The sequence below is a fragment of the Ipomoea nil genome, unplaced genomic scaffold (genome assembly GCF_001879475.1).
Source record: "Ipomoea nil cultivar Tokyo-kokei standard unplaced genomic scaffold, Asagao_1.1 scaffold3142, whole genome shotgun sequence".
Lineage (NCBI taxonomy): Eukaryota > Viridiplantae > Streptophyta > Magnoliopsida > Solanales > Convolvulaceae > Ipomoea > Ipomoea nil.
Window position 1 is genome coordinate 48,739 of NW_017619570.1, and position 72,089 is coordinate 120,827.

Below are 72,089 nucleotides of genomic sequence, written 5' to 3' on the forward strand. Positions count from 1 at the left end.
GCACAAACCCACCTTCGACTAGCTTTCCTTGAGCATGGGTCAGGTTATATGTGCTGCGGTGCCATGTTGGGGCTATATGCGCTGACCCCTTGGTATTGGTACTAGAGGTACAGATCATGCGAATGGCACTGCGGCGCTATTATGATATGAGGTGGTTGGTCTGTGGGGGCATGTAGTTGCCCGGAGGAATAAGGGAGGCGATATAAGGGTGGCCTGGAGGTACAGGTTAGAACTGATATAAGAACGGAGGGGAGGCACATGGTTGGAACTTGGTATAAGGTTGGAAGATGGATTGTGTGCCTTGATGATTACTTGCTAATTGATTGTCTTTGAACCCCATTGTTGTCTCTATTTGTTATTTATGAGCCTATCCGTCTATTATGTCTTGTATTGCGTTCTAGGATGTATGTTAGTCTTTATGATCATTCTATAGTGTCAAGTCTATTGTTATGTCTTGTGTCTTGATCTTGGTTTAAAGCTAGGGTTGCTTAGGATATATATGTATTCCAGTTTCAAAATGATTTCCTTATATCTAATTATATTGTACTTAACGCTTTGGAGTGGGTTACCAGCATTATTCGCTGATGGCTGTTACACCGATTGTTTTCAGGAACAGTTGAGTAGCTTCGGAGCACGCTAGTTGGATTCGTGGACTTAGTTTAGATAGTTCTATCTTTGATGAGATGGCCTGTGTGCCTTGATTTGTATTTGGATATTAATTAGGCTTTGTTAGTTAGTTTAGCCTGTGCATCTGAGTTCTCTAGCTCAGATGTGGCATAGCACCCCGACTATCATGTTTACTTTATGCTCTGTTTGGGAATAAATAATAGATTTGCCTTTATTTCATAAGCTTTAAAAGTTTTTAAAATTTGGGGTGTTATAGTTGGTATCAGAGCCTAAGTTTGACCCTAGGATGAGATCCTAAGATAAGACTTTAGGACAATAAGCTCGAATTCTAGGTACTTCGTCACATAAGATCTAGGAATACTAGGACGCGTGGCGAAGCAGTGAGTTTAATTACCATCCTATGTTTAACTTTCCTTAACATTTATCTATATATATCCTGTGCTTAGCATAGGAGATTCTTACAGACAGAGACGCAAACCCCTGACTTACACCCACGTCCGGTGTTGAATCTGTAGATAATCGGAATGGCACCAGCAGGAGAACAACCAGAGTGTAACACCCCTGATTTTTCAATATTTTTAAAACTTAATTTCAAAGGTAAACATCTAATCATCAAGACAAACATCAAGCGGAAGCTATATAAAAATCGGAAAGCGTTATGCCACACCCATAAACCATGGGTGCACAGGCTAGTCAACAACCAAAACAATAACAATTCTAAGGCACACAGGCCAGCAAAAGACAAACGTCTAGCATGGGATCTATCCTATCTAAAGTCCACATCTAGCGCGCTCAGCATCTACTCAAAACCTGTAAAATCAAGGGATAACACCCAGTCAGCGAATAATGCTGGTAACCCATCAATACGTGTTAAATAGCATAATATAGATATATATAATCAAAACTATTTGAAACGGGGAATACAATATATATCATTTCAAAATCAAGGATGGGAAGTCAACATCAAAGACCATTACACTCTCAACAAAAACGAGGATCATCAACCTCATAACAAAGACAAGACCACAATTAACATAGACAATACAACTCAGGAGGCATCCTACCATTGACAAGGTAGAACACATCAAGACATGCTCATAAGCAAAGAAATCACATTCACACAGTGACAACTACATGTCACAAGTTTCATAGTTCCAACCTTATGCCCTGTTCCAACCTTATGGCTACCTCCGGCCTTATCACAGTTCCAACCGTTACCTCCTAGTGCCACCCTGTACTTCTGAGTATAACCTTTTGCCTCCGGGGATTGTCGCCCCCCACCTACACCACCCACATTACCACTGAACTCTCAGTACACGAGGGTACCATTAATTTCATAATCACAAAACCGCCAAACTCGTGAGCAAAGCTCAAGTAACAAACCACCAATCTCAATCATAGTCACACAAGGTCATCATCATTACCAAGAAGACTAAGACTCAACAATAGCCTCAATCAAGTATCAACAAAGGGTACAACGATTTACATACGATCGCATCATAGGAATCAATCAAGAGATCACAATAAAGGCATGAGACCATACTCAACAACATAAGATTACAATCCAATACCAAATGATTGTCAACACAAGTTGCCAATCTCAATACGAAGGAACAATCCACACATACTAGTATATCAACATCAAACTAGCATGCTTGTCAAACGGGTAAACCAAAATTAGTTCCAAAGAACATTCAAGACTCACATTAGCCCAACGAATCACAAAGTTGGACTCTTAGCACGATTCAAGACACCAATTCCTAACATGGATTCCTAACACACCGTTCTAGACATACGAAACATCAAGAAGACTCACAAATAGCCCATTAAATCAACAACGGGAGGTCAAAACATCAATATCGAGAAGAAAGAATCACAGGGAACAAATCCCCGGCCAACATCCTCAATGTACCCCGCGGGTGGGGCCACGGGTGGACCTCCACCCGTGGTTCCGCTCGCAGGTACACACCCGAGGGACACCGGTTCCCCACGGGTGGGGCGGCGGGTAGGCCTCTGCCCGCGGGTACACACCCTGTACACATTAATCCCTTTGGGGATTTTCATCACCAAGGTCAAGTTCAAGTCCAAAACACCCAAAATCTCACACACAACAAAGATATGACTTGAACCCAAGAAATAGCCAAGCAATGGCATTCAAGAAAGCTAAGAACAAGCTCTAAACATGCATCATCACAAGATCATGCATCAAATCTCACAAATCATCACAAGAATAACAAGTAGAAGCCAAGAATCATCATATAAGTAAGAAAATAGGTTTTGTATAGCATGGGTTACCTCCTTCGCTTAACCATCCAAAAACAACGCCAACATAGGCTCAACTCATAAAGCCATGCTATCGGGAACCTGTGGATTAAACCGGATCTTCACTAATTAAAACTAAATAAGCTCATAAAGGGAATTGAACCTTAGCTTATCTTAGGATTAACCACAACTTTACCATCCAAGCTAAGCTTCTCTCTATTATAGTAATCGCAACATTAATACACTAATAGATAAGCTAATAACCAAGCTCAAGAGATAGAATTAATATTTAAAACTAATAAGCTAAAGGGGATTTAAACCCTAACCATCCACCACACTAAACATACACCAAACTTGTAACACCCCGTGTTACGATCCCTAAAACCAATTAATCATTTAACCAATTACCCAAAAGAAAGAATTAAATCACAATAATTAATTAGGAGAGGCCCACCATAGTCCATGGGCCCTTACCCCTAAACCCAATCCTTAGTCCTAAAAGGAATAGAGTTAGCAAACCTATAGTAATTAGGCCCTAAGTAAGACTCTTAGATATATAAATAGGGAACATAAGGAGGCACCTAGAACTCCCACCACAATAATCTCTCACCACACCAAGAATTCCAAGAATTCCCCTAGGAGAAATCAAGAAAGAAGAAAGCTTAAAGAAAGACCCTTCATAGCCAAGGAATTAATTAAGGCTAAGAGGTAACCCATGTCTCAACAAAACCTATTTTCATAGCTATGATTCCCCTCTTAGGATTTCCCCCATATTCTTGTGTGTTGATGATTCGTTATAATGATCTTGATAATTGGTGTTATGATTCCATGGGTAATCTTGATGATAAGAGGTTCTTGATGATTATGTGGTGTTCTTGGTGTTCTTGATGATTATATGATGTTCTTGATGTTTATATGATATTCCTACCGAATCTTGATATTAGAAGATGAATTGTGTTATTGTTGATTTAAAAATAATTAGAACCCTAGGTTATATCGTGGAATTCGTATGGTATTATTCTTGGTAGATTGGTGGGAATTTGTATACTTGGGTGTTGATTATGTTTAGAAAAGCATGATAGGTTATGTGCCGTATGTTTCTTGATTTTGATCCGTTAATTGTCTACGTGTGTTATGAATCGCGTTTGAAAGTGTCTAAGCATGGTTCCGGGTTCCACGGTGGTTCCCGTGGCGTTTAATTGTGAAGAAGAGTCAGTGGGGGGTAGGGGACCCGCCACCTACCCGCGGCTAAAAGTGGCATCGCCGGCAGCGGGCAGCTGCCCGGAATAGTTGCAGCCGGCGGGTGAACCCACACCCACCAGCTACCCGCTGGTTTGCACCCCAATTCGGGATTTTGGCTTCCCCGTTTGATGTTCCCCCGACCCCCGTGGTGTCCCAACGGACTCCGTCTATCGTGCCTATGTCTAGTTTGATATTTCGGGTACCGTTCGTAGGTTGTATGAGTCTTATATATTGCATGCTAGTTGAATTGGTATCCCGTTGACCTAGGTGAAAGGATTATGAACCCCTTAGGACTATCCTTAGTATATGACGGATCACGCATAGGTTTTGTTATACGTTTTCTCCCCCTTCCCAATGTGTTAATGTGGGTTGCATGTGCTTGCTATGTGTTATGTGTGCATGATACCCCAATTTGGTTGCGATCAAATTGTCTATACGGGCAGTTGGATGGGTTGAGAACCATACTGACTGTTAACTAGGCCAGTTGCGATCGGTCAAGTATATAAATATTATATACGGCTGCGGTCCACCGTTTGGTTGCGATCAAATGGATTATACGGGCAGTCGGATGGGTTGAGAACCATACTGACTGTTAACTAGGCCGGTAGCGATCGGTCAGGTATATAAATATTATATATGGCTGCGGTCCACCGTTCTACATGAGCTGCGGTTCATTTCCTGGCTGCGGTCAGATGACATACTCTTGGGTTGCGGTCCACTGTTTGGTTGCAATCAAACTATGATGAGCTGTGGTTCATCGGTCGGTTGCGATCGACCCCTCCGTATTGTGTGACGGGGCAGGGTGCTGCGGGGCCGTGTCAGAGCTATATGCGCTGACCCTCATGTATGGGCATGCGATTGGTCCTGTGGCGCCAACAAAGTGTGTTTATGTGATGAGATATGGATGAGTTGTGATTACGAGTATCTTGGGGATGTGACTACGGGATTTACGTTGGGGATTGTTATGTTGGGTTATGATTATTGATTATGCTCAGCCTTATCTACCTTGCCTGTTGTGAACTATATATGCTTGCTATAACTGCTGTTTGTGCTTAGCTCTATGTGTCGAGTCTATCCCTGTCTTAAAAGCTAGAGTTTGTAGGGTATATCTTCATGTTCAAAATGGTTTTGGTATATCTATATATATATCTCTATATGTATTATATTTCAACGCGTTGGAGTGGGTTACCAGCATCTCTCGCTGAACAGATATATTTGGCTTTCAGGCACGGACGAGTAGATCACTGGAGCGCGCTAGAGGTCGGGGCGTAGATTAGATAGTTTTTCCCTTTCGGCCTGCGTGCCATGATTTGTATTGATACTGATTGAGACTGTTAGAACTTAGCCTGTGCACCTGAGTTCTTTAGCTCAGGTGTGGCATAACACCCCGTGTCCTTATAAACGTATTTTGGGATTTATAACTATTTACCTTTATTGTATTGTCTTTAAAAGTTTTAAAAATCCTGGGGTGTTGCATTTGGTATCAGAGCCTAAGTTTGACCATAAGATAAGACTATGAAGAACAGACCTTAGGACTTGAACTCTAGGTACTTAGGGACGTAGGACTCGGGGATCTTAGGACGCGCGGCAAGATTGTGAGACCTACACATAAACCCCCACACTTTATCCCTCCCTTATCTAAAGCTTTCCCTCGCTTATCACATCGAAAGAGCACCAAACTCCAATCTAACTTTCTTATAAAACGTTGACCCAGAAAGACGACAGCATGGCACCAAACAGGAGACAATCAAGGACTCCAGAACCCACCGTACACGACCCCCTGACTCAAACCCTACAACAGCTAACACAAGTCGCCCAGGCTCTAAGCGACGTGGCTCTCTGCAACAACAGACCCCCGCTCCCTCCATCAAACGCGAACTCAGACGTCTCCCGGCAAGTTTCCAACCATCGACCGCCCACGTTCTCAGGAGAAGAGGACCCCGTGGTCCTAGAGGAATGGATCCGGACCCTCGACAAAATTCTAGGGCTCGTGGAATGCCCAGAAGAACGTCGCGTGGAGATAGCCTCATTCTACTTCGGACACGAGGCCGATCTCTGGTGGATCCATGAGGGGCCCGCTTATCAACAAGAACCAGGGTTCGACTGGGAAAGCCTCAAGACGCGACTACGAGAACGATTCTATCCAACACACGTAAAGGCGTCCATGTACGAAGAGTTTCTTCATTTGAAACAAGGGACAGCTACCGTCATGGAATACCACAAACGGTTCCTTGAGCTAGCACGTTTCGCACCCGAACTAGTCCCCACCGAGGTAACCAAAATAGAGAGGTTCGTGTCGGGCCTCAACTTTGAAGCCCGAAAAGCACTAGTGGTAAGCAGACCCCGGACTCTCAACGAGGCTTACTCCAGTGCCGCTAATCTCTACCGAATCCAACTACTCCAACGTGGGGTTCAGGAACAAATACGAAAGAGGAACACCGGAGGAGGGGCGCCATTGGTAAAAAGGGCAAGGAACGACACCAACACAAGACCGAGTAACATGGCCAACCAAAGGCCACCCCTGGGCAACAACGACACTAGCGCCCGAAGCTTCCCTTGCCCGAAATGCAACAAGAACCATAGAGGCAAGGATTGCATGGGCAATCCCTTACGATGCTTCAACTGCAGAGAGGAAGGACACAAGGCCTTCCAATGCACCCAACCCCAAAGACACGCACCACTACCACAGGTCAACACGGGGGCACCGCTCATCACGGGAACTACGGCGCTCCCGGAAAGATATACGTCATGAGCCGCACCCAGGCCGAACTCGGGAACGAGGGCAACCACGAGGAAGGGAACCTAGCCCCAGGAGACGAAGACCTTACCAATCCCGCGGAAGAAAATCAAGAGGAGGAGTTCTGTCTAGGGTAGTTCGGCAATTTCCTTGTAATCACCTCCGTAGTAGAATTACTTACTTAGCTTAATTACTTCGGAAATATTATAAATAAAAGATTAGTTCGAAATTCGGTCCTACTTACAGGGGTAGAACTAAAACTGTACAAACTAGCCAAGCCCCCACCACTAGAAGACAAAAGAAGGAAAAAGACAAAGGCACCATCATCAAAGAACCTAGTGTTATTAATAGGAATTGAACCCTTAACCTCCCACTTACAAGGCCATGGTCTTAACCACTAAGCTAAGGGTGTTTCTTGAAACCTCAAGGGAACACTCCCTTGTTAAATCCCTACAAACCCCTAAAACCCACAAAATCCCCAAATCAAAAACCCTTCTTCTTCTTCTTCCTCTCCTTCTTCTTCCCCACTTCCTTCCCTTCCCTCTTCCACTCACCTCACTGCCCCCCCCCCCCCAGCGTAGAATTTCCGCCAGCCACACGACGCCGCCACCAACTGAACGTCACCACCGGCCGACCATCCCCCGCCAGCCCCACGCCGCTGCGCCATCGCCCAGCCACCTTCGCCCGGAGATCGCCCGTGTCACGCCCAGCCGCCGCCCAGCTGCAACCCGCTGCCGCCACGGCCCAACGCCACCACCACGCCATTGGCCCTCACCACACCAACGCCGGAACCCACCTAGTCGCCACCTCCCTCGCAAGCGGACCTCGCCGGAAAAGCGTGCCGGAGTTCCGCCGCCGTCCCACCGGAAAATTTACCGAACAATTTCGCCACCAAGAAAAGCTTCACAGTGCCGAAAAAGCCCCTCAGAACCCGCACCCCGGAATGGAGCAACGCCGATTACACCATGATCGGAGGTAAAGCCCTTGAACCCGACCAATTCTCTCCGGAATTGGTTGATATGCTTAAACACCAAGGGCTCTTGGATACATATCTCACCATCAAGGGGGATACGTACCCCGAATTGGTGAAAGAATTCTATCAACATCTTGTAGCCACCAAACGGGGTGATAAACTGGAAATCACCACCAAGGTCCGCGGTAAGGAAATTATACTTTCCGAAGGCCGTTTGACCAAGCTATTGAAATTGACCACCACGGGTGTGTCAAACTACGACTGTAAGGGGTGGATTGATACCCAAAACACGAGGTACAAGGACTATCTCGGGTACCTACTCGGGAAGGAGGACGGATTCACCGCGGCCACACGACCAAATAGGAAGTGGCTATCGACGGAGCAAAAGATATTGGTTATGATTGTAACCGATAGCCTCTTGCCCACAAACAATAAGAGCAAGGACGTGGGGAGCCTAGAATGCGCCTTCGCCTATCTCTTGAAACATAAAGTCAAGTTCAACCTACCGGCACTCATGTTAAAACACATGGATTTTTGCAAAACAAACAACCGACTTAGCCTACCCTACGGAATGATCCTAAGCTGGATCATGGAGACAAAGGGGTTAGACCTAAGCCACACTGAGGTTAAGACCGCAAACGGCATGGTCTTTAACGCCCAAAACCTCCGCCGCAACGACATCTACTACATCGAAGGGGGACATTACCTCACCCTCGAAGAAATTTGCCAAAACCCCGAGGAGGAACGAAGAGAATTGGTCGACCAATTAGACATCTCCAACAAGAAGCTCAAACGGGCAATGCAAGATTGCGGAATCCTGGAGGGAAATGAGGACCAGGAGGAGGATGACGAGCCTGACCCATCGTTGCACCCACGATCAAGAGGGAACCCAAGGGAGCAAAATGAGGGCTCGATCAATGAGCGCATACTCGCAACTCAACCCACAAAACCAAATCATGGAGGAAGGGTTCTCATCCTTGATCCGTACGATGCGCGCACTAGATCAGAGGGTGGCAGCGATCGAGGCCACCTTGGGCACTCGCGGGGCGTCCAGCTCAGGAGCAGGAGACTAAGGTAGACCCAAAACTTTCCTATCACGACACCACCAGAAGTCCAACCTACCCCAGCTAAGGCAAAACGTGGGGCCATATTCCTAACCGGGAGGCCAAGATGCGGGATGCCTAGGGGTGAAAGGATGGATTAACACACCGGGCTTCGGGGACGAAGCCCCTTGTAAGGGGGGGGGGGAGAGTGTAACACCCCGTGTTACGATCCCTAAAACCAATTAATCATTTAACCAATTACCCAAAAGAATGAATTAAATCACAATAATTAATTAGGAGAGGCCCACCATAGTCCATGGGCCCTTACCCCTAAACCCAATCCTTAGTCCTAAAAGGAATAGAGTTAGCAAACCTATAGTAATTAGGCCCTAAGTAAGACTCTTAGATATATAAATAGGGAACATAAGGAGACACCTAGAACTCCCACCACAATAATCTCTCACCACACCAAGAATTCAAAGAATTCCCCTAGGAGAAATCAAGAAAGAAGAAAGCTTAAAGAAAGACCCTTCATAGCCAAGGAATTAATTAAGGCTAAAAGGTAACCCATGTCTCAACAAAACCTATTTTCATAGCTATGATTCCCCTCTTAGGATTTCCCCCATATTCATGTGTGTTGATGATTCGTTATAATGATCTTGATAATTGGTGTTATGATTCCATGGGTAATCTTGATGATAAGAGGTTCTTGATGATTATGTGGTGTTCTTGGTGTTCTTGATGATTATATGATGTTCTTGATGTTTATATGATATTCCTACCGAATCTTGATATTAGAAGATGAATTGTGTTATTGTTGATTTAAAAATAATTAGAATCCTAGGTTATATCGTGGAATTCGTATGGTATTATTCTTGGTAGATTGGGTGGCAATTTGTATACTTGGGTGTTGATTATGTTTAGAAAAGCATGATAGGTTATGTGTCGTATGTTTCTTGATTTTGATCCGTTAATTGTCTACGTGTATTATCAATCGCGTTTGAAAGTGTCTAAGCATGGTTCCGGGTTCCACGGTGGTTCCCGTGGCGTTTAATTGTGAAGAAGAGTCAGTGGGGGGTGGGGGACCCGCCACCTACCCGTGGCTAAAAGTGGCATCGCCGGCAGCGGGCAGCCGGCGGGCGGGCAGCTGCCCGCCGGGCACCCGCTGCCCGGAATAGTTGCAGCCGGCGGGTGAACCCACACCCACCGGCTACCCGCTGGTTTGCACCCCAATTCAGGATTTTGGCTTCCCCGTTTGATGTTCCCCCGACCCCCGTGGTGTCCCAACGGACTCCGTCTATCGTGCCTATGTCTAGTTTGATATTTCGGGTACCGTTCGTAGGTTGTATGAGTCTTATATATTGCATGCTAGTTGAATTGTTATCCCGTTGACCTAGGTGAAAGGAGTATGAACCCCTTAGGACTATCCTTAGTATGTGAAGGATCACGCATAGGTTTTGTTATACGTTTTCTCCCCCTTCCCAATGTGTTAATGTGGGTTGCATGTGCTTGCTATGTGTTATGTGTGCATGATACCCCAATTTGGTTGCGATCAAATTGGCTATACGGGCAGTTGGATGGGTTGAGAACCATACTGACTGTTAACCAGGCCGGTTGCGATCGGTCAGGTATATAAATATTATATAGGACTGCGGTCCACCGTTTGGTTGCGATCAAATGGATTATACGGGCAGTCGGATGGGTTGAGAACCATACTGACTGTTAACCAGGCCGGTTGCGATCAGTCAGGTATATAAATATTATATAGGGCTGCGGTCCACCGTTCTACATGAGTTGCGGTTCATTTCCTGGCTGCGGTCAGATGACATACTCTTGGGCTACGGTCCACTGTTTGGTTGCGATCAAACTATGATGAGCTGCGGTTCATCGGTCAGTTGCGATCGACCCCTCCGTATTGTGAGACGGGGCAGGGTGCTGCGGGGCCGGGTCAGAGCTATATGCGCTGACCCTCATGTATGGGCATGCGATTGGTCCTGTGGCTCCAACAAAGTGTGTTTATGTGATGAGATATGGATGAGTTGTGATTACGAGTATCTTGGGGATGTGACTACGTGATTTACGTTGGGGATTGTTATGTTGGGTTATGATTATTGATTATGCTCAGCCTTATCTACCTTGCCTGTTGCGAACTATATATGCTTACTATAACTGCTGTTTGTGCTTAGCTCTATGTGTCGAGTCTATCCCTGTCTTAAAAGCTAGAGTTCGTAGGGTATATCTTCATGTTCAAAATGGTTTTGGTATATCTATATATATATCTCTATATGTATTATATTTCAACGCGTTGGAGTGGGTTACCAGCATCTCTCGCTGAACAGATATATTTGGCTTTCAGGCACGGACGAGTAGATCACTGGAGCGCGCTAGAGGTCGGGACGTTGATTAGATAGTTTTTCCCTTTCGGTCTGTGTGCCATGATTTGTATTGATACTGATTGAGACTGTTAGAACTTAGCCTGTGCACCTGAGTTCTCTAGCTCAGGTGTGGCATAACACCCCGTGTCCTTATAAACGTATTTTGGGATTTATAACTATTTACCTTTATTGTATTGTCTTTAAAAGTTTTAAAAATCCTGGGGTGTTACAAAACTACTAAGCTATTTAACCTTTTAATAACTAAACTAATACTAAAACTACTTAACACCTAATAAACAACAAAGATGGCCAAAGCAAAGCTCACCTCTCCTTCTTCTTCATTACGTACTGCCATGAAACCGTGGGTGGAACCACGGGAGCTTCCACCACCCGCCAGCACCACGTCTCACCAAGCTGCATCCCGATCACCCAAAGCCCACGCGTTGCCGGGAGAAGAGGAAGGACGCCATCACAGTTGCCGAATCCCGCCGCCGAACTTCGTTGTTCTACCGGAAAGCTTCGTTGCCTCGCTCCTCGCCGTTGTTACAGCTGAAGATCACCGGAGGGGAAAAGGTTGTAGCTTGCTGCCGAAGAATAGAACTGCTCGCAGGAGAAGGATCCAAGATGCCGTTGCCTCTCGTTGGTCGGTGCTTCTCTTCACCGTGAACACCCTTCATCGTCACCGTCGAGAACCAGCCTCGCCGGACTGTTGTTGGAAGACCAAGCCACCACCGCCGGTCGTTCTCTGCCTCGCATCGATGCCAGAACGCTACCTGTGACGCCGGAGAAGCCAAGGTACCACCACCGCCGTCCTTGCTTGACTACGCCGGAAATCGAAGGGAAGAAGGGAAAGAGAGTTTGCTGGTCAGATTATTTTGGGGAGGAGGCACGAAACCATAATACATATATATATATATATATATATATATATATATATATATATATATATATATATATATATATATATATATATATATATATATATATATATATATATATATATATATATATATATATATATATATATATATATATATATATATTTATTTATTTATTTATTTATTTATTTATTTATTTATTTATTTATTTATTTATTTATATATAGTATACTCTATAAATAGATAGGGCATCATGCTAACTTGGGTTGGGTCAAAAGTGGGAATTGGACTTAGGTTATAAATGGTGGGTTGGGTCATGGTTCAAGACCACACTTTGGGTTGGCTAACTCTTTTGGATCAAGGGTCATACAAAATATATATACATTATTATATTTTGGGCTTAGTCATTTTAGGAAGCAAGATACATATTTAATAAAATAATTAGACAAATCCCATCTAAAAGATAATTAGGTTTATATAAATACTTTTAGCAAAATATTTAATATCGGGATTATAATTTATTTTAGGAAAATACGGGGTGTCACACAGAGACCTCGGAACCTCACACACACGATCTCTTGACTCAGAACCTGCAATGATTGACTCAGATCGTTCAAACACTGAACCACGCCTTAACAACTAACAATGATCCAGCCCCAATAGACGGAGACCACGACCTAGCACGTCGAATTAGGGAATACGACCCCCCTTCTTTCGCCGGAGAAGAGAATCCTGCGACACTCGAAGAATGGATTTGGACTTTCAACAAGATCTTCGAGATAATAGGTTGTCGAGAGGAGCATCAAGCCAAGATAGCCTCACTCTACCTTCGGTATGGGGCCGATGTATGGTGGGCACAGGCAGGACCGGAACCGGGCATGAGCTGGCCGGTCTTACAAACCAAACTGAGGGAACGTTTCTACCCCCAGCATGTCCATACGGCCATGAGCGAAGAATTCTTACACCTAAGGCAGGGGAATGCCACAGTAGAGGAATACAATAAGAAGTTCCTAGAGTTGGCTCGCCTCACCAGCGGGTTGGCCCCTACAGAAACCATCAAGGTGGAAAGGTTCGTTATCGGGCTCAACATCGAAAACCAAAAAGCCTTGACCGCAACTAAACCAAAGACACTCGAGGAGGCCTACACCAAGGCAGCCAAGCTCCAACGAATACAACGCAACCCACTGAGAACACCCGAGGCACACAAAAGGAAAGTCGAGAGAAGCCCCACGATCCCTCCACAGAGATTGAAAGTCGCCAAGGTCACTCCACCACAAGGTCGGGGGGAGACAACGGCGCAGGTCCCAGGAGAGGGGACGGAAGTCACCTAGGGAAGGATCCTTGCCATCACTAAGGCCCGAGTCAGGGATGGCGACGTGGTAACCAGAACATTCCTCGTGCACGCCACTCCCACCGTCGTACTATTTGATTCAGGAGCCACCAACTCATTCATAGCAGCTGAATTCGCTGCAAGGCTCGGCCTAACCACGAGCACATGGGTACAACTAAGGGTCAAGGTGGCGTCAAGCGAAGTGTTGAAGTGTGATTGCATGTACAAAGACATAATGATCACCATTGGTGGGATGGAATTTCCCAGCAATCTAATCTAGTTCAAGTTGGACGGAATACAGGTAATCTTAGGAATAGACTGGTTGGGAAAATTCAAGGCACAAATCCTATGCGGTGAACAAAAAGTGGTCTTAAGGGGACCGAACGGAAAAAGGATATCCTACTGCGGATCTACCAAGAACTCGGAAGTCAAGCTAGTAAACATGATGAAGATGAAGAAATACTTAACGAAAGGGTGCAAAGCCTTTCTATGCTTAATTGAGGATCTGGATGCTGGAAGTAACGAACCGCAGTCAATTCCGGTAGTGGACGAATTCGCGGATGTCTTCCGATACGAGATCCCCGAGGTACCCTCGCCCAGGGAGGTGGAATTCACCATGGATTTAATGCCGGGCACCGCCCCCATCTCAAAGGCACCCTATAGAATGGCACCAAAAGAAATGCAAGAACTAAAAGCACAATTACAAGACTTACTAGATAAAGGGTACATACGCCCAACACCTCACTGTGGGGAGCACAAGTACTATTCGTCAAAAAGAAAGATGGGAGCATGCGATTATGCATTGATTACAGGGAATTGAACTAGGTTACCATAGAGAAAAAGTATCATATCCCTCGAATATACGACTTGTTCAACCAACTCAAGGGAGCAGGAGTATTCTCAAAAATTGACTTGAGATCTGGATACCATCAAATCAAAGTAGCCAACCAGGACATCCCGAAGACAGCCTTCCGAACTCACTACGACCACTATGAGTTCACAGTAATACCATTCGGGTTGACCAATGCTCCCGCAGTATTCATGGATCTTATGAATCGCGTATTTCGGCCCTACCTAGACAACTTCGTGATTATATTTATCGATGACATCTTGGTCTACTCACAAGACAAGGAAGAACATGAGAGGCACCTCTGCACAACCTTACAAACCCTGAGGGAAAAACAGCTATATGCCAAACTCTCCAAATGTGAATTCTGGAAGAACAGCGTGGCATTCTTGGGCCACGTGATAACCAAAGAGGGAATCAGGGTGGACCCAACCAAGATACGCGCAGTCAAAGACTGGCCTACACCAAAGACAGTTCCAGAAATTAGGAGCTTCCTTGGGTTGGCCGGTTACTATCGAAGATTTGTACCCGATTTCACCAAAATAGCCCAACCCATGACGAGACTCATGAAGAAGGAAATTTCCTTCCGATGGGACGCTAGTTGTGCTTCGGCTTTTCAGGAACTAAAGGAAAGATTGACCACAACCCCAGTATTGGCGCTATCCTCGGGAATAGAAGGATTCGAAGTTTTCAGTGACGCTTCTAAAAAGGGGCTGGGATACGTGTTAATCCAAAATAGCAAGGTGATAGCATACGCGTCTAGGCCACTCAAAACCCACGAGGAAAATTACCCTACTCACGACCTGGAATTAGCGGCCATTGTGTTTGCTCTAAAAATCTGGAGGCATTACCTATATGGGGTACGATGCAAGATCTACACAGACCATAAAAGCCTAAAATATATCTTCACTCAGAAGGACCTGAATATGCGACATAGGAGGTGGTTAGAACTTGTAAAGGATTACGACCTGGATATCCAATACCACGAAGGAAAGGCTAACGTAGTGGCAGACGCACTAAGCCGAAAAACGAGCCACTCCCTTAACACCACGTGGGTACTGGCAGACGAACTATGTAGGGAATTCCATAAGTTAAATTTAGAAATAGTGGAGCAAGGACGAACGGATTCAGAGATCCAACTATTTAATCTCAGGATCATACCCACACTATTCGAAGAAATCAAAATCGGACAACAACAATATCCTAAATTTGGAAAGATTTAACTCGGCCTAGTCGAAGGGAAGAAGGGGCCGTTCGAACTATTTAATGACGGCAGCCTCCGCTACAAGGGAAGATGGTGCATACCCGCAACGCACCCCCACCTAAAGAGACAAATCCTAGAGAAGGGGCATGGTTCACCTTACTCCGTTCACCCTGGAGGCGATAAACTGTACCAAGATGTGAAGAAGTTATTTTGGTGGCCCAACATGAAAAAGGAGGTAGCAGACTTTGTGAGTAAATGCCTGAATTGCCAAAGAGTAAAAGCTGAGCGGTGCAAACCCAAGGGACTCGTACAGCCCCTCGAAATACCCCAAGGGAAGTGGGATTCTATCTCAATGGACATCGTGGGAGGTCTACCCACGACACCGACTGGAAAATACAAAATCTGTGTAATAGTGGATCGATTAACCAAGACAGCGCAGTTTATTGCCATGAAAGAGACTTGAACAATGACACAACTAGCCAAATCCTACATCAATCAGGTAGTCAAATATCACGGGATCCCACGAAACATCATTTCTGATAGAGATCCTAGATTCCTCTCGCAGTTCTGGAAAACACTACAATCGGCCATGGGGACTAGACTAAAATTGAGCACCGCCTTCCACCCCACTACCGACGGCTAAACCGAGAAGACGATCCAAACCCTCAAAGATATGTTGAGAGCCTGTATGTTAGACTTCCAGGGAACATGGGAGGAACATCTAGATCTAATCGAATTCTCTTACAATAACACCCATCACGCAAGCATCCGTATGGCCCCCTACGAAGCACTATATGGCCAAAAGTGTAGGACTCCCATATGTTGGGAGGACATGGTCAATCCAGTGACTCTGGGGCCACAGTATTTACAAGACACCATAACAAAAGTCATACACATACAAGAGAGAATGAAGGCTACATAGGACCGCTAGAAATCCTACGCCGATCTAGGTAGAAAACAAGATGAATTCTCCGCGGGAGAGAAGGTTTGGCTAAAGATTTCACCCACTCGGGGAGTGATGAGATTCGGAAGGAAAGGGAAGCTAAGTCCTAGATTCGTTGGTCCCTACGAAATCCTGGAGAAAGTCGGGAACTAGAGCGGGTACACAACGTATTCCACGTGTCGCAACTAAAGAAATATGTACACGACGCGTCTCACGTATTACAACCCGAAATCGTGTGCTTGGATGATGCCCTGTCCTACGAGGAAAAACCTGTGAAGATCCTGGACACAAAGACAAGAGCAACTCACTGGAAGACCATAGAGATGGTTAAAGTCCTCTGGTCCAATCACGGAACCGAGGAGGCGACATGGGAACTCGAAAGCACCATGAGGGAACGCTACCCCGAACTATTCGCACAAGGTAACATAGACTGAACCTTAGGCTAAGGAGTTAGGTTCGTCCTCATCACCTTTAAGCTTCAGAGACGAAGCTTTCTGTTAGGGGGGAGGATGTAACACCCCGTGTTACGGCCTTCAAATCCGAATTAATTATTAAATTGATTCCTGTCATTTAAAATAATTAAAAGAGATTTAATCCAATTGTAATTCTCTTAATTAATCCAGGTGGTCCGCAATGAATCGTGGACCTTTGCCTGAACTAGGAACCTTAAGCCCATAAGGAAATAGGAAAGTGGGCCTTATTATTCAGACTCTGAATAGGTTTCCCTTAAACATATAAATAGAGGATTAGGAAGCAGATAGAACCCTTCCTCACCTCCCTCTCACTCAAAAATACTCTTAGGTAATACAGCCAAAGAAATCCCCCACCAACAAGCCTTGGAAGATCAATTGGGAGAAGAATCTTAGAGAAGAACCTTAGTAGCGAAGGATATTGATTAGGGCTAAGAGGTAACCCATGTCTTACAAAACCTATTTTCCTTGCTATATCTTATTTATTGGCTCCTTTGGTAATTGTACGTGTGATTCCGTGATTGAGTCTTGATAGAGCCTTGCCTATGATTTATATTGTGTTTATGTGATAATCTTGATGATCTTGATATTGTAATTGATTATATGTGTAATCTTGCATTTTAGTTATGTCTAGAGCTTGTCCCTAGGGTTTATATCGTGAATCTCGTTGCTGTGATGTTCTTGGTATATTTGGGTGGGTTTATGCATAATCAGGTGTTGAGTCTAGCCTAGGACTTGTCTTTAGGGCTTTGTATATAGATTTATTGATGTTCTTGAGGTTCTGGATGCTCCCGAACCATTATATGATTGATATTGAGTCTTGGCATATTTAGGAATCGTGTTAGAACGTATTTGGAATGGTTCTTGGTTTAATCTTTGTTAATTGAATCCGTGATGTTGTTGTTACGTGTAATAATGTGTTTGGACATGGTTTTGAGTTCCCCGAACGAACCCGGAACTGAATTTCTACCGTAGTACCAGTGGGGGGTAGGTGGGGAGACGAGTCCCCACCACCTACCCGCTGCCCCGAGTGCCCAATTCCAGCGCCCGCCGGCCACCCGCTGGAATCATGGTTGCCCACCGGCGGGTGGCTGGTGGGTGGTCCTCCACTCGATGGGAAGTGGGTACGTGGCGTGCTGTTTTTCCCCATTTGATGTTTCCCCGTGTCCCGTTGTGTCCCGTTGTACCCCGTTTGACGTGTATGAGTCTCGTTTGATGTTTTGAATACCGTTCTAGGAATTTATGTGTAGTACATGTCGTTGTTGCTATGTCTTGATTACTATTGATTGATTATGTGTTGATTGATTGAATGATGATGAGTATCGTGGTCATTACGCAATGATCGGTGTGACTAAGGATGATGATGATGATGATGAGATTGTGATGGGTGGAAATGAATTGTTGGCGGATGGTACAATGAGTGCCCGGTCATTGTTCTAAAGGTACAGACCTAGCGGTTAATGTGCTGAAGGCACAAACCCACCTTCGACTAGCTTGCCTTGAGCATGGGTCAGGATATAAGTGATGCGGTGCCTTGTCGGGGCTATATGCGCTGACCCCTTGGTATTGGTATTAGAGGTACGGATCATGCGAATGGCATTGCGGCGCTATCATGATATGAAGTGGTTGGTAGGTGGTTGGTCGGTGGGGGCATGTAGTTGCCCGGAGGAATAAGGGAGGCGATGTAAGGGTGGTCTGGAGGTACAGGTTGGAACTGATATAAGGACAGAGGGGAGCGTCAAGGTTGGAACTTGGTATAAGGTTGGAAGATGGATTGTGTGCCTTGATGATTACTTGCTAATTGATTGTCATTGAACCCCATTGTTGTCTCTATTTGTTATTTATGAGCTTATCCGTCTATTATGTCTTGTATTGCGTTCTAGGATGCATGCTAGTCTTTATGATCATTCTATAGTGTCAAGTCTATTGTTATGTCTTGTGTCTTGGTCTTGGTTTAAAGCTAGGGTTGCTTAGGATATATATGTATTCCAGTATCAAAATGATTTCCTTATATCTACTTATATTGTACTTAACGCGTTGGAGTGGGTTACCAGCATTATTCGCTGATGGCTGTTACACCGAATGTTTTCTGGAACAGTTGAGTAGCTTCAGAGAACGCTAGTTGGATTCGTGGACTTAGTTTAGATAGTTCTAGCTTTTATGAGATGGCCTGTGTGCCTTGATTTGTATTTGGATATTAATTTGGCTTTGTTAGTTAGTTTAGCATGTGCATCTGAGTTCTCTAGCTCAGATGTGGCATAGCACCCTGACTATCATGTTTACTTTATGCTCTGTTTGGGAATAAATAATCGATTTGCCTTTATTTCATAAGCTTTAAAAGTTTTTAAAATTTTGGGTGTTACACTTAAGATCAAAGTATGGTGGCTATTTACTTACTGCAACTGCCATGGATCCGAATGATGAGATATTTCCAATTGCGTATGCAATGGTTGAGGGTGAAAACAAGGAATCATGGAGCTGGTTTTTAGCATTATTAAAGCATGATTTGGGCATTGATGTTGTATCAGAAAATGAATACATATTCATTTCAGATAAGCAGAAGGGGTTGCTGCCTGCATTTAGTGTTGTGTTACCAAATGTGGTTCTTAGATTCTGTGTAAGGCATTTGTATGCCAATATGAAGGCCGCAGGCTTTCATGGGAATGCTATTAAGGACACACTTTGGGCAGCAGCCAGAGACACCACAGTAAATTGTTTTAAGGAGTCAATGAGAAAGATGAAAGAGCTTGACAACTTAGCATTTGGTTGGTTGGGAGACAAACATCCATCTGAATGGTCCAGGTCCCACTTTACTACTTCTGCCCTTTGTGATATTCTAGTAAACAATATGTGTGAGTGCTTCAATGCCATGATAGTTAAGGCTAGGGAAACACCATTGATCAGTTGCCTTGAGAGTCTTAGGACTTTATTGATGACAAGGTTATTCAAAAATAAACAAGATGCAGATGAATGGACTGGAATTGTTTGCCCTAATATTGTGAAGAAAATTGCATTAGAAGAGAAATTTGCAGGAGGTTTTATACCCTTACAGTGTGATTTGAATTTGTTTGAAGTTAAAACAAATGCATACTAGGGAGCAACACACTGTGGATTTGGGCAGAAAAAAACATACTCATGCAGGAAATGGGACTTAACTGGAATCCATTGCAGACATGCCATATGTGCAATCTGGATGAAGAGACACAATGTATTGGAGTATGTTGATAGCTGCTACAATGTTGAGACCTACTTGAAAGTGTATGGATGTGGAATAAATGCAATGGCTGGACCAAATGAGTGGCCTCATACTCATAGAGAAGCACCTTTGCCACCTGAATACAAGGCAAAACCTGACAGGCCAAGGAAATTAAGACTGAGAGGAGCTGATGAAAAAAAATAAAATCACCAATGATGGGGTCCATATGTCTAGAAGGCATATTGTATAACATTGCACCTTCTGCAAGCAAAGAGGTCACAACAGCAGGAAATGTCCTCTCAATTCCAATAAAGCTGTAAGTATGATCTCATTAGTTTAGGTTGTATCATTTGAAATTTTGGCATGTAATAGATTCCATTACAATGCTTGCAGAAACCCTCTCAGAAAAAAAAAAAGAACCAAACCAAAGAAAATGGGAACAAAGCAACGAGTTCTAGTGCCAGTTCAGAGACAAGAAGTTACTACTGAGGATCAATAGGAAATGGTTGATGTAATAAGTACGTTTCAACTTTAATTATCTTACCTAATACCTAAGCTTACTTGTTATATATGTTAAATAGGTTCCAATGCAAGTTCTTTTAGGAGATCAACAGAAATGATCTTGGCTTGACACTTGTCACCATCCTAGGCCCTTAGCAGTTAGAAGTTGATTTGCCGTTGTAACTGCTTTTCCCTCTTCTTTTCTTCTTCTGTGTTTTTCCCTCTGCTGTACATAAGAACATATGAAAGGCTTTGATATGGTTAATGAGAATTTCTTTTCTTCCCTTCGTTCCTTCTTTCTTCACGCTTCTTGTGGTTCCACAACATGGTATCAGAGCACACTAATTAGGAGCTTTCACCCACCCTACAAATTGCGACAACAGCTTGGCCTTCTCTGAGCAATCGAACACCAGCGATGGACAACACAGCAGGAAGCCCAACCGTCAACACCAATGCGACGAACTCAACACCTCCTACTGATACTCCGGCGAGTGGATTGAATGGAAATGAGGTAACCTTTGATCCTCAGTCACAATCCAATCCCTACTTCCTTCACATCAATGAAAATCCGGCTTTAGATCTGGTTTCTACCCCTCTCGAGGGTCCAAACTATCACTCGTGGGCTAGGGCAATGACAATGGCCCTCTCATGTAAAAATAAGGTTCCATTTATCAATGGAAGCATTATGAAGCCTAGTGCAGATAACCTAGACAGATTCCTAGCCTGGGAAAGGTGTAATAACATTGTTTCTACTTGGATTGTGCGCACACTTTCCCCCACCATTGCTCGTAGCGTGTTATGGATTGACACTGCTTATGGCATTTGGAATGATTTGAAAAGGAGATTTAGTCAGCAAGACTTGTTTCGAATTGCTGAAATCAAGTGTGAAATATACCAAACCAAGCAGGGGGGATAATTCTTTGAATGAATATTTTACTAGACAAAAGCTTTTGTGGGATGAGCTGAGCATTCTTAGGCCTCAAATGAGCTGTATTTGTAACACAAATTGCGAGTGTGGAAGGAAAATCGATGAGTTGAATGGATAAGCAGAAAAGGATAGATTGTCTATATTTCTCATTGGATTGCATGAGAAGTATACGGGTGCTATGAATCAGATCATGTTAATGAGGCCACTTCCAGATGTTAATGAGGCCTATTCCATGATTGCTCAACAAGAGAGACAATTCCATATGGCCTACAATGGTTTTGGGAGTCAGTTGTACCAGGCAGGGGAGAGTAGCACTGCTGCCAGTGCTCTACTAGCTAGAACAGACACTAATCATCCTCAGCAAGGCTTCAAGAAACTATCAGGGTTCAACAAGAAACCTGTGTGTACATATTGTGGGTACACAGGTCATACTCAGGACAAATGTTATAAGCAGCATTGATATCCTCCCGGATGGAAACCAAGGCCAAGAAATAAATCTGTGAACCAGATCCAAGGTCCACCAGCAACACTGCATCAGAACTCTGATGGGAATATGGCATTCACTCAAGATGATGTAAAAAGGTTCATGGAATTCATACAGGCCAAGAAACCAGTTGGAGAGAGTCCCAACTCACCTCTGGACTTCAAGCAGCCCTCATAGGCCCTTGCCAACACTGTGTCAGTGGAATTTCATAATGAAGGTATGCCTCCTTCAGTAAGTTCTGTTAAATATGGTAGAACAGATTGGATTATTGATAGTGGTGCTACACACCATATTATGTGTGACTTAGAGCTGTTAAACAATCAAAAAAGGACACAAAATATGTTTGTTAGCTTGCCAAATGGGCAACAAGCTGCCATTGATTTCACAGGATCAGTTTGCCTATCTGATGATTTGATCCTGCACAATGTCCTCTATATCCCAGAGTTCCATTACAACTTGATGTCTGTGAGTTCTTTCACTAAGCACTCTAACCACACTGTGAAAATGTACTCTGATCAATGCATTATACAGGATGCTCCCCATGGCAAGATGATTGGAAGAGCTGAGCTAAGAAATGGACTATATTACTTAGTTTTTCCTATTTCTGCACATTCTGTATGTAGCTCTATTTCTGTTGCAAATAGATGTATTCTATGGCATGCCAGGCTTAGGCATGCCTCACATTCAAAAATATAATCTCTTAGAGAAATAGAACCAATGATTCAGTTTAACAGGGATATGATATGTGATAGTTGCCATTTTGCAAAACAGAAAAGGCTTCCTTTTCAGTCTAGCAGTTCCTTGACATCTAATTGCTTTGATTTACTACATATGGACATATGGGGCCCTTATAAAGTGCCCACCACTCATGGCCATCATTATTTTCTCACAATTCTGGATGATCATAGTAGAGCTGTGTGGATTTATCTGATGAAATCCAAGGCAGAAGTAAGAGGACTGATCATTGAGTTCTTCAATCTTATCAAGAATCAGTTTGGGGCAAACATAAAGTGCATCAGATCAGATAATGGATTGGAATTTAAGATGGTGGAGTTCTTCAAACAGAAGGGTATCGTACATCAGATCTCATGCAATTACACACCTCAACAAAACAGTAGAGTGGAGAGGAAACATGGTCACTTGCTATCTACTGCTAGAGCCCTAAAATGTCAGGCCAACTTGCCAGACAGGTTTTGGGGAGAATGTGTCCTACATGCAGCTTACATAATCAATAGACTCCCATCAGCTGCCATCAACAACCAAGTTCCATACCAAGTCCTGATAAAAAGGATCCCATCCTATCAACACTTGAGGGTCTTTGGATGCTTGGCATATGCCACTAATGTTGGGCCAATGACAAAGATGGGATCCAGAGCCAAGAAGTGTATTTTCCTTGGCTATGCAGGTGGAAAAAAGGGATACAAGGTATATGACCTTGTGTCCAAAGAGCTATTCATATCCAGGGATGTTGTCTTCCATGAGCTGGTTTTTCCCTTTCAACACTCTGTGTCTCCAAAAGTAGGGTCTGAAATCATACTTCCTACCATGATTTCTGCACCTCTTGAGGATCATGAGGTGCCTCAGACTCAAGACCAAGCTAGTAGAGAAAATGAACAAGCTTGGCCTCATCAGGTTCTCACCCCTCAACAGTCACCAGCTAGGGAAGGTGATCACATCCACCCTCATCCAGATCAATCACCAGATGTGCTGCAAAGTCCAGCAAGCAGTCATGATGAGCATATTGAGTTGTCTCTTGAACTGCCATCTAATTCTACTCATAATCATCAACAACAAGACAATAGGAGATCAACCAGGCACAGGCAGGCACCAGGATACTTACAGGACTATGTCTGTCAGAGTACCAAGCTGAAAACCTCTCCTCATGCCATGAGCAAGGTGGTAGATTACAGTGGTTCGACACCATCTTTTCAGTCATTTGTGATGAATATATCCCACCAATCTGAACCTGGAAACTACTATGAAGCAGTAAAACATGAATGCTGGAGGAAGGCTATGCAAGATGAGATTGATGCTTTGCAGAAAAACAACACTTGGCAGCTGGTGGATTTACCCCCTTTTAAAAAGGCCATTGGGTGCAAATGGGTGTATAAGGTGAAATATAAAGCTGATGGCAATGTTGAAAGATATAAGGCTAGGCTTGTGGCAAAGGGATACAATCAGACTCTTGGCATTGATTACTTAGACACATTCAGCCCAGTTGCCAAGATGACCACCATTAGAACATTGTTAGCAGTGGCAGCAGCAAAGAACTGGGAACTTAGAAGAAGAGGTCTACATGCAAATGCCCCTTGGATATTCTGGAAACAATAATAACCAAGTGTGCAGACTAATCAAGTCCTTGTATGGCCTAAAATAGGCCAGTAGACAGTGGAACACCAAGCTTACACTTGCCTTACAAAGTATGGGATTTAAGCAAGCAGTCCCTGATAACTCCTTGTTTACCATAGGTAAAGATGAGTCCTTTGTGGCTCTATTAGTCTACGTTGATGATATTGTAATTGCAAGTGCAGATTTGAAGATCATACAGGAAGTCAAAACACAACTCAGCACAAATTTTCAAATAAAGGATTTAGGTCCTTTGAAATATTTCCTTGGCCTAGAAGTGGCAAGGCATAGTAAAGGCATTGCAGTGTGCCAGGGAAAATATACTATTGAGCTTCTTGAAGACACAGGTTTTACAAATGCAAAGCCTGTTTATAGTCCTACAGTCCCTTCACACAAGTTAAGCAAAGATGAAGGTGAGCTACTAGAGGATAATAGTCACTACAGAAGGATAATTGGCAAGCTACTATATCTAACTGTCACCAGGCCTGACATTAGCTTTGCAACAAAACAGCTTTCTCAATTCCTTGACAAACCTACAAGTCTGCATCTGCAAGCTGCATACAGAGTGCTGAGGTACTTGAAGGCAGCTCCTGGTCAAGGCTTGTTCTTCCCATCCTCCTCTGATTTACTCCTAAAAGCCTTCTCTGACTCAGCCTGGGGAGCATGTGTTGACACCAGAAAATCTGTGACTGGCTTCTGCATTTTCCTTGGGAATGCCTTGATCTCTTGGAAGTCCAAGAAACAGCCCACAGTCTCCAAGTCCTCATCAGAAGCAGAATATAGGGCTCTAGCAACTACAACTTGTGAGATTCAATGGTTAAAATTTCTACTGGCAGAACTTGGAATACAGAATTATGAGGAGGTGGCCATATATTGTGATAGCAAGTCTGCTATTGCAATTGCAGAAAACCCTGTATTTCATGAGAGGACTAAGCACATAGAACTTGATTGTCATCTTGTGAGAGAAAAGCTACACAAAGGGCTCATAAAACTCTTTCACATTTCCTCTGAAAATCAGTTGGCCGATCCGTTCACCAAGACTCATTGTCCAGCATCTTTCCAGAGTTACATTTCCAAGCTTGGCTTGCTAAATCTATACAATCCAGCTTGAGGGGGGCTTTTAGGAGATCAACAGAAATGATCTTGGCTTGACACTTGTCACCATCCTAGGCCCTTAGCAGTTAGAAGTTGATTTGCCGTTGTAACTGCTTTTCCCTCTTCTTTTCTTCTTCTGTGCTTTTCCCTTTGCTGTACATAAGAACAGATGAAAGGCTTTGATATGGTTAATGAGAATTTCTTTTCTTCCCTTCATTCTTTCTTTCTTCACGCTTCTTGTGGCTCCGCAACAAGTTCAGAGACCAGAAGTTACTGTCTTGGATCAGGCAGTGCATGTTGAGGCAGTCCATGTTGAGGCAGTGCAAGGAGAAGTTCATGTTGAGTTTCAGCCAGTCAACAATGAGGTTTGAACATCACTTTTGTTTTTGCTAACAATCAATTTTCGTTTTTAGGTCATTCAAATTGCACCAGATGAGATACCAATACCTACACAACCTGATTATAGAGATGCACAAGATGATAGCATTCAAGCTCCAGTTGGTGAAGGCCATAAGATTTTTGGAACACCTCCCTCTCCCAAAAAGACACTTGGGCTTCCAAAAAAAACATGAAGATGGTTGCTAAGAAATCTGTTGTTGCTCCTAGAAGGAAGTATTTGACAAGGTCTTCAACAAAACCAAAGTTCAATTCACTGGAAATAGCACTATTGATGACCCAATTCACATTGACTAAGCTGTGTGCAAATACTAATTCTATAATTTGGAGTCAATGTTTTTGTTGTAAATGTTTTTGGTATACGTACTGTGGAAGTAGGAGGTATTTTGGTGTCAATGTTTTTGGTATATAAAAGTAGCTAACTGTGTATCAATTGTCTAAGTTGCAAACAATTTTGTGCAACTCTTTTGGCTACTTATCTTCCAGTATATGCAACTCTTTTGGCTACTTATCTTCCACTATATGCATTTTCCAGTTTATGCAACTCTTTTGGCTAACTCTTTTGGCAAACAATTTATGCATTTTCCAGTTTACCAAAGCATTCCAGTTTCAGAGTTTCACATTATTGGAGACTAAGTAACCAAAATAAACACAACTAATATTGCAAATTTACCAAAATAATGCATTACATTTTTTAGAATTAGTTCAAACCATAAATTATTATGGATAAATAAATTCCTAATTTAAGGAATTTAGATGTAGTAAAAATTTAAAATTTTTAATTATGATGTAACTCAAAGATATTGGACGATTGATAAATATGATGTAACCCAAAGATCAAAATGCTAAATAAAGTGTTTGGTTATTCAACAGTTTGAAACAACAATTTGTTCCAAACCGCTGAAAATACAAACGTTGCAATTTACAATATTTTCACTTAGCATTTTTGAGAATGAATTCCCCCAAAACACCTCGATATATAAAATAAAATAAAAAATTATTCTAGAGTCACTTCGACTACTTGAATAACAAGCGTCAGTTTCGCTGGCTCACTGTTTGCCCATCAACGGATGGTCAAGCTTAATTTTTAAATTAGAGCCTTAAGGCTCCTCTTATAGGAGTCTCAAGGCTCCCATGCCACTTTTCCTATCGATGTGAGAAAAGTGACAAAAGTAAGGGGAGCCGAATGTTCGGCTCCCCATATGTTTTATTTTATTTTTTTAAATTTTATTTCTTTTATTATTATTATTATTATTATTATTATTATTATTATTATTATTATTATTATTATTATTAGAGTAAATTTCAATTTTGGTGCATTGACTATTAAGCTTGTGTTAATTGTAACACTTAGACTTTCAAAAGTGTTAATTTAGTACCTTGAGTATGTAATTTTTATCAATTTTGATCACGCCAACCAAATTACCGGCCAAATATGACAGGAAAATTTTAACTTACCAATTAATCTTAAATAGTAAGGACAAAAATATATTTTAACCTAATCTCCTTCACCTACCTCCTTCTCGATCTTCATCACGTCCGATGGATTCAACCGCCCGATGACCACGTGTCAGCTCCTCCGCCTGATACGCATGTCCAAGCTCAGCCATCTCTGCTTCATTGTAACTGTACGTGCGTTTCCGGAAGAAGAAGCAAAGAAGGAGAAAGAAACTTCCAGCCTTGTACTCGCCGTCTGTACTGTCATCAGATTATTATTATTATTATTATTATTATTATTATTATTGGTCATTTGGGTTATGGCGTCCACAGAGTCGTCATTGACAAAAAAAAAGAAGTTTGGTTTGTTTAACTAAAATTTGAGGCTGGAACATAGAAATTAAATTGGGAAGAATGTGCAGTGACGACGTACACAGTACGCAGTAATATGCTGAAAATATTTTTGCACAAAAAAGCAAAGTACATGAAGGGGCCAATGATTCATTGGCTTGTCGGCCGAGAAAACGTTATCCTCACCACACGAAGAAGAAGTGAGGAGGAGATCGGAGAAGAGGAGTTAATGGCGGACATAACATGAAGAAGCGAGAAGGAGGGTGGACATAATATGAAATGACACTTTTGCCCCTTTCATTAAATCAGTTAAAATTTTCCGGTCACATTTGATCGATAATTTGGCTGATGTAACTAAAATTGATAAAAATTACATAGTCAAGGTACTAAATTAACACTTTTAAAAGTCAGGTGTTGCAATTAACACAAGCTCAGTAATCGGTGGATCAAAATTGAAATTTTCTCTTATTATTATATTATGTATACCCTTAGGTCATTTTACATGTTAATCTAACCAGCTATTTTTTTCAAATATCTTTTTACCCACCGTTGATATAATTCACTGGTCAAATCTGCTAACGCTAACCGCTAACTGCTGATTGTCAAACAAGGATATTGCGCGGTAGTTTCCCACTTCAGTTTGTTGTGTAAGTTGAATACTCTCTTTGTCAACAAATCGCTCAAGTAGTTAATATAATTGACTTTATCAATTATTTTTTTTTAATTTTTTCATGGTATTAATCAAATACTTGGTAAATAAATATATAACATTATTTTGTATTATAACTTTGATATTTAATTAAAAAATAGTGCACAAAAAAAAATACTCCCTCTGTCCCATTTTGTTTGTCTTACTTTCCTTTTTAGTTTGTCCCAAAATGTTGTCCACTTTCCAAAATTGAACATCACCATCATTCTACTTTTTCCCAAATTACCCTTATGACTTTTGCTTTTATTTCCAAAAGTGAAAAAGTGAATGGCATAATTGGAAAATACATAACATTTACTTTAATTCCTTAAAAAGCGTGCAAAAAGTAAATGAGACAACCAATTCGGGACGGAGGGAGTAATAGACAATGTAGTGAATATAATCAATTGATGAATTTGAATATAAAGAATTTTTACATTCGAGAAAAATAAAGACAATATAACTAATGAAATTATTTCTCTTAATTAATTTATTGATAATGAATATTTTTTTTTTTGAATAAAGACATTGTAGGGACAATGTAGCAAATATAATCAATTGATGAATTTGAATGTAAAGAATTTTTATATTGGAGAAAAATAAAGACAATATAACTAATAATTATTTCTCCCATTTAATTTATCGATAATGAATATTTTTTTTTTTTTGAATAAAGGCATTGTAGACACATAATTCTAAATTAAAGAAATGCATATGTATTATTTTTTGTTGTAGCTACTAAATTATTATTTAATTTAATAAGATTAAAATAGACTACTAATTATGTCAACTTTGATTGGGATGTGGTTCGAACCTATGACCTTTTTTTTTTTTTTTTTTCGAAAACCTAAGACCTTTCTTATTGAAATCAATGAGTAACTTAACGGTGAACTAATAGAAATTAACAGAAAAGATAATATTTAACGGAAAAGTTAACGGATAATCATATAATTAAGGATAAATTATGAAATCTCAAGGAAAAATTAAAATATGATCAATCTTTTTTGTTTCTAAAATCTGATCAATCTATTTTCTCTTATTATTATATTATGTATATCCTTAGGTCATTTTACATGTTAATCTAACCAGCTATTTTTTTCAAATATCTTTTTACCCACTGTTGATATAATTCACTGGTCAAATCCGCTAACGCTAACCGCTAACTGCTGATTGTCAAACAAGAATATTGCGCGGTAGTTTCCCACTTCAGTTTGTTGTGTGAGTTGAATACTCTCTTTGTCAACAAATCACTCAAGTAGTTAATATAATTGACTTTATCAATTATTTTTTTTAATTTTTTCATGGTATTAATCAAATACTTGGTAAATAAATATATAACATTATTTTGTATTATAACTTTGATATTTAATTAAAAAATAGTGCACAAAAAAGATAATAGACAATGTAGTGAATATAATCAATTGATGAATTTGAATGTAAAGAATTTTTACATTCGAGAAAAATAAAGACAATATAACTAATGAAATTATTTCTCTTAATTAATTTATTGATAATGAATATATATTTTTTTTTTGAATAAAGACATTGTAGAGACAATGTAGCGAATATAATCAATTGATGAATTTGAATGTAAAGAATTTTTGTATTGGAGAAAAATAAAGACAATATAACTAATAATTATTTCTCCCATTTAATTTATCGATAATGAATAATTTTTTTTTTGAATAAAGGCATTGTAGACACATAATTCTAAATTAAAGAAATGCATATGTATTATTTTTTGTTGTAGCTACTAAATTATTATTTAATTTAATAAGATTAAAATAGACTACTAATTATGTCAACTTTGATTGGGATGTGCTTCGAACCTATGACCTTTTTTTTTTTTTTTTTTTTTGAAAACCTAAGACCTTTCTTATTGAAATCAATGAGTAACTTAACGGTGAACTAATAGAAATTAACGGAAAAGATAATATTTAACGGAAAAGTTAACGGATAATCATATAATTAAGGATAAATTAGGAAATCTCAAGGAAAAATTAAAATCTGATCAATCTATTTTCTCTTATTATTATATTATGTATACCCTTAGGTCATTTGACATGTTAATCTAACCAGCTATTTTTTTCAAATATCTTTTTACCCACCGTTGATATAATTCACTGGTCAAATCCGCTAACGCTAACCGCTAACTGCTGATTGTCAAACAAGGATATTGTGCGGTAGTTTCCCACTTCAGTTTGTTGTGTGAGTTGAATACTCTCTTTGTCAACAAATCGCTCAAGTAGTTAATATAATTGACTTTATCAATTTTTTTTTTTAATTTTTTCATGGTATTAATCAAATACTTGGTAAATAAATATATAACATTATTTTGTATTATAACTTTGATATTTAATTAAAAAATAGTGCACAAAAAAGATAATAGACAATGTAGTGAATATAATCAATTGATGAATTTGAATGTAAAAAATTTTTACATTCGAGAAAAATAAAGACAATATAACTATTGAAATTATTTCTCTTAATTAATTTATTGATAATGAGTATTTTTTTTTTTTGAATAAAGACATTGTAGGGACAATGTAGCGAATATAATCAATTGATGAATTTGAATGTAAAGAATTTTTATATTGGAGAAAAATAAAGACAATATAACTAATAAATTATTTCTCTGATTTAATTTATCGATAATGAATAATTTTTTTTTGAATAAAGGCATTGTAGACACATAATTCTAAATTAAAGAAATGCATATGTATTATTTTTTGTTGTAGCTACTAAATTATTATTTAATTTAATAAGATTCAAATAGACTACTAATTATGTCAACTTTGATTGGGATGTGGTTCGAACCTATGACCTTTTTTTTTTTTTTTTTTTGAAAACCTAAGACCTTTCTTATTGAAATCAATGAGTAACTTAACCGTGAACTTATAGAAATTAACGGAAAAGATAATATTTAACGGAAAAGTTAACGGATAATCATATAATTAAGGATAAATTAGGAAATCTCAAGGAAAAATTAAAATCTGATCAATCTGAGCCATTCATTTGATTAAAAAATTTAACCGTCATTTTTTCTACCCATTATAGGTCTATCTCTCTTTGGCTCTTATTAGTATAGTAGAAATAATAATTTAGTAGCTACAACAAGAAATAATACATATGCATTTCTTTAAATTAGAATTATGTGTCTACAATGTCTTTATTCATAAAAAATTATTCATTATCAATAAATTAATGGTATCCGGGGTGGACTTCCAAGTGGAAGGTTGTGATTTCGAGCCTCAGTGGAGGCGTTATTGGCTCTTTGTGTTTCAGTAGGTTGAGAAAGTATATGAACAGATACTACAGTGTAATAGAGCTAGTAGCATTCAAAAAAAAAAAAAAGATAAATAATTTCATTAGTTATATTGTCTTTATTTTTCTCCAATATAAAAATTCTTTATATTCAAATTCATCAATTGATTATATTCGCTACATTGTCCCTACAATGTCTTTATAAAAAAAAATTTATTCATTATTAATAAATTAATTAAGAGAAATAATTTTATTAGTTATATTGTCTTTATTTTTCTACAATGTAAAATTCTTTATATTCAAATTCATCAATTGATTATATTCACTACATTGTCTAGTATCTTTTTCGTGCACTATTTTTTAATTAAATATCAAAGTTATAATACAAAATAATGCTATATATTTATTTACCAAGTATTTTATTAATACCATGAAAAAAATTAAAAAAATATATAATTAATAAAGTCAATCATATTAACTACTTGAGAAATTTGTTGACAAAGAGAGTATTCAAATCACACAACAAATTGAAGTGATGAGAACTATCTCGCAATGTCCTTGTTTGACAATCAGCAGTTAGCAAATTTTACCAGCGAATTATATCAACGGTTGGTAAAAAGATATTTGAAAAAATTAGCTGTTTAGATTAACATGTAAAATGACCTTAGGGTATACATATATTTAATAATAATAATAATAATAATAATAATAATTATAATAATAATAATAATAATAATAATAATAATAATAATTGTTTAAAAAAAAATAAATATAATTAATCCAATCATATTAACTACTTGGGGGATTTATGGACAAAAAGAGTATTCAAATCATACAACAAATTGAAGTGGAAAACTACCTTGCAATGTCCTTGTTTGGCAATCATCAGTTAGCTCTTCAATATTAGTATATATTTAATATTGTATGCCCTAATTTTTATTTGCTCTTCCTTATGTCCCGTATTTGGTTTCAACCATACCTATACAATTATTTTATTGACAATTATAATCAATCTTGACTATATTATCTTGCATTTGTAAACTTAGAATTACCTATTTAAATACACAAATTCAACATTTAATTATTTATGCATGAACAATTCCAATATAATCTTGTCTTGATATACTTTAAAGTACTTATTAAAAAAAACATTGGACGTTATCTCAATCGCGCAATGCGCGTAAAAAAAAACTAGTCTCTTAATAAGTGTTATTGATTATTATAGAAAAGAAAACGAAGAAGGATTCCTAATTGACTGAAAATGAAAAAGGAAAATATTATTGATTATTAATCCTTAATAAGTATTAATGATTATTATTCCTTTTCCATTGAACGATTATTATTATTATTATTATTATTATTATTATTATTATTATTATTATTATTATTATTATTATTATTATTATTATTATTATTATTATTATTATTATTATTATTATTATTATTATTATTATTATTCCTTTTCCATTAAACGATTATTATTATTATTATTATTATTATTATTATTATTATTATTATTCCTTTTCCATTGAACGATTATTATTATTATTATTATTATTATTATTATTATTATTATTATTATTATTATTATTATTATTATTATTATTATTATTGTTATTGTTATTGTTATTGTTATTGTTATTGTTATTGTTATTGTTATTGTTATTGTTATTGTTATTCTTATTGTTATTGTTATTGTTATTATTATTATTATTATTATTATTGTTATTATTGTTGTTGTTGTTGTTGTTGTTGTTCCTTAATAAGTATTATTATTCCATAATTGAATAATTATTATTATTCCTTGATAATTATTACTGATTATTATATAAAAATAAATGGAAATTACTTAATAAGTATTACTTATTATTATTTCTTTTCTATTGTTTAGACGGAAGTGTTTGTGCGAGAATGCAATTAAGTAGGATTTTGTTTTTAATAATAGTATAGATAGATTAGCCAATACAAAAGCAACCTTATTAGCTATGGTTTTTTTTGAGGTTTTTATCATGTCAAGTAAAATATGGCTTGGATTGTGGACTAGGTCAGATTTTTATTATTTATGGGGGTGTATTCAATCATGACTTTTGTAGACTTTTAAAAACTTTTAAAATTATAGATTTTAATAAATTTTGATTGACTTTCATAGAGCCGTTCAAAATTTTTTAAAACTTTGTAAGACTCTATAAAATATATAAAAAACATTCATAAACTTTTATCAACTTTTTTATTTTAAAAATTCTACAATAGTCATTGAAATTCTATGATTTTGATTCTTATCATTTACAATTTTCTTACAAAATATGTTATAATATATCATAAAATTCTTATTATTATATAGTTCTTTACCCACATCAATATTCTCAACTTTATTATTTTTATCCATAGTATGGTGAGACTTACTTATATATTATTAATAAGCATCAACCAAAAAGCAAAAAAGAACTATTTCATAAGAAATTTATAACAATATTGAACACTAAAATTTATAGTAACAAAATTGTACAAATAAAATATTTAAAATAGGCAATAAGCAAATAGCTATTATTTGCAATAGCCATTTGAGATTGCAATCAGCAACAAGGTGCTACTGTTTGCAACCACAAATTGCTATTGCGAGTAGTAGTTCGTTATTCGTAGTAACCTATTGTTAAAAAAGTATATTACCAATATAAACATAAAAAGAATAAAAATCAAAATATATAAGTATTTATATGAAAATTTTCTTTGTTCATGTATTTAGGGAGAATTAGAAAAAGTTTAGAATCTAGGGATAAAAAGTTCGTAGAGAAAGTTTAGAAGTTAGGGATAAAAAGTTCGTAAAAAAAATAAAAAAAAATCACAAGCAATAATGAAGTAAAAATAATATTATTTTGAATTTTTAGAGGAATATTGTAAAGTTTAGGAGAGAGAAAAAATTGGTAGAGTTTAGGTATGAAGAAAATATAGGATAATGAAGAAAAAATAATTTATTAAATTTAGGTATAAGGTTTATAAAGTTTAAATAGGGAGAAAAAATAGAGATTAAATAGAGAGAAAACATTCAAAATTGGTAGAAAGAAAATTTTGAAATCTTGGGGTTATGGTTGGATTTCAACTATTTATATTTGAGAAAAAAATGTCTACGAAAGTTCTAAAATTTAAAACTCTACAAAAATTTATAACTTTTTGAATAGTGCATGAATTTTAAAGACTCTTTAAAAGTCTTAATCGAATACCACATGACTTTTAAAGATTATTTAAATATCTTGATTGAATACCATCTGACTTTTAAAGAATACCTACAAGTTTGAATTAAATACCTCCAAACTTTTAAACTTTCATAAAAGTCTATGAAAATCATGATTGAATACACCCCTAATTAGTCTCTCAATCTATACAATATTTGTAGTTGATTATCAAATAAATTCTTTTAATTTCAATTCACCGTAATATTGATTAATAATATTAATAAATGAATTGAATATAAATAATTTTATTCATGAACAGAAAACACAACTTTTATTTTAATCCATATAATCAACCATTTTATATAATCAACCATTTTATATTCATACACTAGAATGTAACAAAGAAGATATCATTTATTCAAGAGAAAATGGTCAAATAAGCTCTCGAATCATACCTAAAAATTTAAGGGTTTAATTGACTTTTGAGAGCTTATTTAACCTTTTTCCATTATTAAAACATTATAAGACTGCAAATTATAAGTTCCCCAATGAAGGATGGGAAAATATATTAAAGCTAGCAAGTGTATGAGCAAGCGCAAAATGGGTTATAACCGACTTGCTCTACACATTGTGCTCCATCGAATTTCGCACCAAAAGTCCTCTGGCAGAAGGGCTTGCATTGTGGCTCTATATTTCCTCCCTCGCAAGGGATTTCTCGATGAATCTGGTAACACACCGTAGCGTCTATTGATGGAGCCGAGACCATAACTGCATGCATATATATACAAGTTTGAGAAATAAATTAAATATCATAAGTTATTGTTTGTTTCGAAAGTATATATATATATATATATATATATATATATATATATATATATATATTCTCTATATGTATTTATATCAATCAGGTGAAATAACAAGGAAAAGAGGAAAACAAAACAATAGAAAATCAACCTCAATATGAGTAGAAAGTACGTAAATACAATTTTTTTGGGAAATATGAAAAAGTAAATAGTCACTAGTTATTGTTTGTTTCTAGGAGGAACATTAAGGCATCTGCAATTGTGATTTTTGAGAAAACAAAAATTATGTGGAGGAGAGAGAGATGAGAGAGAATAAAATTGTTCTCCCGGCAATGCATTGATTTTTATCTGAATTATATGGGATCCACCAAGGAAAAACAAGCTTCTGGCCTAGTTGGCGTGAAGTGAACCACAGCTCCCAGTGGGAGCGTAAATGAACCTTTTTATCATATTTTTTTTTTTTTTTGATTTTTCAAATTTGTTTTGCTTTTTCTTTTTTTTTTTTCTTTAATTTTTTTCTTCCCTCCCATCTCCTCTTTCCTAAGTCACACTTGCAAAAATTCCTCAAAATCTACAACGGTTAAGGATGCTCTAAATGTAATTTCGGAAGTATAGATATATATTCTTGATATGTACGTATTTATATCTATCAGGTGAAATAAAAAGGAAAAAGGGAAAACAAAATGATAGAAAATCAACCTTAATGCGAGTATAAAGTACGAAAAACCAATAATCATTCCTTACTTATGTTAGGTATGTAGTTATGTTTGAAAAACTATATTTTCAATCATAAATATATATATACCAAGTTGTAAAAACATATTGAAATTTCAACCAGTATAAATGTATACCTGAAATAATAACAACAATTGCAACTATGTATGCCGGAGATGAAGAGAACTTTGTAAACGCCATTATAAAAGCACCAAATTTGCTAAAAGAAAATAGTGTATTAATTGGTTTATTATATTGCTTGCATTCTCAAAGCATCCGGATCCCTCTACTTATACAAAAAAATTGTCGTGTGAATTTGTGATATATTAGTAAACTGCCCTAATAAAGATATTTTTGTCCCCATTTGTATCGCAATTAATCCATTTATTTACTACCTTAATTGACTGTGAAAGATTTTTGAAAAGGAAACTAATTAATAAAATTGCAATTATATTTATATACTAATTAATGTTTAAGTACGTACTTGTTATAAATATTTTATTATTATGGCCATTAAACTATTTAGACCTTTCACTTTCTAGTGAAAATTTGGCAGATTTGTTCACTAAGTCCATGCCTACATCCACTTTTGAGAAGTATGTTTATAAAATTGGGATGAGGAGGCTAGGAAGACAGTTGTCTTCAGGGGGAGCGATAAACTCGGTCTAGGAGACTTTTAAATCCTGAAGATGATGCCCAGAAGGCTTATGGTTGTACTCTATTTCCCTTAGCTAAGGTTTTTTTTTTTTTTTCCACTGAGTTTTTCTTAGGCTAAGGTTTTTAACGAGGCAACCGATGCAACACATGATTGATAGTACATGTACTCATTTCCTCGATTAGGTTTTTCCCACAGGATTTTTCTAGCGAGATTTTTAACGAGGCATGAGTATAGTTATTTAATGGCCAAGGGGGAGTGTTATAAATATTTTATTATTATGGCCATTAAACTTGTGACCTTTTGTTAGCCTTTACTTATTTCATCACTTATGTTAAAGGATGTGAAAGGTTGTAATCATCCCTATAAATTGAAGGTGAAGGCTTAATGAAAAGATAGTCTCATGTGATTGTGTTCTTCCTCTCCCTTTTACTTATATATTCTATATACTCATATACATACAATCTCCAAGCATTACCGTGTGAACATCATGCGAGAACCAACGAGTTGATAGGCCGAATTACAACAGTACTCAATTAAACCCAGCCCTATACTATTGTAAGATGTTTAATTTAATCCCTATACAACTATAATAAAAAATGGTCTATGGTCAATGGTCAATTTAGTATATATGTATAGTACTATTGAAATTTGAACTTATAAGCATAATTTTAACCTTGTTAGCTAAACTGTTAAATACTTTGAGATTTGAACATATAAGCATAATTTTTACCTTGTTAGCTAAACTGTTAAATACTTTGACATGACTAAATTATGGAGTTCTACTATGCATACTTTCAAATTCTACTCCCTTATTTATACTTCCTGAGGTGGGAAACAAGGATTGGTTATTTTCATCATGTTGGTCCACAGAAAAATGTCTACATCAAGAACATGTGAGAGGGAGTACAAATTGGGAGTATAAAATGGGAGGGAGTACACCAAGTATTTTCCTAAATTATATGATGACAGTGTGACGGTCAAATCACTAATCACTAATCACTAATCACTAATTAGTAAATAGCACTCCCTCACTCCCGAAATGAATGTCCTACTTGGTTTTGGCACGGACTTTAAGACAAACGATACTTTAGTTTTGCTGAAATGAAACTACAGTATGTATAAAAAGAAACTGAATAACATGTCTCACATATTGAGTGTTATATTGTCAAATGAAACTGTAGTTATATCAATATGATATTTTATTTGTGTTTTAATAAACCACAGTATATATAAAATGAAACTAAATAACAATTTCACATATTTGAGTGTATATTGTAAAATAAAATCGTAGTTGAATTAAAATTATACTTTAGTGTGTTGTAATAAGACTAAAGTGAGTATAAAATGAAATTCAATAACGAGTCTCATTGTAATAAGACTATTGTACATATAATGTCGGATGAAAGTGTAGTTGAAACAAAACGAAACTTTAGTTGTGTTGAAATGAAACTACAATATAAATAAAATGAAACTGGATATGTTAAACAAACCAAACTAATTACACAGAACGGGTGCCGCTTCTTTTCAGTAAAAGAAACGACACCGTTGTGGACAATGGTCCATACAGTTGTGTGGACCATGACCCACTATAAAATTTTGATGAAATTCAAAAGATAACATTATGGAAAAATGAATTCGTTGTAGTCTAGTGGTTAGGATACTTGGATCTCACTTGAGAGACTTGTGTTCAATTCTTGGGAATGGAAATATTATTTTTTGTTCTTTTATTTTGCACTGCTAGTCCACGGCAAGGGGAAAAAACACATTATGGGATATGGGGTGAGAGGCTCGAATTCTCAACCTCAGGATCACTCAGAAGCTATGAGACCTACGCGCTAGCCAACTCGCCACCACCCCATGTTGATACTTAGTAATGACCATTACGCCCCCGTACATTCCTTTTTCAAATTTCCAGTGCAGTTATGTTAGGGAATTATATGCCACTAGATAATGCAAGATCGATGGTGTTCAATGGCGATTGTTATACCGTGGACCATGGTCCACACAGTTGAGTGGACCATGTTCCGAAAATGGCGTCGTGTCTTTAAGTAAAGAAACGACCGCCGTTCAATTTTAACAAATCTCATATTTTTTGTATGCTTATAATAAAATGAAACTACAGTGTATTTCAAATTAACCTGAATAATTTGTCTCGCATATATTGTGAATGAAACTGTAATTGAATTTAAATGATACTTTACTTCTGTTGAAACGAAATTGCAGTATGTATAAAATGAAACTGAATAGCGTGTCTCACATATTGAGTGTATATTGTCAAATAGAATTATAGTTGAATTGAAATGATACTTTAGTTTTGCTGAAATGAAACTACATTATGTATAAAAAGAAACTGAGTAACACGTCTCACATATTGAGTGTTATATTGTCAAATGAAACTGTATTTATATCAATATGATACTTTATTTGTGTTTTAATGAAACTACAGTATATATAAAATGAAACTGAATATCAATTTCACATATTTGAGTGTATATTGTAAAATAAAATCGTAGTTGAATTAGAATTATACATTAGTGGTGTTGTAATAAGACTAAAGTGAGTATAAAATGAAATTCAATAACGAGTCTCATTGTAATAAGACTATTGTACATATAATGTCGAATGAAAGTGTAGTTGAAATAAAATGATACTTTAGTTGTGCTGATATGAAACTACAATATATATAGGATGAAACTGAATATGTTAAACAAACCAAACTAATTACACAGAACGGGTGCCGTATTTTTCAGTAAAAGAAACGACACCGTTTTGGACAATGGTCCACAGAGCTGTGTGGACCATGGCCCACTGTAAAATTTTGCTGAAATTCAAAAGATGATTGATGGATGGTATACTAGGCCTAGGCCACATGGACTGTCCCAAGAAATTAACTGGATCAAAGAAGCCCAAGAAGGATACCCAGTATGGATCAACTCAAGAGTTCGTTAAGGATTGGGCTTATTATTTCTAATATAATCAGAATTAGACTCATTATTTCTAGTATTTTTTTTGAAAGCCAAAACAAACTAGATTTCATTAGCCAAATCAGGCAGAACAAAAGGAGGCGGAACATCCCTTCAAACAGACCGTGCAATACTTGCACTTACATGCTTCGTTAAAGAGTGAGCCGCTTGATTCGCGACCCTACATACAAAACTGATCTGAGTACCAGGCATAGTAGAAAGTAAACGCAAACAAGAGTCTAAGTTAAAACCAACATAAGACCGGAAAGAACTAACATTACTAAGACAAGAAATGAAGACAGAACTATCTGTGTAAACTTTTATCAAAGTGTAACCGTTATCCTTCAGCCAAGAGAGGGCTTCACATACCGCCATTATTTCCGCCATTAGAGGGTTATATGGACATGACATAGGGCCATTTACCGCTGCATCAAAACTCTCATCTTCCCACACAATAAAACCATAAGATGCCGCATGGCTTGGACCATGAAAACCCGCGTCCACGTAGCAGGTTATACCCACACGTGGCACAACTGGTGACTGACCAAGCTGCCGCGTAGGCTGCCTCGCCATGCTACCGTTCCATGCTGCCCATTTCGCCGCAAAGACACGGCACAACGCCTGAGGAGTCGGAAGCTTGCCATCCCACACCGCCGAGTTTCTCGCTGCCCACAACTCATGTAACAGGCCGCAAAACAGACCTTGCGTGTCACGTGAGTAACCGGCAGCACCATCCAACCATAACTCTGCCCATTGCATAAAATCAACACCATTAATTGGGGGAAACGGGAGCTGCGAAACAATCTAAACACGAGAAGCATGAACACACAAACAAAAAATATGCATGACATTTTCTTCTAACAAACCACAAGCCGGGCAAACATTCAAAAGGTCCACCCTCCTCCTAATTAAATTATCAAGTGTGGGCAAAATATTAGAGAGGGCTCTCCACATAAAATTCTTCCATTTAGGCAGGATGTTAAGTCTCCAGATGCCATTCCAAACTATAGAACCAGGAGCATATACTTCCCTTAGTTGTCTATATCCGTCCTTAACCGTATAGCATCCCCTCAGATCACCTTCCCAAAACCACAAATCATCATAAATCACATTAACAGGCAACTGCATGATTAGGGAGGCTTCATGCAGCTCAAACAACTGCTGAACAAAAGGAATGTTCCATGAATTTAAATCGTTATCAATGAGATCCGATACCAATAGGTTCTAATTTGTATCAGCCTGACCCGTACTCACAAAAGGCCCCTGAGTACCCGGCAACCAAGGATGAGACCAAACTTGAGTCGTTCTGCCATTTCCAATTCTTCGTCTACACCTTGATTTCACAAGTTCCTGACTTGCCATTATGCTCCTCCACACATAACTCGGATTGCCCCCTAAAACAGCATCATAGAAGGTAGTTGTGGGATAATATATCGCCTTAAAAACCCGGGCTACAAGAGAGTCCGGGCATGTAAGAAGTCGCCACCCCTGTTTACTCAACAAAGCCAAATTAAACTGATGTAGTCGTTTAAAACCCAGGCCTCCATACTTTTTGGGCTTGCACATCCTGTCCCAAGCATACCAATAAATACCATCCTCCCTCTCATTTCGGCCCCACCAATACCTGTTCATCAATCTTTCAAGAGAGGAACATAAAGTTAAAGGTAGCAGAAAGATACTCATCGTATAAGTGGGCATAGCCTGAGCTACGCTCTTCAACAAAACCTCTTTCCCTGCCCTGGGTAACGATTTCTTATTCCAGGACCCAAACCTTTGCTTTAGCTTCTGCTCAATATATGCAAATACTGCCTTCCTATTTTTTCCAATGACCGATGGCAAGCCCAGGTATTTACCAAAATCATCTGCAAGACCAACCCCCAGAAACCCCGCAATATACCCCCTCACGTCACCAAGCGTGTTTCGGCTGAACGAGACACTTGACTTATTAATATTTACCGCCTGCCCAGAGTAGGCCTCATAAATTCCAAGACATCTCTTCACTTCCATGGTTTCCTGCAGATTAGCTTTAAAGAAAAGCAGAATATCGTCTGCAAAAAACAAATGTGAAATTGGAGGAGCCCCCCGGGCCACCCTGCACCCGTGAATTAGACCTTTAGCCTGAGAATCCTGTAACAGCAAGAACAACCCTTCCGCACATATTATATAAAGATAAGGAGACAGAGGGTCACCCTGCCTTAGCCCCCTTGAAGGTATAATCTCATCAGTCGGCGTACCATTCACTAACACCATATACTGCACCGTCTGGACACACAACATAACCAGCTGGACCCATCTCTCATCAAACCCCAAACCTAGGAGCATCTGCCTCACAAAAGGCCACTCCATCCTATCATATGCCTTAGCCATGTCCAGCTTTAGGGCCGCCCACCCAACCTGCCCCAACTGTTTCCTTCTTAAATAATGACCAACCTCAGAAGCAATAAGAATATTGTCCGAAATCAGTCTGCCCGGGAGAAAGGCACTCTGTGAATCAGAAATTATACCCTCTAGCAGCGGCTTCATACGATTTGCAAACATTTTGGCATAATCTTATATAAAACATTATTTCTAGTATAATAGAATTATGTTTTATTATGTAACTAAGACTCCCAATATGAGGCAGTCTATAATTCTGATTCCTTATAGGGCTCTAGGCCCAAAATATGTATAAATAGACCCTACACATAGAGGAGGGGGGACACTCAATATTCACAAGCAATATTCATACAAAATTCCTATATTCTCTCTATATATTTTCCTTATATTTTTCCTATATTATCGTTATTCTAACGGTAGTGTTGGCCTGCCGTTGACTGTCCAAAAGTCATAAAACCAACAATGACATTGTGACATAATGAATTCTTGTAGTCTAATTGGTTAGAATACTCGACTTTCACCCGAGAGACCCGGTTTTAATTCCAGGAAACAGAAACACTATTTTTTGTTATTTTATTTTGCATTGCTAGTTCACGGTGAGGGGAAAAAACACATTGTGGGATATGGGGTGAGAAAGGTTCAAACTCTCGACCTCAGGATCACTCAGAAGCTATGAGACCTACGCGCTAGGCAACTGCGCCACCACCCGATGTTGATACTTAGTAATGACCATTACGTCCCCCTACATTCCTTTTTGAAATTACCAGTGCAGTTATGTTAGGGAATTATATGCTACTAGATAATGCAAGATCGATGGTGTTCAATAGCGATTGTTATACCGTGAACCATGGTCCACACAATTGAGTGGACCATGTTTCGAAAATGGCGTCGTGTCTTTGAGTAGAGAAACGACACCCGTTAAATTTTAACAAATCTCATACTTTGTGTGTACTTATAATAAAATGAAACTACAGTGTATTTCAATTTAACCTGAATAATTTGCGTCGCATATATTGTAAATGAAACTGTAATTGAATTGAAATGATACTTTAGTTGTGTTGAAACAAAACTGCAGTATGTATAAAATGAAACTGAATAACATGTCTCACATATTGAGTGTATATTGTCAAATAGAATTGCAGTTGAAACGATACTTTAGTTTTGCTGAAATGAAACTACAATATGTATAAAAAGAAACAGAATAACATATCTCACATATTGAGTGTTATATTGTCAAATGAAACTGCAGTTATATGAATATGATTCTTTATTTGTGTTTTAATGAAACTACAGTATATATAAAATGAAACTGAATAACAATTTCACATATTTGAGTGTATATTGCAAAATAAAATCGTAGTTGACTTAGAATTATAGTTTAGTGGTGTTGTAATAAGACTAAAGTGTATATAAAATGAAATTCAATAACGAGTCTCATTGTAATTAGTCTATTGTACATATAATGTTGAAAGTGTAGTTGAAACAAAACGGAACTTTAGTTGTGCTAAAATGAAACTACAATATAAATAAAATGAAACGGAATATGTTAAACAAACCAAACTAATTACATATAACGGATATCGTTGCTTTTTAGTAAAAGAAACGACACCGTTTTGGACAATGGTCCACACAGCTGTGAAAAGATGACATTCAAAAGATGACATTGAGAAACAATGAATTTGTTGTAGTCTAATTGGTTAAAATACTCCGCTTTCACCCGAGAGACCCGGTTTTAATTCCAGGTAATGGAAACACTATTTTTTGTTATTTTATTTTGCATTGCTAGTTCACGGTGAGGTGAAAAAACACATTGAGGGATATGGGGTGAGAGAGATTCAAACTCTTGACCTCAGGATCACTCAGAAGCTATGAGACCTACGCGCTAGACAACTGCACCACCACCCCATGTTAATACTTAGTAATGACCATTACGTCCTCGTACATTGCTTTTTTAAATTACCAGTGCAGTTATGTTACAGAATTAGATGGCACTAGATAATGCAAGACCGAGGGTGTTCAATGGCGATTGTTATACCGTGGACCATCGTCCACACAGTTGAGTGGACCATGTTTTGAAAATGGCGTCGTGTCTTTAAGTAAAGAAACGATCGCCATTAAATTTTAACAAATCTCATATTTTTTGTGTGCTTATATAAAATGAAACTATAGTGTATTTCAACTTAAGTTGAATAATTTGTCTCGCATATATTGTAAATGAAACTGTAATTGAATTGAAATGATACTTTAGTTGTGTTGAAACGAAACTGCAGTCTGTATAACATGAAACTGAATAGCTTGTCTCACATATTGAGTGTATATTGTCTAATAGAATTGTAGTTGAATTGAAACGATACTTTAGTTTTGCTGAAATGAAACTACATTATGTATAAAAAGAAACTGAATAACATGTCCCACATATTGAGTGTTATATTGTCAAATGAATCTATAGTTATATCAATATGATACTTTATTTGTGTTTTAATGAAACTACAGTATATATAAAATGAAACTGAATAACATTTTCACATATTTGTGTGTATATTGTAAAATAAAATCGTAGTTGAATTAGAATTATACTTTAGTGGTGTTGTAATAAGACTAACATGAGTATAAAATGAAATTAAATAACGAGTCTCATTGTAATAAGACTATTGTACATATAATGTCGAATGAAAGTGTAGTTCAAAAAAAAAAAACGAAACTTTAGTTGTGCCAAAATGAAACTACAATATAAATAAAATGAAACTGAATATGTTAATCAAACCTAACTAATTACATAAACGGGTGCCGTTTTTTTTCAGTAAAAGAAACGACACCGTTTTGGACAATGGTTCACACAGTTGTGTAGACCATGGCCCACTGTAAAATTTTGACGAAATTCAAAAGATGACATTGTGGAACAATGAATTCATAGTAGTCTAGTTGGTTAAGATATTTGGCTCTCACTTGAGAGACCCGAGTCCAATTCCTGGCAACGGAAATACTATTTTTTGTTCTTCTATTTTGCACTGCTAGTTCACGGCGAGGGGAAAAAACATATTGTGGGATATGGGGTGAGAAAGGCTTGAACTCTCGACCTCAGGATCACTCAGAAGCTATGAGACCTATGCGCTAGCCAACTGCAACAACCCCCCATGTTAATACATAGTAATGACCATTATGTCCCCGTATATTCCTTTTTTAAATTACTAGTGCAGTTATGTTACGGAATTAGATGCCACTAGATAATGCAAGATCGATGGTGTTCAATGGCAATTGTTATACCTTGGACCATGGTCCACACTGTTGAGTTTTAATAAAGAAACGACAGCCGTTAAGTTTTAACAAATCTCGTATTTTTTGTGTGCTTATAATAAAATGAAACTATAGTGTATTTCAAATTAACCTGAATAATTTTTCTTGCATATATTGTAAATGAAACTGTAATTGAATTGAAATGATACTTTAGTTGTGTTGAAACGAAACTGCAATATGTATAACATGAAACTGAATAGCATGTCTCACATATTGAGTGTATATTGTCTAATAGAATTGTAGTTGAATTGAAACAATACTTTAGTTTTGCTGAAATGAAACTACAGTATGTATAAAAAGAAACTGAATAACATGTCCCACATATTGAGTGTTATATTGTCAAATGAAACTGTAGTTATATCAATATGATACTTTAGTAGTGTTTTAATGAAACTACAGTATATATAAAATGAAACTGAATAACAATTTTACATATTTGTGTGTATATTGTAAAATAAAATCATAATTGAATTAGAATTATACTTTAGTGGTGTTGTAATAAGACTAACGTGAGTATAAAATGAAATTCAATAACGAGTCTCATTGTAATAAGACTATTGTACATGTAATGTCGAATGAAAGTGTAGTTCAAACAAAACGAAACTTTAGTTGTGCTGAAATGAAACTACAATATAAATAAAATGAAACTGAATATATTAATCAAACCAAACTAAATACACAGAACGGGTGCCGTTTCTTTTCAGTAAGGGTCTGTTTAGAAACCCGGAAAATGATTTCTGGAAATCATTTTCCGCATTTCTGGTGTTTGGCTAGACATAAAATTGAGTGGTCAACGGAAAATGAAGATTAGTCAATGGAAAATGAGGCTAATTTTCCGGAAAATGACTTCCCCCAAAAAATGACTTCCCCTTTTTTTGTGGGAAGTCATTTTCCATCTTCTAAACACTCAAACTGCTTTAATTCCTCTGCCTCCTCCATCAACATTCAACGAAGAAAACTCCACCAACAATCCAACACCTCTTCCAACAATTCTACAACAATGAAACCAAAGCCCAACACCTCCTCTTCCGGAACTGGTTTCCGCAGTTGGAAACCAGAGAACTGGTTTCCGATGCGGAAACCATTTTTCTGATTTCCGCATCGGAAACCAGTTCTCTGGTAAACTGGTCCGATGCCTGGTTTCCGATGCGGAAACCATTTCTCTGATTTCCGCATCGGAAATCGTCACTGGTTCATGCGGAAATCCTGGCTGCGAACGGAAACCCAGCCGAAAATCAGTGATGAAGTGGGAAGAAGAACACAGTAGAGTTCTTGTGCTCATTTGTTTTGACTGAATTATTCTTCTATTTTTCTGAATTGTAAGTCATGAAAGATGAACACAGTAGAGTAAAAATAAAAATAATTGAAGTATTCAAAATAACTTATTGTTGGGTTAAAGTTGTTATTCTAGAAAATGAACTTATCAAAAAAATTGAAGTATACAATTTTGTTCATTTTCTGGAAAATGAACCAAACAAGCAAAGATTGTTTTCTGTTGTGCATCCAAACACAAGAAAGGAAAATATTTTCTGCAAAATGACTCATTTTCAAGAAAACATTTTCCAAAAGTCATTTACCTGCTTTCCAAACGGACCCCAAATGAAACGATACCGTTTTGGACAATGGTCCACACAGCTTTGTGGACCATGGCCAACTGTAAAATTTTGACGAAATTCTAAAGATGACATTGTGGAACAATGAATCCGTTGTATTCTAGTTTGTGGAACAATGAATCCGTTGTATTCTAGTTTGTGGAACAATGAATCCGTTGTATTCTAGTTAGTTAGGATATTCGGCTCTCACTTGAGAGACTCGGGTTCAATTCCCACCAACAGAAATATTATTTTTTGATATTCTATTTTGCACTGCTAGTTCACGGCGAAGGGAAAAAACATGTTTTGGGATATAGGGTGAGAGAGGTTTGAACTCTCGACCTCAGGATTACTCAGAAGCTATGACACCTACGCACTAGCCAATTGCACCACCACCCCATGTTGATATTTAATAATGACCATTACGTCCCCGTACATTCATTGTTTAAATTACCAGTGCAGTTATGTTAGGGAATTATATGTCACTAGATAATGCAAGATCGATGGTGTTCAATGGCGATTGTTATACCGTGGACCATGGTCCACACAGTTGAGTGGACCATGTTTCAAAAATGGCGCCGTGTGTTTAAGTAAAGAAACGACACCGTTAAATCTCAAATTTTGTGTGTGCTTATAATAAAATGGAACTACAGTGTATTTCAAATTAACCTGAATAATTTGTGTCGCATATATTGTAAATGAAACTGTAATTGAATTGAAATGATACTTTAGTTGTGTTGAAACGAAACTGTAGTATGTACAAATGAAACTGAATAGCATGTCTCACATATTGAGTGTATATTGTCAAATAGAATTGTAGTTGAATTGAAACGATATTTTAGTTTTGCTGAAATGAAACTACAGTATGTATAAAAAGAAATAGAATAACATGTCTCACATATTGAGTGTTATATTGTCAAATGAAACTGTAGTTATATCAATATGATTCTTTATTTGTGTTTTAATGAAACAACAGTATATATAAAATGAAACTGAATAACAATTTCACATATTTGAGTGTATATTGTAAAATAAAATCGTAGTTGAATTAGAATTAAAGTGTGTATAAAATGAAATTCAATAACGAGTCTCATTGTAATAAGTCTATTGTACATATAATGTCGAATGAACGTGTAGTTGAAACAAAACGGAACTTTAGTTGTGCTAAAATGAAAATACAATATAAATAAAATGAAATTGAATATGTTAAAAAACCAAACTAATTACATAGAATGGATGTCGTTTCTTTTCAGTAAAAGAAACGACACCGTTTTGGACAATGGTCCACACAGCTGTGTGGACCATGGCCTATTGTAAAATTTTGCCGAAATTAAAGAGATGACATTGTGAAACAATGAATCCGTTGTAGTCTAGTTGGTTAGGATACTCGGCTCTCACTTGAGAGACTTGGGTTTAATTCCTGGCAATAGAAACAATATTTTTTGTTGTTTTATTTTGCACTGCTATTTCACGGCGAGGGGAAAAAACACATTGTGGGATATGGGGTGGGAGAGGCTCGAACTATCGACCTCAGGATCACTCAGAAGCTATGAGAACTACGCGCTAGGCAACTGCGCCACCACCCCATGTTGATTTTTAGTAATGACCATTACGTCCCCGTACATTGGTTTTTTAAATTACCGGCGCAGTTATGTAAGGGAATTATATGCCACTAGATAATGCAAGATCGATGGTGTTCAATGGCGATTGTTATACCGTGGACCATGGACATCACAGTTGAGTGGATCATGTTCCGAAAATGGCGTCGTGTCTTTAAGTAAACAAACGATCGCCGTTAAATTTTAAAAATTTTCATATTTTTTGTGTGCTTATAATAAAAAGAAACTACAGTGTATTTCAAATTAACCAGAATAATTTGTCTCGCATATACTGTAAATGAAACTGTAATTGAATTGAAATGATACTTTAGTTGTGTTGAAACGAATCAGTATGTATAAAATGAAACTGAATAGCATATCTCACATATTGAGTGTAATTGTCAAATAGAATTGTTGTTGAATTCAAACGATACTTTAGATTTGCTAAAATGAAACTACAGTATGTTTAAAAAGAAACTGAATAACATGTCTCACATATTGAGTGTTATGTTGTCAAATGAAACTGTAGTTATGTCAATATGATTCTTTATTTGTGTTTTAATGAAACTACAGTATATATAAAATGAAATTGAATAACAATTTCACATATTTGAGTGTATATTGTAAAATAAAATCGTAGTTGAATTAAAATTATACTTTAGTGGTGTTGTAATAAGGCTAAATTGTGTAATTAATATCGAATGAAAGTGTAGTTGAAACAAAACGGAACTTTAGTTGTGCTGAAATGAAACTACAATATATATAAAATGAAACTGAATATGTTAAACAAACCAAACTAATTACACAGAACGGATGCCGTTTCTTTTCAGTAAAAGAAATGACACCGGTTTGGACAATGGTCCACAAAGCTGTGTGGACCATAGCCCATTGTAAAATATTCCTGAAATTCAAAAGATGACATTATGAAACAATGAATTCGTTGTAGTCTAGTTGGTTAAGATACTTGGCTCTTAATTGAGAGACTTGGGTTTAATTCCCGGCAATAGAAACATTATTTTTTGTTGTTTTAAAAAAAAAGATCCAAAAAAAGACATAAACAATATTTTTTGTTGTTTTAAAAAAAAGATCCAAAAAAAGATGTTCGAACTCTGGACCTCAGTATCACTAAGAAGCTATGAGACCTACGCGCTAGACAACTACGCCACCACCCCATGTTGATACTTAGTAATGACCATTATGTCCCCGTACATTCTTTTTTTAAATTACAAGTGCAGTTATGTTAGGGAATTATATGCCACTAGATAATGCAAGATCGATGGTGTTCAATGGCGAATGTTATACCGTGGACCATTGTCCACACAGTTGAGTGGACCATGGTCCGAAAATGGCGTCGTGTCTTTAAGTAAAGAAACGACAGTCGTTAAATTTTAAAAAATCTCATATTTTTTGTGTACTTATAATAAAAAGAAACTACAGTGTATTTCAAATTAACCAGAATAATTTGTCTCGCATATACTGTAAATGAAACTGTAATTGAATTGAAATGATACTTTAGTCGTATTGAAATGAAACTGCAGTATGTATAAAATGAAACTGAATAACAATTTCACATATTTGAGCGTATATTGTAAAATAAAATCGTAGTTGAATTAGAATTATACTTTATTGGTGTAGTAATAAGACTAAAGTGTGTATAAAATGAAATTCAATAACTAGTCTCATTGTAATAAGACTATTGTACATATAATGTACAATGAAAGTGTAGTTGAAACAAAACGGAACTTTAGTTGTGCTGAAATGAAACTACGTTATAAATAAATTGAAACTAAATATGTTAAATAAACCAGACTAATTACACAGAACGAATGCCGTTTGTTTTCAGTAAAAGAAACGACACCGTTTTGGACAATGGTCCACACAGCTGTGTGGACCGTGGCCCATTGTTAAATATTGCCGAAATTCAAAAGATGACATTGTGAAACAATGAATCCATTGTAGTCTAGTTGGTTAGGATACTCGGATCTCATCTGAGAGACCCGGGTTTAATTCCCAGCAACAGAAACAATATTTTTTGTTCTTTTATTCTGCAATGCTAGTTCACGACGAGGGGAAAAAACACATTGTGGGATATGGGGTGAGAGAGGCTCGAATTCCCGACCTCAGGATCACTCAGAAGCTATGAAACCTACGCGCTAGGCAACTGCGCCACCACCCCATGTTGATACTTAGTAATGACCATTACGTCCCCCTACATTCCTTTTTGAAATTACTAGTGCAGTTATGTTAGGGAATTATATGCCACTAGATAATGCAAGATCGATGGTGTTCATTGGCGATTGTTATACCGTGGACCATGGTCCACACATTTGAGTGTACCATGGTCCGAAAATGACGTCGTGTCTTTAAGTAAAGAAACGACCGCCGTTAAATTTTAAAAAGTCTCATATTTTTTGTGTGCTTATAATAAAAAGAAACTACAGTGTATTTCAAATTAACCAGAATAATTTGTCTCGCATATATTGTAAATGAAACTGTAATTGAATTGAAATGATAATTTAGTTGTGTTGAAACGAAACTGTAGTATGTATAAAATGAAACTGAATAACAATTTCACATATTTGAGTGTATATTGTAAAATAAAATAGTAGTTGAATTAGAATTATACTTTAGTGGTGTGGTAATAAGACTAAAGTCTGTATAAAATGAAATTCAATAACGAGTCTCATTGTAGTAAGACTATTGTACATATAATGTAGAATGAAAGTGTAGTTGAAACAAAACGGAACTTTAGTTGTGCTGAAATGAAACTACATTATAAATAAATTGAAACTAAATATGTTAAACAACCAAACTAATTACAAAGAACAAATGCTGTTCGTTATAGACTAGTAGGTTAGAATACTTTGCTTTTACCAGAGAGACCCGGGTTCAATTCCTGGCAGCGGAAACACTATTTTTTATTCTTTTATTTTGCACTGCAAGTTCAGGGCGAGGGGGAAAAACACATTGTGGGATATGGGGTGAGAGATGCTCGAACTCTCGACCTCAAGATCACTCAGAAGCTACGAGACCTACGCGCTAGGCAAGCTGCGAGACCTACGTGCTAGGCAACTGCGCCACCACCCCATTTTGATACTTATTAATGAACATTACGTCCCCCTACATTCCTTTTTGAAATTACCATGCAGTTATGTTAGGGAATTATATACCACTAGATAATGCAAGATCGATGGTGTTCAATGGCGATTGTTATACCGTGGACCATGGTCCACACAGTTGAGTGGACCATGTTCCGAAAATTAGAGCAATTGGACCTTTATTGCAATAGTGAAGGACACGTGGAAGTAAATGAAGATCCACACGTGGGAACTCTAAACTCTCAAGCAGAAGTACAAGTTCGAGAACAATCTGATGAGCAAAATGAGTTTACCTCCAACTTACCTACTGAACAAGGAAACATGGAAAATCCATGCAATCTACAACCTGACTTGAGATGGCTCAAAAATCACCCTCCAGAGCTAGTAATTGGAGATCCACGAGAAGGAGTAAAAACAAGATCCTCAAATATATATGCTTTATTTTCTTGTTTTCTTTCTCAGGTGGAACCCACAAGTATTGAAGCAGCTCTAAATGATCCGGACTGGATTAATGCAATGCAAGAAGAGCTGGATCAATTCAAAAGAAATGATGTATGGGAATTAGTTCCAAGACCCGAAAATTACAATGTAACTGGAACAAAATGGGTCTTTCGGAACAAAGCCAATGAAGAAGGAATTGTTGTTCGAAATAAAGCAAGATTAGTGGCAAAAGGGTATTCACAGGAAGAAGGAATAGACTTCGACGAAACATTTGCACCCGTTGCAAGACTTGAAGCTATCAGAATATTTCTAGCTTATGCCGCGTACAAGAATTTCACCGTCTACCAAGTGGACGTGAAAAGTGCATTTTTAAATGGCTTACTTGAAGAAGAAGTCTACGTCGAACAACCACCCGGTTTCGAGGTAAAAAGGTGATATTAATAAGGTCTACAAATTAAAAAAGGCGTTATATGGGTTAAAACAATCACCGAGAGCTTGGTATGACACCTTATCAACGTTCTTAATTAACTGTGGTTTCACAAAAGGCCTTGTTGATAAAACCTTGTTTAGAATTCAAGAAAATGATCACATTTTATTGGTACAAATTTATGTTGATGATATTATTTTTGGAAGTACTAATAAAACTTTATGTGAGAAATTTTCCAAGCTAATGCAGAATAAGTTTGAGATGAGCATGATGGGAGAGTTGAACTACTTTCTTGGTTTACAAGTAAAGCAACTCAACGAAGGAATATTCATCAATCAGGCCAAATACACAAAAGATCTTATAAAGAAATTTGGTCAAGATGGAAAATCCTCAATCAAGATCCCGATGAGCACGTCTTTAAGATTGGATAAAGATGATGAAGGTAAGGACGTTGACGAAACGAAATATCGAGGAATGATTGGATCATTACTATACTGTGGGAGTACGTGCTAGGTTCCAATCAAAGTCAAAAGAAAGTCATTTTCTTGCCACCAAGAAAATCATTCGATACCTAAAAGGAACAGTCAATGTGGGATTATGGTATCCCAAAGAATGTAATTTTACACTAACTGGTTTCTCAGATGCAGATTTTGCACGATGTAAAATCGATCGAAAAAGTACCTTAGGGACATGCCAGTTCTTAGGGGGAAGATTGGTATCATGGTTTAGCAAGAAGCAAAACTCCATAGCTACAAGCACAGCCGAAGCTGAATATATAGCTGCTGGGAGTTGTTGCGCACAAATTCTTTGGATGAAACAACAATTGAGAGAATATGGCGTGAATTGCGAAAATGTCAACATACTGTGTGACAATACAAGTGCTATAGCTATAACACACAATCCCGTGTTACATTCAAGAACAAAGCACATTGATGTGAGACATCATTTTATCCGAGATCATGTTGAAAAGAAGGAACTGACAATAGAATACATTCCGACGGAAAATCAAATAGCTGACATTCTCACAAAGCCACTGTGTGAATCAAGATTTTCGAAATTGAGACACGAGATGGGCATGATTGAATTGAGCTAAGTTTCTAAACTCTATTTAAATTAAGAGCTCAATTTTTCATCTGTAAATATGTTACTTTATTTGATTTAAATAACTTATTTCCGTGCCTATGTGTCCCACATGCAAAAATATGTCACATCTTAGTATTTATGTCTACCTATCTTAATTGCACATTGATATACCATCAAACATGCATGCCTCTTCAAACGTATATATGCATATATATATATATATATATATATATATATATATATATATATATATATATATATATATATATATATTATATATATATATTATATATATATATATATGTATATATATATATATATATATATATATATATATATATGTATATATATATATATATATATATATATATATATATTATATATATATATGTATATATATATATGTATATATATATATGTATATATATATATATATATATATATATATATATAATATATATATATGTATATATATATATATATGTATATATATATATGTATATATATATATATATATACACACACACACACACAATAAAATTTGGTTAGATTCACAAAATCTTTACCATTAAAGGGTTGACAAGATAGTGTGATGATGATTTTCTTCATAAATGAGAACACCTTTCTATGGTAGTTGCACACAATAAATTCTCTAAAAAGAACCAATTCTCTTTTTTCTCTTAACTATACACAAACGCATATACATATATATTATTTTGGGAACAAATTTAGTGCTCTGTGAATTTTATTTTAGGTAAAATCAGTTTGAGTATCTAAATTTTTGGCGCCACATCCGCAGACAAATTGGATGGAGAATATATAACATAAACTAACTATCAGTTAGGTCAAAGGTTGGAATCTCTTGGAATATAAAAAATAACCCTTACCTTTGTAGAGACCAAATAAAATTCTTAAGGATATTTTTGTAAAGACACCTCCTCCACCCAATCGGTCGAAGAGTCACCTTCTCCAAAACTTCAAAAACCTTTCATCTTCCAAAGCCGAATCACTCTCAAAACTCTACCTCTCTCAATCTTCATCAAAATACCAAGCACATTATGGAAACCATTGGAGATTCAAGCTCACAACCTAACGAGGAACAATCTACACAAATCAATCTCACCAAGCTAGCCATTGGAATCAAAGCCGGAGGAAGTTTGACCCCCACGGATTTCTCAAAGTAGCCAAGAACTCCGAACTGGCGCAGAAAATCATTCATGCACTTCAAAATAGCGAGATTATGAGGTTATGTTCCTATCCATATTCTGGTTTCTATGATGAAGATGTAGCAGATTTCTATGTCAATGCCAAAGTTGTTGGTTGGACTATTGAGGCTACCGTAAATGGAACTCTCATCACCTTTGATGAACAAGAGTTACATTCAACTTTTGGACTACCTATGTCCAGTCCAGAACAACCTTTGTTGGACTTAGACATACATGTATATGATCAAGCCGAAGTCTGGGCAGAAATAAGACATGAGAATGCATCTCTTGAGCCCAATCTTTCCGGTCACAAATCTGACTTGAAGGTTGAATATGAAATGCTAGTCAAAATTATCTACAAATGTATCTTGTGCAAATTAAATAGTATGGAGGATATATCACCTACAAGAATTGGATATTTGCATGCCTTGATGACTGGTGTTAAGGGAGATTGGAACAAATTGATATTGAGCCGGATTGCTCATTTTGTAAAAGGAGCAAAAATTAGGAATGGCAGGTTCAACTGTGTACTAGGTTTCGGGTTACTCATTGGAGAAATAATCAAGAGAAATGGATTGAAAATGAGAGCTAGGAAGCCCTTTGGGAACAATCGGATACTCTACAAAGATCATGAGATTACAACCGAGTCCACTCCCAAAAGAAAAAGAAAACCAAGAGGTATTCCTACCAGAAAAAGACCAGTGGCAGGAATTCTTGGTTTAAACCCTCAACTCACAACCCAACCTACTGAAAATCCTACCACAAGCCATAACCCTACATCAAGTCACGATCCAAATTCAAGCCAAAATCCTACCACAAGACAAAACCCCACCATAAGCCACAACCCTACCTCAAGCTATGATCCCAACCCTAGCCAAAATATCATGAACTCTTTCTCTCGGATAGCTATGTTGGAAACAATGGGAAATGAAGAAATTTACCAAGTTGATGGACTTGACTTAGTCTTGGTAAATGAGTATCAAAGAGTACTCAAGTGGAGAAAATGGAGACTTGACTCTTATCAAGAATTGATGACAAGAGGACCAAGTATGGAAGAAGAAGAAGTATTCTCTTTGCATTGGATCGGCAGTCTAAACATTGGTCATGCAACCATGATATCAACCATAAATGGAGCTTTCATAACCAAGCTAAAAGCTAAACTGGCCGAGACTTCTCAAGCCAACACAACACAAGAGAACATGCCAACTGGAAATGAATTTTTGGTTGATATTCATGACTTTGATCAACCCATTGAGTTCACAAGACATTCAGAAAGAGAAAATGCCACACATGCTCAACTCCTTGATCAACATGGTGTGAATCCACTTTTTATGGACATCGATCTTTATGATGTCAGTGTGTTGAATCATACTGAAATTAGCCACGAGAATCAAGCCATGCAAGCCAGCCACCATATGGGGGAAACTCAGTCAAGACATGCAGAAAGTTTTCAAGGTGATACACACATGTTGGAAGAGCACACGCCGAAAGAAGCAAGAAATGTGCTAGAAAATCAAGCACAATCTCACATGCTTGAAGACAATTCTGCTCAAGAAGGAGCAAGACACATTCCCGCATCCCAAGAAGAGCACAATCTTGATGGCACTACTTCTAATGATCAGTTGAAAAATCTGGAAAGTGTTGTACTAAGCTTAGTTGACCGAATGGATAGTATGATTCAAGGAATTTATACTCATGTGGATCATGTTGTCAACACACAAGGAGGAAAATTCGAAAGTTCATTTGATGAAAATAGAAGAAGTCAACAACACTTGATTGATACACACCAAGCACTTGAGAGACAAGTTGGCGGATTGAATACTAATGTCAAAGGAACACTCAATGAATTCTTTATCCAACTGTCTCAATCCCTCAAAAATGATAGAAAAGCCAGTGAAGCAATTGCCGTGAATCAAAGCAAGGGAATTCTCAATGTGGTACATCAACAAGAAAAACAAATCAATGATGTTCACACAGATCTCGACTCCATCAACACCAAAGTAGGCTGCCTTCGAGGTTCTTATGAGACCATCTCAGAATCTGTCTCTTCTCTTCGTGAATCGGTACATACACTGATTGATTACGCCAAAAAGGGGGAAGAAAGATTTAGTCATTTGGAAGGCATGTTGGAAACTATCATGACTGCCATGGTTACCAAAAATATTGGTGCAAGCAGTAGTAGAGGAGGAGGCAGATCTACTGGCAGAAGCAATATTGCAAGAAGATGAGGGACGGAATATTGGTTCAGTGGTGATGTAAGCAGTCCAGGAGGATCAAGTAGTACCAATACCACTAACAGATCATTTCGTGACATTATTTGTGCAGGTGGAAATCAAGAGCAAATAAATTAGTACAACAAAGCAGCTCTTTATTTGGAATCCACACCAAGGGATGGTAGAGTTGAAATGCCAAGATTGGTAAATCTAAATGATCTACCAAAAGGGATGAAGAAGAGTGGTCCAAGTGACCAAAATATGTGGATTTCGAATGAGAATTTCAGAAAAATCAAGAGCTACGCAAGATCTTTAATGATCATGGTACTTCGAGACTACATCAAGGTCAATGATGCAGAACTTCAAGGAGACAGAAGTTTAGAAGAATACATCATATGGTATGAAGAAGGTATACTGCCCGGAAACAATATCATTGAAGCATTCAACTATTACGTGATTGGGCAGGTATGCAAAGATTATGCCATTAGTGATAATTTCATTGAAGTTAAGAATCGTATAAATCATGTGCTAGAAGAAAGGAGAAGTAGAATAATCAAATGATTTGTATGATTGATGTCACAATATTTTTGTATGGTCTACGAACTTGGAGTATGACCATAGACAATTTGCAATGATGTTCTTGTTTATCTGATCATGATGCTTTTAAGTGTTTTATCTACCGTTATTTTAATTTGTCTTGAAAGGTAACATTTTTAGCTTAGCTTGTAAAAATCGCTTAATTGGAAAAGTTACAAAATTCATTAACATTAAAAATCCAAAAATGCGAATAGGAACTTTGTTGCTAAAAATACCTTTCCTAGAGTCAAATTCAATTGTCAAACTCATCATGGCTATGTCAAGATAAATAAAATCCTTTAAAAATTTTTTTTTTTAAAGACAAGCCAAATGATTGAGTATAGGTTTTGGCGTCATCAAAAAGGGGGAAACTGATAGGAATATTTTTGTAATAAAGTTTTGATGAGCCAAATGTACTTTAGATCCCCTTAGAATTTAGGTCTTTAGTATAAGCATCATAATCCAGAATATCGAGTCAAAGGAATATCTACCACATGAAGAACAAAATTAATTTGGATGACTTTAATGGCGAAATGGTAGAAGTCCTAAGGACTTATTTTTTACAAGTCAAGAATTCGGAAGAACGATGTCTACAAGCAAAATGTGCCCAAGGAGCACGATGTCTACAAGCACAATGTTCGTACAAGCACAATGTTCCAAAGGAGCACAATGTTCGTACAAGCACAATGTTTTAGAAAAGCACAATGTGCCTTAAAGGAGCACAATGTAGCCTAATCAAAAAAGCACAATGTATCAAGTCAAACAAGCAAGAAGTGCCGAAGTCAAACAAGCAAGATGTATCCAAAGGAGCACAATGTGTCTTCTAAGAAGCAAAATGTGGCAAAGAAGCAAGATGATCAGAAAATGGATAAATTCGAAGGAATTTATTTTGATTCACCCCACATGCCACAAGAATCCAAATTGCCTGAAGATATGATCAGAACGATAGAAAAATTTATGAAGACGTGAATATAAAATCTTGTCCTAGAAATAAATTTCTATCAGAAGGATTTATTTCAAAGATACGTTGGAAATTCAAAATTGACAAAGATAATAATATTTTAGAAACAACTTGAAAATCAAGTTGAAATAAAATATTATCTTGTCAGGCAAGTTGACAATCAAATTAAATTGAAGATCTACCATTGTCAACAATATCAGGCTACAACGATTCAAAATTCAAATATCAAATTATCCCACTCCAACGGATATATTTGATTTTCTATAAAAGTCCATGAAGACATGAAGGCAAGAAGAAAACACACGGATGAACAAGTGCGAATTCTAGAAATACAAGTGCTCATATATTCATTGAAATATCTAGAAGAGAGACTTAGTCTGAATAGTCTCAAAATTAGTTGGAGAAAGATACAATTACCTGTGTATTTGTAATTGTAAAAAGAGTATAGCTGTGTGCAAAATACTCTAGTGAGTGTAGCTGTGTGCAAAACACTCGTGGTTGCTAAGTGTAGCTGTGTGCAAGACACTTAGTTGGCGTTGAGTATAGCTGTGTGCGAAATACTCGTAGTTGAGTGTAGCTATGTGCAAAACACTCGGAGTTCAGTGTAGCTGTGTGCAAGACATCCGGAAGAAGTGCTTGTGTAGCGCTTATTCACTATTGTAACTGTGTCTGGAAAATAGTGAATTACTCCTAGAAGTGAATGGAGTAAAGTGGACTAGGAAGATTACGCCACTTCCGAACCACTATATATTGCCTCTCTCATTTACATACCGCACTTACATAATTCGCTTTATTTATTTATCATCCGACTAACCCGTTTACTATTCATTGTCTATCTTTATCTTTCGGGTTTAGTGTGTTTTCATGTATGCATGTAACTCAAACTTTCCATGCTTAACATTTGAATTATTCTAAGCAAGTTTGACGTGTTGCATGTGACATTTATCATACGGTTGATGTGACACAAAGTCTTATTTGTAATCTTGAATATTGTTGTTAAATATTGAGTGCAACATCTCCTTTAAATATTCAAGATATTCACATTATCTGAGCTTATCTTATATGTGCATGTGATTAAAATCATTGATTGGGCATAACTCTTTACACTTATATATTCCGCTGTGCAGTTCAAGCTAAACACTTCTCTATTTACTTGTTACTTAGAGTTGAAGTTACTAAAGAGTTATTTAATTTTGAAAAAGCTTAGAAAGTCTATTCACCCGACCCCCCCCTCTAGACTTTCTACCACCCTATCTCGAAATTGGTATCAGAGCGGTTGTCTATTTGAGTCAATCTTGACTGCTAGACAGATCTCGAACAATCAAGATGATGAAAAGAGATATGGCTCTTGCCCAAAATTTATTATTTTCCTTAGAAAAATTTGATGATTGGAAAATTCGCATCATGCAGGTATACTTATCCGCATTACATGATGAAATGTCGGAAGTCATCACCAGTGGTCCTATTGAAATTTTGCAAGTCAACACCTCATCCGTACAAAGAAGCGAAACTCAACAATACATTCCAAAACCGAAGGTGGAATGGTCTCGTGAAGATAGAACAAGAAATAACTTGGACAATATTGCCAAGGATATTTTGTTTAAATCTATCGATGACACGATATTTCCAAAAGTTCGAAAATGCCAATCCGCAAAAGAAGTTTGGGAAACGCTCATTCAAATTGGTGAAGGAGACGAGCAAGAAAAGGATAATAAACTCACCATAGCATTAAAGAAATTCGAGGATTTCAAAATGCTAAACGGCGAGAATATTACCGACATGGAAACAAGATTTGCTAAAATCTTAGGAGAAATTAATGAATTTGGAAAAGACATTAATCAAAAAGAAATATCACTCAAAATCTTACGTGGTCTACCATCTACATGGGATATGAAGGTCACGGCCATGACAGATCATAGAGATCTAAAAACTCTATCAACCGATATGCTTTTTAGTGATCTAAAGACTTATGAATTTGAGATGAAATCAAGGATCGAGGAAGATCATGAAGAAAAGAACAACGCACTCATAGCCGAACAACCGTCTACTTCAAGGTCAGTACAAAATAATGAATTACTGCCTAATGATCAATTTGCTCTCTTTGTCAAGAAATTTAGGAAATTCATGAAGATGAGCAACTACAAGAAAAATCCACAAGGAAAACCATGGAATGCAACAAAGAATTCGAAGAAAGAAATAGTTGAAGAAGATTCAAATTTGTGTTACAATTGTAGAAAGCCTAGACACTTTGCAGCTAGTTGCCACACCCCAAGGTAACTAAAAGTCAATACACAAATATTTCTAACTCTCAACAGGAAGAATTCAAGACCAAAGATAAAAGGTTCACAAAGGAGAGAAGAAAAGCACTTATCAGTGACCCACTTGAAACAAGTGAGTCAGAGGAGTCTTCAAGTGATGAAAGTGACACCTCAAAAGATGATAATGCAATGCTTTGCATGAGTATCTCCAACAACTCATCCTACGAGGACATGTGTCTTATGGCTAACGAAAATGAAGAAGATGAGGTAACATATAAATCTTATGACTCTGTAAATTCTTCATTCTCTAGAGAGTCCTTCTTTCACTTAATGAAAGATTGTCAAACAGTAATGGACACTTACTCTCAACTCAAAGAGCGCAACCGTCTTTTAATTCTTGAAAAAGATGAATTAAATGAAAAATTGCAAAATGCTCTACTTGAAGTGAAAGACTTGAAGGATAAAATTATTTGTCTTCAAGTAGAGTGTAAATCAAGGGAAGTGAGAGAACACAACCTTAGAGAGGTTATAGCAACATTTACACATTCATCCAAAACAATGGACAAAATGGTAAATATGCAAAAACCCTCGAGTGATAAAACCGGACTTGGTTATGATCCTTCGTGTTCTCAAGCCTCTAAGAAATTGACCAATTTTACTACTACATTAAACAATAAAGTCCAAGTGGTAAAATTTGTAAAAAGTCAAGATAGCACAATGAGACAAGGAATTGGTTACCAAACTAATGCCAAATTTAATGCTGCAAAGAAGAAGCCTCAAAGAAACAATATTTCGCCTAAGCAGTATATAAAAAGGCAAAAGTTTGTTCCTAAATGGAATCACACCAATGAGTCAAGTGCACAAAGCCCTCAAAGGAAAATGGGAAAAAATCCGAGAAATCCGGCAACAGAAACACTATTTTTTGTTCTTTTATTTTGCACTGATAGTTCACGGCGAGGGGAAAAAACACATTATGGGATATGGGGTGAGAGAGGCTTGAACTCTCGACCTCAGGATCACTCAGAAGCTATGAGACCTACGCACTAACCAAAACTACACCACCACCCCATGTTAATACTTAGTAATGACCATTACGTCCCCGTACATTCCTTTTTTAAATTAACAATGCAGTTATGTTAGGGAATTATATGCCACTAGATAATGCAAGATCGATGGTGTTCAATGGCGATTGTTATACCGTGGACCATGGTCCACACAGTTGAGTGGATCATGTTTCGAAAATGGCGTCGTGTCTTTAAGTAAAGAAACAGCCACCGTTAAATTTTAACAAATCTCATATTTTTTGTGTGCTTATAATAAAATGAAACTACAGTGTATTTCAAATTAACCTGAATAATTTGTCTCGCATATATTGCAAATGAAACTGTAATTGAATTGAAATGATACTTTAGTTGTGTTGAAACGAAACTGCAGTATGTATAAAATGAAACTGAATAGCATGTCTCACATATTGAGTGTATATTGTCAAATAGAATTGTAGTTGAATTGAAATGATACTTTAGTTTTGCTGAAATGAAACTACAGTATGTATAATAAGAAACTGAATAACATGTCCCACATATTGAGTATTATATTGTCAAATGAAACTGTAGTTATATCAATATGATACTTTATTTGTGTTTTAATGAAACTACAGTATATATAAAATGAAACTGAATCACAATTTCACTTATTTGAGTGTATATTGTAAAATAAAATCGTAGTTGAATTAGAATTATACTTTAGTGGTGTTGTAATAAGACTAAAGTGAGTATAAAATGAAATTCAATAACGAGTCTCATTGTAATAAGACTATTGTACATATAATGTCGAATGAAAGTGCAGTTGAAACAAAATGAAACTTTACAGGGCGTTTGGTTGGAGGGATTTTAAATTCCCTTCCCACTTAATTTCCCCTTAATTCCAATGGTCACAAAATTCCTTAGTTTGGTTTGAAGGAATTGCAATTCCATGGAATTGCAATTCCCCCATTTTCATAAAATTAAAATCCCATGATCCCTCCCCCACCCCGGTATTTTAATTCCTGGGATTTTAGGAAGAAAAAAAGCTAGTGATGAGACAAAATTATCCTTCCCTTTCCTAAGCCTAATATCAATACCACCACAATAATTGACATTTTGGACTTTATACTACTTATTCCCTTTCAATTCCCATGTATACCAAACACTGGAATTGAAATTCCCAGGAGTTCTATTCCTGTAAACCAAACACTGGAATTTAAATTCCCACTTTATTCTCAGTAATTCAACTCCCATGGAATTGCAATTCCTTTCCCACGTAATTCCCCCCTTCCAACCAAACGCCTTGTTTGTTGTGCTGAAATGAAACTACAATATAAATAAAATGAAATTGAATATGTTAAACAACCAAACTAATTACACAGAACGGGTGCCGTTTCTATTAAGTAAAAGAAACAACACCATTTTGGACAATGGTCCACACAGCTCTGTGGAGCATGGCCCACTGTAAAATTTTGCTGAAACTCAAAAGATGACATTATAGAACAATGAATTCGTTGTAGTCTAGTTGGTTAGGATACTCGGCTCTCACCTGAGAAACCTGAGTTTAATTCTCGACAACAGAAACACTATTTTTTGTTCTTTTATTTTGCATCGCTAGTTCACGGCGAGGGGAAAAAAAGACATTCAGGGATATGCGGTGAGAGAGGCTCGAATTCTCGACCTCATGATCAGTTAGAAGCTACGAGACCTATGCGCTAACCAACTACGCCACCACCCCATGTTCATACTTAGTAATGACCATTACGTCCTCGTACATTCCTTTTTTATATTACTAGTGCAGTTATGATAGGGAATTATATGCCACTAGATAATGCAAGATCGATGGTGTTCAATGGCGATTGTTATACCATGGACCATGATCCGAAAATGGCATTGTGTCTTTAAGTAAAGAAACGACCGCCGTTAAATTTTAACAAATCTCATATTTTTTGTGTGCTTATAATAAAATGAAACTACATTGTATTTCAAATTAACCTGAATAATTTGTCTCGCATATATTGTAAATGAAACTGTAATTGAATTGAAATGATACTTTAGTTGTGTTGAAACGAAACTGCAGTATGTATAAAATGAAACTGAATAGCATGTCTCACATATTGAGTGTATATTGTAAAATAGAATTGTAGTTGAAGTGAAATGATACTTTAGTTTTGCTGAAATGAAACTACAGTACGTATAAAAAGAAACAGAATAACATGTCTCACACATTGAGTGTTATATTGTCAAATGAAACTGTAGTTATATCAATATGATACTTTATTTGTGTTTTAATGAAACTACAATTTATATAAAATGAAACTGAATAACAATTTTACATATTTGAGTGTATATTATAAAATAAAATCGTAGTTGAATTAGAATTATACTTTAGTGGTGTTGTAATAAGACTAACGTGAGTATAAAAAGAAATTAAATAACGAGTCTCATTGTAATAAGACTATTGTACATATAATGCCGAATGAAAGTGTAGTTGAAACAACACAAAACTTTAATTGAGATGAAATGAAACTACAATATAAATAAAATGAAACTGAATATGTTAAACAAACCAACCTAATTACACAGAACGGGTGCCATTTGTTTTCTGTAAAAGAAACGACGCCGTTTTGGACAATCGTCCACACAGCTGTGTAGACCATGGCCCACGGTAAAATTTTGCTGAAATTCAAACGATGACATTTTGGAATAATGAATCTGTTGTAGTCTAGTTGATTAGGTTATTTGGCTCTCACCAGAGAGACTCGGGTTCAATTATCGGCAACGGAAACACTATTTTTTGTTCTTTTATTTTGCACTGCTATTTCATGGCGAGGGGAAAAAACACATTCTGAGATATGGGGTGAGAGAGGCTCGAATTCTCGACCTCAGGATCACTCAAAAGCTATGAGACCTACGCGCTAGCCAACTACGCCACCACCCCATGTTCATACTTAGTAATGACCATTACGTCCCCGTACATTCCTTTTTTAAATTACCAGTGGAGTTATGTTAGGGAATTATATGCCACTAGATAATGCAAGATTGATGGTGTTCAATGGCGATTGTTATACCGTGGACCATGATCCGAAAATGGCATCGTGTCTTTAAGTAAAGAAACGACTGCCGTTAAATTTTAACAAATCTCATATTTTTTGTGTGCTTATAATAAAATGAAACTACAGTGTATTTCAAATTAACTTGAATAATTTGTCTCGCATATATTGTAAATGAAATTGTAATTGAATTTAAATGATACTTTAGTTGTGTTGAAACAAAACTGCAGTATGTATAAAATGAAACTGAATAGCATGTCTCACATATTCAGTGTATATTGTAAAATATCATTGTAGTTGAAGTGAAATGATACTTTAGTTTTGCTGAAATGAAACTACAGTATGTATAAAAAGAAACGGAACAACATGTCTCACATATTGAGTGTTATATTGTCAAATGAAATTGTAGTTATATCAATATGATACTTTATTTGTGTTTTAATGAAACTACAGTATATATAAAATGAAACTGAATAACAATTTCACATATTTGAGTGTATATTATAAAATAAAATTGTAGTTGAATTAGAATTATACTTTAGTGGTTTTGTAATAAGACTAAAGTGAGTATAAAATGAAATTCAATATCGAGTCTCATTGTAATAAGACTATTGTACATATAATGCCGAATGAAAGTGTAGTTGAAACAAAACAAAACTTTAGTTGTGCTGAAATGAAACTACAATATAAAAAAAATGAAACTGAATATGCTAAACAAACCAAACTAATTACATAGAACGGGTGCCGTTTCTATTAAGTAAAAGAAACAACACCGTTTTGGACCATGCTCCACACAGCTCTGTGGAGCATGGCCCACTGTAAAATTTTGCCGAAACTCAAAAGATGACATTATAGAACAATGAATTCATTGTAGTCTAGTTGGTTAGGATACTTGGCTCTCACCTGAGAGACCTCAGCTCAATTCTTGGTAACGGAATCATTATTTTTTGTTCTTTTATTTTGCACTGCTAGTTCTCGGCGAGGGGAAAAAACACATTGTGGGATATGGGGTGAGAGAGGCTTGAATTCTCGACATCAGCATCACTCAGAAGCTATGAGACCTACGCGCTAGCCAACTGCGCCACCACCCCATGTTCGTACATAGTAATGACCATTACATCCCCATACATTCCTTTTTTAAATTACCAGTGCAGTTATGTTAGGGAATTATATGCCACTAGATAATGCATTATCGATGGTGTTCAATGGAGATTGTTATACCAAGGACCATGATCCGACCATATAAAGAAACGGCCGCCGTTAAATTTTAACAAATCTCATTTTTTTGTTTGTTTATAACAAAATGAAACTACAGTGTATTTCAAATTAAACTAAATAATTTGTCTTGCATATATTGTAGTTTAGTTGGTTAGGATACTTGGTTCTTACTTGAGAGACCTGGGTTCAATTCTTAACAACAGAAACAACTTTTATTTTGCACTGCTAGTTCACGGCGAGGGGTAAAAACTCCTTGTGGGATATGGGGTGAGAGAGGCTCAAACTCTTGACTTCAGGATCACTTAGCAACTATGAGCCCTACACGCTAACCAACTACGCAACTACCCCAATACATCCCCATACGTTCCTTTTTTAAAATACCAGTTATGTTAGAGAATTATATGCCACTAGATATGGCAAGATCGATCGTGTTGAATGGCGATTGTTATACCGTGGACCATGTTCCAAAAATGGCGTCGTGTCTTTAAGTAAAGAAACGGCCGCCGTGAAATTTTAACAAATCTCGTATTTTTTGTGTGTTTATAACAAAATGAAACTACAGTGTATTTCAAATTAACCGTTTTGGACAATGGTCCACACAGCTGCGTGGACTATGGTCCACTGTAAAATTTTGCTGATATTCAAAAGATGACATTGTGGAACAGTGAATCCAGGTTCAGTTTTCGGCAACGAAACACATCAAAAGATGACATTGTGGAACAGTGAATCCGGGTTCAGTTTACGGCAACGAAACACATTGTGGGATATGGGATGAGACAGGCTCGAACTCTCGACCTCAGGATCACTCAAAAGTGATGAAACCTACGCACTAGTCAACTACACCACTACCCCATGTTGATAATTAGAAATGAAACTATAATTGAATTAAAATGATACCTTAGTTGTGTTGAAACGAAACTACAGTATGTATAAAAATGAAACTGAGTAGCATGTCTCACACATTGATTGTATATTGTCAAATAGAATTGTAGTTGAATTGAAATGATACTTTAGTTTTGCTGAAATGAAACTACAGTATGTGTAAAAAGAAACTGGATAACATGTCTCACATATTGAGTGTTATATTGTCAAATGAAACTGTAATTATATCAAAATGATACTTTAGTTGTGTTTTAATGAAACTACAATGTATATTATAAAAGAAACTGAATAACAATTTTACATCTTTGAATGTATATTGTAAAATTAAACCGTTGTTGAATTTGAATTATAATTTAGTGGTGTTGTAATAAGACTACAGTGAGTATAAAATGAAATTCAATAACAAGTCTCATTGTAACAAGGGAGCACAGGGGACTCCATAGAGACAGAAGGGTCAATCAACCTCGTGGTAGAGATATGCGCCCCACCTCACATCAAGAAGTGGGAGGTAGAGTTCGTGGTAGTTAAAATCCGTTGTGCCCACAACATAATCCTAGGTCGACCGGCCCTTGAGGACCTCAAGTCCGTAATCTCCATGGAACACCTATGCCGCAAGTTCCCCACGCCATCCGGGGTTGGGGTCGCCCGGGGAGACCAACGAATCAGCCGGAGTTGCTACCTTCAGGCATGTCGACAAATAGGCAAGCGGGAACTCCAGGTACACACCATAGCGGAGATGGCGCTGAAGGAGGAAGATGGCCGCCCACTAGCTGAACCCGTAGTGGAGATCGAGGAGGTCGTCCTCGACCTCACCCGCCTCGATCACGTGGTGAAGGTTGGAACCGGGCTCTCTCCCGAGCTCCGGGCCTGCATCATCGATGCTATGAGGGCCTACAAGGAGGTGTTTGCATGGGGGCCTGAGGACATGCCTGGCCTCAACAGGGACGTCATCATCCATAAGCTTGTCGTCGACCCCTCAATCAGGCCGGTGCAGCAGCGTAAGAGGTACCTCTACACGGAGAGGAGAGAGTTCTTGAGGAAGAAGGCCCACACCCTCCTCGATATAGGGCACGTCCAGGAGGTCCTATACCCCAAGTGGCTCGCCACCATAGTCCTTGCCCCCCAAGCTATCCTCCTGGAGAATGTGTGTGGACTACAGTGACCTCAACAAGGCATGCCCTATGGATCCCTTCCCGCTCGCAAGCATCGACCAGCTAGTGGAAGAGACGGCAGGGTATGCCCTCATGAGCTTCTTGGATGCTTTCCGAGAGTACCACCAGATCTTTATGCACGAAGGCGACGAGGATAAGACTGCCTTCACCACCCCCGAAGGAGTCTTCTGCTACCGAGTTATGGCTTTTGGCCTCAAGAACTCCAGGACCACATAGACGCGGATGGTAGCCAAGGTCTTCAAACAAGTCCACGGCTGCAACATGGAGACCTACGTGGATGACATGATAATCAAGAGCACCGAGGCCGAGGCCCACGTCGGCGTCTTAGTAGAGGTATTCTCCATTATGAAGCGTTTTGATTTAAGGCTGAATCCCAAGAAGTGCACTTTTCGGGTGCACGGGGGCAAGTTCTTGGGCTACATGGTCTCACATAGGAGCATTGAGCCCAACACGGACAAGGTCAAGGCCATCCTGGACATGGAGCCTCCGAGGTCAACGGGGTGCCAATACAGATCATCACAGACAACGGGCGCCAGTTTGAGAGCAAGGAATTCAGTGAGTTTTATGCCCAATGTAACATAACGCAGACCTGCGTGGCTGTCTCCTACCCCCAGCCCAATGGCCAAGTCAAAAATGACAACCGCACCATCATAGACGACCTCTAAAAGAATCAGGAATCAGCAAAGGGTGTGTGGGTAGAGGAGTTGGACGTCGTCCTATGGACCAACCAAACCACCCCGAGGAGGGCCACCGGGGAGACCCCATTCTCCTTGTCCTACGGGTTTGAAGCTTGGGCCCCCGCTGAGGTATCCATACCTTCCTATCGGGCCCAAGCGTACGACCCCGACCTAAATGTAGACAACCACAGGACCGAGCTCTACCTCATTGATGAGAGAAGAGAAGTTGCGGCTATCCGTGCCGATAATTACCAATGCCAAGCCAACAACTACCATGAAAAGCGAGTCCGACCTCGTTACTTCCATGTCGGCGATTACGTGCTGTAGTAAGCCAGGCAGTCACCAAATGCTCGTCAGCATAGGCTTTCACGCCTCGACGAAAGCTCTCAGATCTTTTGTAGCTACGTATGGCATGAACAATATCCTCCGAATGCCTCTTCTTCGTAGCCTCAAGGTCTTGCGACATTGTTCCTGCTTGGCCTCCAAGGCCTTCTTCAACTCATCCACCTGTTGGTTTGCCACTTGCGCCTACACCTTCGCAAACCCGACCTCCTCAAGCGCAACAGAGCTCGGAGAAACACCTGGAAAACAATGGGGGTAAAGGACATACTACAACATTATAAATAAACACCTAGAGATCAAGGGACGAGAACTACCGAAAGGCTATCGCGGAGGACGGAACCGCGAGTCCTACCTCGCGTATCGGGGGGTGGCACACAAGGAGCCCGACTAGGGACTCCGGTTGCGACCCTCTATCTCTTGGATGCAAGAGCTCGGGGCGGCGACAGCACGGCGTATCAGCTCTCCTCGAGAAACCATCGCAGACGGCCCCCCTACAAGCAAAGCAAAATTATTAAATTTAGCAAATATCTGCATAAGATGTATATATAAAAAGAGGCGGAAAAGAGAACAGCGACAACCTCCTAGCTCGGCGGGGTGGGGTCCGACGTCAACCTCGGGCAGGACGACCTCAACCTCTGACGGGACGACCTCGACCTCGGACTCGGTGGCGGAGTAGACGGACTCAAAGTTGCCAGCCCCTCGGCCTCGTCCTCGTCTGAGAAGGCCTTGGTGTGGTTAAAGGTGGTCTCCCCGGATCTGACCTCGGCCGATGAGGACGGCAGCACCTGGGGTGGAGGGGACCCACCCATGAGTCCCAAGGCTACCAATCTCCCTGCAGTCATCAAGGTCTCCATCCTAATCTCATCCTTATCTAATAAGGATGGAATACTCGGGGGTGGGGAGTACATAAGGAAATGGGTGCTCCACGGCGGGGCATTGAAAGGAAGCAGGGAACCGGTGGAAAGAAAGACGAACTTCAATTTCCACTCCCTACATTTGGGATCCTTGAAATTTTTCATACCGGAACGGGCTGAGAAGGACATGAAACCCTTACTCTTGGTTCTTGAGTTGTTACCGGCCTGGAAGATATAGTGGAAAAGATCGAGAATTGGCTTAACCTCGACATCCTCACAACGGAGGAGGAAAGCTATTGGTATGGAATGATAAAGGGGAACTTGTTACCCCGGGGCGACCTCATTGTTGTTTAGCACCTCGACTACGATGGGGTGGAGGGGAAACCGTAAACACGAAGTAAGGAAGAGAAGGTGGACGCCGAAGAACCGACCCTCTGGGGGCTCGGTGACATTCTTGTGAAGGAGAGGCGCGCGGACCTCCACGTCCGGCCCCACGTGCACCCTCATGAGATCCAAATCCTCCTCAGTAATATTTGGATGAATAGAACGGGAGATAACCGGGTCTAGTTCGGTACGAATTAACTTACGAGTGGAAGGAATAACGGTCGCGGGCACGGCATGGAGAAGTTGAACTTCTACCGAAGGGACGGGGCCGAAGCGTGCCATGGCTACCAAAGGGGTGAGGCCGAAGAGGTCACTATCATTGAAATCCATGGGAAGAGTGTCGTCTAGGGACCCAAGCAAAGCATCGAGGTCGAAGGACATGCGAGACAAAGGGAGACGGTGGGGTGGCGTCGTTGTTGTGTGACAAGCCGAGGCCGAAGGAGGCTATTTGGGGTGAGGGGAGGAGACGAGGAGGCAAAGGAGGAAAGGAGGGCAGTGTCGTTGTAGTCTTGGCCGAGAGGGGAAGGCGAGGAGGTGACCGGGTGGGTTTGGCGACGTCGTCTTCGGGGTAGCCGTGTGCGTGTGTGGTGGCCGGTGAGAGAGAGATAGAGATGAGTGAGAGAATGGTATGAGAGAAGTAGGGAAAAAGATTAGATGGGATTTGGGATTTGAATTTTGAAATACAATAAGGATAGAGAATAGTCAACTATGGGGAAGAGGGAAAGTTGATGGGTGTGACATGTGGGGTTTTCAATGTATTTATGGGGAAGGAGTCCAAGGATTGTTGGTGTTCCTGCGGAAGAGGACTGACTCTCAATCACGATGGAATAGTTATAAATTCGACCAAGGAGGATGGAGGCGGGGCATGCGTTTTCCCGTGGGCTTGAGGTCGACCTTCGACTCAGGCTACTATCCTTCGTTGACGAAGGCTTGCAACTCAGAGAGTGGGGGACTCATGATGGATATATTAGGAAAAGGACTCGGGGAAAACCAACCCGAGGTGGTCGTGGTGCGGCATAAGGGGTGTTGGGCGACCCCAGCTAGGGTTGAGGTCGACCTCGGCCAGTGTCGGCTTTGGCTGAGGTCAACTGTAACACCCCCAATTTTACCAACATATTTAAAACTTAATACTCAGCGATAAACAACTAATCATTAAGGCAAACAAAAGCAGAAGTTAATTAAAATCGGAAAGCGTTATGCCACACCCATAAACCATGGGTGCACAGGCTAGGTCTACAACAATCCATCAAAACATTATAAGTCTAAGGCACACAGGCCACGCCTAGGCTCACAGGCCCAAAACAAAGCAACTAAAAAGGAGGGAACTACACTAGCTACCACAATGACTAACGTGCTCGTCATCTACTTAAGACCTGTAAAACATTAGGATAACACCCGGTCAGCGAATAATGTTGGTAACCCATCAATACGCGTTAAA

General features: G+C 38.0%; 2 protein-coding genes and 1 long non-coding RNA gene across 3 annotated transcripts; all 3 read left to right on the forward strand.

The window, feature by feature from the left end:
• Positions 1 to 19,338: 19,338 nt before the first annotated feature.
• Positions 19,339 to 20,331, forward strand: LOC109166969. Its single transcript, XM_019315868.1, has 2 exons — positions 19,339 to 19,982; positions 20,103 to 20,331. Exons 1-2 carry the CDS (start codon positions 19,339 to 19,341, stop codon positions 20,329 to 20,331), a joined length of 873 nt encoding a protein of 290 aa, XP_019171413.1.
• A 4,131-nt stretch (positions 20,332 to 24,462) lies between these two features.
• LOC109166970 (uncharacterized mitochondrial protein AtMg00810-like) lies at positions 24,463 to 25,497 on the forward strand. The gene has a single exon (XM_019315870.1). It carries the CDS (start codon positions 24,463 to 24,465, stop codon positions 25,495 to 25,497), a length of 1,035 nt encoding a protein of 344 aa, XP_019171415.1.
• A 2,805-nt stretch (positions 25,498 to 28,302) lies between these two features.
• On the forward strand, positions 28,303 to 44,202 carry LOC109167003. Its single transcript, XR_002051775.1, has 3 exons — positions 28,303 to 28,312; positions 34,371 to 34,375; positions 44,117 to 44,202. It is a non-coding gene; the product is annotated as an uncharacterized LOC109167003 (long non-coding RNA).
• Positions 44,203 to 72,089: the final 27,887 nt, after the last annotated feature.

Coding starts and splice junctions, on each gene's coding strand:
- LOC109166969 (XM_019315868.1), top strand. CDS start 19,339: ATGGATCCGAATGATGAGATATTTCCAATTGCGTATGCAATGGTTGAG. Junction 19,983..20,102: donor GGAGGTTTTATACCCTTACA/GTGTGATTTGAA, acceptor AATCCATTGCAG/ACATGCCATATGTGCAATCT.
- LOC109166970 (XM_019315870.1), top strand. CDS start 24,463: ATGGGATTTAAGCAAGCAGTCCCTGATAACTCCTTGTTTACCATAGGT.